The sequence below is a fragment of the Microcebus murinus genome, chromosome 1 (assembly GCF_040939455.1).
Source record: "Microcebus murinus isolate Inina chromosome 1, M.murinus_Inina_mat1.0, whole genome shotgun sequence".
Lineage (NCBI taxonomy): Eukaryota > Metazoa > Chordata > Mammalia > Primates > Cheirogaleidae > Microcebus > Microcebus murinus.
In genome coordinates, this window is record NC_134104.1 from 43,611,111 (window position 1) to 43,683,199 (window position 72,089).

General features: G+C 35.3%; 5 protein-coding genes across 5 annotated transcripts; all 5 read left to right on the top strand.

Annotated features, from left to right (window-relative positions):
• Positions 1 to 2,309: 2,309 nt before the first annotated feature.
• Positions 2,310 to 3,260, top strand: LOC142872387 (olfactory receptor 5H8-like). The gene has a single exon (XM_076005959.1). The coding sequence runs from the start codon at positions 2,331 to 2,333 to the stop codon at positions 3,258 to 3,260; it is 930 nt and encodes a 309-aa protein (XP_075862074.1). The 5' UTR covers positions 2,310 to 2,330.
• Positions 3,261 to 14,828: 11,568 nt separating this feature from the next.
• On the top strand, positions 14,829 to 15,788 carry LOC142873753 (olfactory receptor 5H8-like). The gene has a single exon (XM_076008383.1). The coding sequence runs from the start codon at positions 14,850 to 14,852 to the stop codon at positions 15,786 to 15,788; it is 939 nt and encodes a 312-aa protein (XP_075864498.1). The 5' UTR covers positions 14,829 to 14,849.
• Positions 15,789 to 27,070: 11,282 nt separating this feature from the next.
• LOC142872389 (olfactory receptor 5H8-like) lies at positions 27,071 to 28,021 on the top strand. The gene has a single exon (XM_076006000.1). The coding sequence runs from the start codon at positions 27,092 to 27,094 to the stop codon at positions 28,019 to 28,021; it is 930 nt and encodes a 309-aa protein (XP_075862115.1). The 5' UTR covers positions 27,071 to 27,091.
• An 11,555-nt stretch (positions 28,022 to 39,576) lies between these two features.
• Positions 39,577 to 40,536, top strand: LOC142874275 (olfactory receptor 5H8-like). The gene has a single exon (XM_076008840.1). It carries the CDS (start codon positions 39,598 to 39,600, stop codon positions 40,534 to 40,536), a length of 939 nt encoding a protein of 312 aa, XP_075864955.1. The 5' UTR covers positions 39,577 to 39,597.
• Positions 40,537 to 51,922: 11,386 nt separating this feature from the next.
• LOC105872751 (olfactory receptor 5H8-like) lies at positions 51,923 to 52,933 on the top strand. Its single transcript, XM_012767015.3, has one exon. The coding sequence runs from the start codon at positions 51,944 to 51,946 to the stop codon at positions 52,871 to 52,873; it is 930 nt and encodes a 309-aa protein (XP_012622469.3). The 5' UTR covers positions 51,923 to 51,943; the 3' UTR covers positions 52,874 to 52,933.
• Positions 52,934 to 72,089: the final 19,156 nt, after the last annotated feature.

The following is a 72,089-nucleotide window of genomic DNA, read 5'->3' on the forward strand; positions in this document are numbered from 1 at the left end:
CGCTATTGTATTCATTGTGCTTTGGAAAGCTAAGGCTATTAAAGCACCTACACAATTTTTTAAAGGTATGGGTAAGAGAGAAATGGTTTCTATAAAACTGTCTTTTAGGTAGAAAGTTAAAAATACTGCTTTATTTATAATAATTTTACTTTGGATTTATAAGATGCCAGGACCCATGAGAAATGGAAAGCAAATACAAAATTTTATGAATATTTTATTTTCATGACTTAATCTGAACACTCATAATAGTTGTAAATGTGATTTTTCTCCTTTAACAATGTTTTATTATCTTGTTAATTTAACTATGATAAATTTATAAGATAAGTTCTGGTGACTTAAAAAGGTAAATAATTTAAAAATAGGTTTAAAGATTTATGCCATAATAATTTTAATATAAGCAATCTTTCTGATGATTAAAATAAAAAATCCCAATCTGTTGAATTAAATATATACTCTGAATCAAACTTTTAAGGCAAGTCACTTAAATATTAGCTCCTAGATCCTTTAATGCAGACAGTGATTTAATTTAGTATTATATATAACTATATCAAAATCTTAATAATGTGTTCACATATGTATATAGTAGGAAATATACAGAAACTATCTCTCCAATGATCAGTTATTACTTCTTAAATTGCAGTATATAAAACTTAAATACCCACACACTAATTGAATTTGGAAAATTTCTGATATTTTGCTATTTAGAATTATGTGAAAATAAACCATATCAAATGGAAATACATTTAACAACTGGAAATATTGTCTATGCCATTTATCTGGCCTGATAAGTTTCCAGTCTTTGACTTTGTTTTAATCTACTAAAAAATTTATGGATAATGAATGTCATCAATAGTAAAATATGTAAGATTTCCAGAGAATGCCAGTTATAATCATTACAAAAACAAAAATAAAGAAACTTTTAAATATGTAAAGAAGTTGAGAGCAGTGCTAGTATCTTTATGAATAACACAAAGATTATAAAGTAAACTTTAAAATCAAATCTCTCTTTTAGCAAAATCACCAAAAGAAAACAAACTTTGAATTTTGAAAAACAGAAAAAGAAAATCCCAGGGTTGATATTTTTTAATAAACCCTAGATTAAGACAAATATTTAACTCATTCCCCAAGCCAATGAGAGCCTTCCTCTTATTAGTCTTTAGCCTTTCTTGATACTTCATTTCTTCAAATTCTTTGGTTTACCTTTTCCACTCTAATACATTTATTATTCTCTACCTATTTTTCTTCCTCCTTGTTCTGTTTCACCTATCCAAATTTTCTTCCACCTCTCTGTTAAAATTATAAAAAGTCTCCTCTCCATATATTCCTCTCTTCTCCCTTTCACACTTTTGGCAAATATTCTATAGAAAAAGATTTACATTTGTCCATGGCATCAGACAAATGCCAACTATTCTCAATGCTTAGAGTGCTTCATTTTATTTCACGTACTGTTGTGTCACTTGTTACCCATTTACTTCTCATGATTCTGTGACCTTAATTCTATTTTCAAATGGAAACCCTCCCAATAAAGCCTCTAATCGTTTCCTAATACCACACTCAATGATCTTTGTTCACTCCTTGTTCTACTGGAGCATTTATTTTGGCATGTGGCCCTGTACTTCACTTTGTCCTTCACATACATTTGAATCACTTTGAAAACATTTTCAAAATTAAAATTCCTAGGCTCCATTCTTGTACTACTGTATATATTCCTACAGTATTACTTTGCCATTTATATTTCTCACAAACAGCTCTCCCAAAGCATCCTGATGTGTAATTTGTTTTGGGTTAAATCCAGGAAAATAGTAGCACTTTCCTCATTAGTATTCCTGACTCCATTTCCCCATTCTTGCAAGCTGTTTTCTGCACTACCAAATATTTCATTTAAAAAATGTCTCATAATGCCACTCGCCATTTGAAAATGGTCAAGGTCCAGGTCCTTAACATGGGATTTAATTCCGTTATTAATGCTGTACCTTCCAGTATCTTTCCCATGATGATGAATCCATGTCCCAGACCCAGGATTTCCTTACCATATTCAATCTTGTTCTCACAAATTTAGCACATGCTCAGGATGTATCTCCTATCCCCTAAATCCATTAAATACTGAACATTTTTTTGAAAGGAAAGTAATTGTACTGTCATTCCTTTCTTCTATTTCCTAAATAATTTACTTCAGTTTACTAGTAATAAATAAAATTAAAAGGTGATCTGATGATAATTTTATTTGAACTCCCATACCTCAAATTCAACTTATAGTAATTATTAATGCATAGTGAATATATACTTTTTACATTCACTGCAATTTATTTCAGAGGACACCAAGTGAGGACATGGAAAAAGAAAATGCAACATTGCTGACAGAGTTTGTTCTCACAGGACTTACTCATCAACCAGAGTGGAAAATCCCCCTGTTCCTGGTGTTCTTTGTGATATATCTTATCACCATTGTGGGGAACCTTGGTCTGATTACTGTCATCTGTAATGACCCTCACCTTCACATCCCCATGTACCTATTTCTTGGAAGTTTAGCTTTAACAGATGCTTGGTTATCCTCCTCAGTGACCCCCAACATGCTGGTCAACTTCTTATTGGAGACTCAGATACTTTCTCTCTCTGCATGTATGATACAATTTGTTTCCTTTACATTCAGTTTAACCACAGAAAGTTTTATATTGGCAGCAATGGCATATGATCGCTATGTAGCCATATGCAAACCTTTAGTCTATCCAGTGATTATGACCAATGAATTATGCATCAGGCTACTAATCTTGTCTTTTGTAGGTGGCTTTCTTCATGCCATGATTCATGAAGGTTTATTATTTAGGTTAACCTTCTGTAATTCCAACATATTAGATGACTTTTTCTGTGACATTATCCCATTGTTAAAGATTTCTTGTACTGACACTTCTATTAATTATTTTGTGCTTTATGTTTTCGCAGCTGTAATTCAAGCATTCACGATTGTGACTGTTATTGTCACTTATACATCTATTCTCTATACAATCTTAAAAAAGAATTCTGTCAAAGGCATAAGGAAAGCCTTCTCCACCTGTGGAGCTCATCTTTTATCTGTGTCTTTGTACTATGGCCCTCTTCTCTTCATGTATGTGCTCCCTGCATCTCCACAAGCTACTAATCCAGACATGGTAGACTCTCTATTTTACACTGTTATAATTCCTTTCTTAAATCCATTTATCTATAGCCTGAGAAATAAGCAGGTAATAGACTCATTGAAAAAAACATTAAAGGGAAAAGTTTAGGTCTTGTGATAATGTCTCTTCTCTTTTTAGTAAAACAGTCACAAAATTTTGCTGGTTAGATGTGATATAATTTTATACCTGTTGAAAGTTTTTTGCAATTGTAATTGTTCTAGATTTTTAATGACTCAAATGGTTAGTATTTAATAAAATATTTTTATGTATTTCAAAATATACATAAAATTTTAATTATGTGTCATCTCATAGTAGTAGATTTAAAGTGGAAAACAAAGGAAAACATTTTATAGGTTATATTTTGTATATTTGTCTTTATAAACATATGAAAAGGTAAAATTTTGTATCTCCTCTGAGAAGAACTTGAGTATGATAAATCATACAGCAAATAGGGCTGAACACTCATATCCCATATGCCCTATATTGGTTAAAGGGTTCTGTTTGGGTGAGCTGAGCAAAATCCCAAGAATTCCATATCTAATAAATCCCACTGGTTCCTGGGGTAGACTAATATCAGAGAAAAGCTATTCAATCTTATCAATAAAAGAATATAAAATATATATACCTAAAACATATATAATTATTCTTTCTCTCTGGAGGTCCAGTAGACATGATTAAGCCAGTTCATGTACTCTTTATTTGTTGCTGTGAGAGATACCTGCACACCTCAGAGAAGAGAATAAAGAGATGACAATCCAGCTGCTGTTATTCTGTCATCCAAAGGAATCTATATTATTGTTTATGTCTTTAGTTTGTTGATTTGTATTACTCCATGATGTATCCACTGCACTAATGGTTTCCTGTGAATTATCTAGACCTTTGCTTATTCATTCACTATTATGACCCAAAGAATAGATTAGTAATATAAGCATATGGTGTCTCTTCTACCACTTTCAAAGTCTGATTTCCTAATTAGCCTTCTCCTTGTGTGAGAAGACAGATATAAAACTATGCGTATGTGGGCAGTGTATGTAACATGTCAAGTCCTACTCTAGGTTGAGTAAGTATGGAAGGGGCAGGTGGGAGCTTCTCAGAAACTCAAACTTCGTCTGCAGCCTTGTCTTGTACATGTCTAGTCCACAGATTCCTCTTCTCTGGTTTGTCTCTCAGTACAATCTCAACTACTTTATACTTTTTTGAAATTCAACAAAATCTCTATTCTCTCAGTGAGATCCCATTTTTACTTCTTTTATAGATTTATTCCCTTTAGTAAATAATTTTTGTCCCATAAGTGGGATGTTAAAGAAAAGGTAAAATATACCCTTGAGCAAAGTCCGCATTTTGGTCTAGATATTCAGCTTCCCCCAGAAAGAAGCCCCAGATGGTGCACACCTCACCCATTGGGTGTGGATATACTCATTCCCTCATCTCCCCACTGACCTGCCTGACACCCGATGAATATTATTACTGTGTGTTCACATAAGTATTGATCAGTTGGTGCTGATGTGATGGTGAGTATGAGTGGTGTTTTTTTCCATTGTTGTGATAGTTCACTTAGTAGAAGGAGTGGCTTTTACCTAATTATGATATAAATATATGTTGCATATATTTGTTTTATTTCAAAAAAGGAATATATATCTAATGTTTCAAATATGAAAAAAAGAAACTACATAAATTCCATTTAAAAAGAAATATGTACATACTACTTACTGAATATTTATATATAAAGTATATTCTATTTGCTATGTTTACCCAGTTTTCTGGCACATGGCTGACGTTGAATTTAAAACTATCCATTGAAACACTAATAACATGATAGAAGTATTCCCAATTATTAAGAGTATTAAGAAGTAAGGTGTACTCATTCCTTAATCTGGACATTTAAAAGAATTTATAGTTTCTCTATCTTTATATATATACATATATATACATATTTTTGTCATTTTTACAATAGTTTATAATGTTCAGAAAATTGCTGACACAATTATCCTAGACGATGTTGAAAGAAATAACATAATTAGGTATTAGAAGAAAAGTAACAAGCACCAATCAAAACTAAAAGTATTTTGTAGAGTCTGGATTGTGAACTAGCTATGGTAGAATCTTAACTATTAAACCTATTAGGTGTCTATCAAAACCTCTTTTTTCTAGACTGTTTTTTGTTATTTGTTTCTGTTAAAACAATGTTTTTCAGACTTCAGTGGGCATTGTAGTCATCTGGAAAGGTTGTGAAAACTTAGATTGATAAGCTCCATCACTAAGGTTTTTGATTCAGCAATGTTTGTGCTCTTGATTTGAAAGCACACTTAGGGAACAATTGTTTTTAAATAATCAGTTAAGCAAAGTTTTGTTGTTTAAATTATTTAGAGATCAGTCAACATGAAATTTCTACACATCCTGTATTCATTACTTAAAAAGCTCTATAGCAGTATACAATTATTGTAAAGGTTTCCAACCCCTGCTTTGTACTTTTGTGTTTTGGGTGGGCATGTTGTTGCAGAATTCAATAGGGCACCTGTTACAAAGGTTGAAATACTGTGGGTTTTTTTTATTACTTTTTAAGGAGAAGGAAGACTGATAGTAATGATTGCCAATCAAACTATATAATCACATATCAGTAAGATGAATGGGAAGGAACTCTGTCCTTTAGAAAAATCCTGTGAAAATGAATCAATATTTTAAACATTACTCTAAAATTTCCATATGGAAGTTGCTCCAAGTGCTATAATAATGTGATGTTTACATTATCTTAGCAGAAATCATCTAAGTTAAACCTACTTCAGGGCAATAGATAAACACTAGCATCAAGGTGTTTCCATCTACTTTTCAAAGAAAAATGTATAAATTCTCTAAGTGTATACAAGTATTTGTACTATGGTTCTCCAGGAGAGCCTCCCCTGCCTAGGGACTCCAAGGGCCCTGGGGACCCTGGCTGAGGGGCAGTTGATCATGAGAGCTGATGCTGCCCTCTGTGAGTGACCTGTCCTGGGCCAGGTGGACCAGCCTCATGTGCACCCGCACCACTGTGGCAAGATCCTGCCCAACTGCCCTGCACTCAACATGCTGCTAGACAAGAAACAGTGCTTGCAGGAGAGCAAAGTAAATCCAATGAAAATAAAAGATTTGAAACCCATATGGGAGTTCTATCGTTGTCTAATTGTAGAATTCCCAAGGCAATGACAGAACATTTTCTTATTTCTCTTGTAAAACAGCCTTTGTAAATATGCATGCTGAGGAGAAGCAGAAGTATAGCAAGTATAACAATTTGCATGTATGGAGTGGGATCACATTATAGTCTCACATCTAGGAAACTGGCCATGAGATTCGTGAGGAACACAGGAATCCAACCGGTAAGAAAATAAAAATGGAGAGCTGTCTGCATAGCCACATGTTGTGCAGTAAGACCACGGAATCATTGAGCAACCAGCCAATCCCTAGACCAGACACTCAAGAACTAGAATGTCAAAAATAAGGCTAGAAGGATCTTTTGAAGACTTGTGCAGCTCTACTGCAGGAAAGCAGACTTTTTCGACATTTCTAATATTCCCAGATGTATCTTCTAGGGGTGCCCTAAACGGCTTTACTTAAACTACCAGTGATGCAGGTTTGCCTATGCCTGTCTTTGTGCCCACAGCCGACTCCTCCACCCAGCCTGTGGTGTTCGGTGCCCAGCAGGGCTCTGCCACAGGTGCTGTGCACTTACTGCCCTTGTCTATAGGAACCCTTGTCTTCAGCCTAGATTCAGAGGCTTGCTGTCCTAAGGAGTGCCTACCTCTTTCTGAAATTGAGCCTGTTAGTACAGATGTTTAAGTGAACTTGCGTAAAAATTCATCTAATTCTTTACAGGAGGTAGGGAACACATGTCAAAAGAAGACAATTTCCTCAATCAACATACTGAAAGACCTATCTTATGCCTCATATAGCTTCACACCTTCACAGTGGGTTAGCTTTGTTACCACTATGTGGTCTTGTCCTCAAACTGATTTGTTGTTTGATTCTCAGTGTCCCTTCCCATATGTGTTCAGCTCTAAGGTAATGTCATCTATACGTGCTCAGACTGATGTGCTAATAGATGCTTGTTTCCAGTCATGTGGGGTCTCCAGAGAAACTCAAGCCAAAGGGACTCAAAGACCCAAAGATTACCACATACAGGTGGACCAACCCAGAATGTGCAGAGATATTTTTGAGAGTTTTGATTCATCATACGATGTTGCTACAGATTACCTTATAATATAAGCCACAGTTTAGCAGCAGACAGAGTAAGTCATGGTTTGCTACCTCAGAATAACCCTAAGACACTGAGAAATCACAACAATTATGAACTTCAGTGCATAGAATAGTATGCTTCCTTCAGAGAACATGGCAGATAATCAGACACAAACCACAAATCTACTAAGTATTTAGAAAACACCTTGTCAAGTAATCTGCTTTGTCAGATATCAGATAAACATAGTGTATTGTCTGACACCAAAATTGGACCTGAATGAATCCTAGACCTCACACTCACCTCCCATTTGGCCCAAACCAGACTCCCAGGAATAGATTTTAAAATCGAAAAATCCTTTTTCAGGCTCAAATACCGAGACTCAAACTGAAGATTGTGAACTGAGCACTATTAGCAACAATAAGTCTTGGAATCACAGGACACAGAGACCCAAAATGACTTTCTACTCACAGACACCTGTCCTCAGTCCTATAGATGTAGGGGAATTTTTAAGTTCTTAGGCCATGACATGTTTGATATGTAGACACAAACTTATATGTCTTTTTAGACACTAGTACTCATTTTCCTCTTGGAAGTATTCGGAAACACTCCAGCTTTTCCATGAGTACTGATTCATCACATAAACATATAAAATTTGTGCTGCTAATACATACTTGCTTTATAATGTAAAGTTCAGTTAAACAGTACAGAACCACAGGCCATGAGGTCTGGTTTTGAAACCCTGGGTACTTTGTTCTTCACCAGAAATGAAACTCAAACAGCAAGGGATACTTTCTTCCAGCTGATTTGGCCTGGAACATGAAGCAGTGTCAGTTCAGCTGTGTAGAAATCCAGGATATGCTGAACTACACAGAGTCTCCAATTTCAAAAAGGGAAGCACATGTATGCGATGGCAGCTACCATGCCCTTATGGATTTAGAAAATGGGGAACAGCAATAATAGTATTAATTCTGTTGAATGTAGTTGATTATGCAATTGCTTAGATTCTTTGGTGCTCTTTGCCTTTCATGTTTGTAAACATGAAATTTCAGTACAAATGTGAATGTAGAATGAAGTATAAATATAGATCTAAAATTAATTATTTTCATGTTACCTACATTTGCTGTTTCAGAGCTACTTTTTCCATCTTTAACATACATGTGTTTCAAACCTATAAAACCTATACAATCATTTAGCTGAAGCCAAGCTAACCAGGTTCTCGGGTATAAACTTTTAAAACCTGCAACATATGTTAGTCAAAGTATAACGTACATAAGTGGACCTAAAATACTACTACCATAAGTGGACAACTACTTATCAGAAAATTCTGTTTCCCGCTAGTAATATCTAAAGAAATCTGATATTACTGCCATCAGATTTAAACAACAGTGCATCTGTAGCTATAGTCTCTGTTAACTACACTATCACCTGCTTTGACATCTGTTTTCCAATTTAAAATACCAAGGAAAACTACTGCCCTCTTTAGCTTTTGAGGTAGTTTTCATGTAGTCAATGCTACCCTTCTCTACGTAAGCTCTTATTGATAGCAACATAAGTGTACTTTCCTCATAAGAGGTATGTTGTTGTAAAATTACTGCCTAAAGAATGAGCAGCACATACGTAGCATAAACAGAGATTCTTCTGTATAAGAGTAAGTCATTCAAACCATGGGAAATTAGGGTTGGCTATTAGTTCATCCTGGGGTGTGTTCTACCAATATCCTGTCTGTTCTCCAAAGTAGGCCAGAGTGGGGCTCTGTACCCACAGGCTAGAACTGAATTTTGTCACTGTAAACATTAAAGAAGAGTGGGAAGAGAAAAGGACAGTTCCTTCCAAGATTTCAAAAGTTTATACTTTACTAAGCTTGATAATACAAGAGTGCAATATATAATTATTTTAAAGTGAATTTTCTTTCATTTACCACTCATTATCTTTTCCTTGAATAAGAAAAGACATTGCTCAACCTAGAATATTTTTTCTGCCTTAAGGCTAGCAATTGTAGAATAGATCCATATAAAATTTGGTATTCTGCATTTCAGTGCTTCATTTTTGTAAAGAGAGTAATGAATAATACCAATAACAATCTTTGAGGAATACAAAGGTGAACATATTGTTTCAATAATTAAGAATATTTTCTGTGTTTTGAAACAGCTGCAGGATAAGGTATGCTCTGGGGGTTTTCTTCATTTAGAATATCCTGAGTATTTATATTTTGGCCATATTTTATGCAGGTAAGAATCACTGCAGCTTATAAGTTCTGTAATTAAAAAAAAATTCATACAGTTCTGGTGCTGATGGCTAAATCCTGAAAACAAAACCTAAGGGGGACTAATGATTCGTTAAACTAAATTGAATGTTTTGCTACTAATTCCTATCCCATACATCTGATACAAAAGAAGTTTTGGTAATGGATGAACAACATGTCCTGGGAAGATGACTTCTATCTAGTAGTTAAAAGTTTGCTTTTGTCACAGTTGTCTGTGAATATGGGTTTCAAAACAAACATCAGCCTTAACTTAGAATTTCATTATGTTTTAGAACTGTCATTGCCTTAATTTTCAAAATTCTATGTAAGTCCTGCAAATAAAAGAGAGATGCATGTTTGTGGCTTTTTGTAAATATATATGCAGTGATATGGCTTTATAAAACCATTTTGTCTGTTTCAGAATATTTTTTAATCCACCCAATATAGCCCGAAAAATGGAGCAAGCATGTTGATAGTTCTTCATGTAGAAAGGCTGTTTCTCCTCAATATGTTAATTATCTGAATTATTTGCAAAAACTAAAATTCAGTGATCAAAGAGAAGCTATAATTCTATAAACCGCATAAGCAAGACCTACATGGTGAAAAATACAAAAATTCAGAGAAATTACAGAAGTCCTAAACAAGTGGAAACATGTACAGTTTTGGGTCAAAAGAGTCAACATTGAAGAATATAAATTTTCCTCAAATGCATCTATGGATTTAATAAAATATCTACAAGAATCTCAGCAGGATTTCTTCTGAAAATTTTCAAGATGAGTCTAATATGCTGATGAAAATGCAAAAGATGCAAAATAGCCAAAAACAAGTTTGCAAAAAGAAAACAAGTGTGGAGGTCTACCACTATTTGATTCTAAGACTACATTTAGAACTTCACTATCAAGACAGTGTGGTATTGTTGTCAAGATGGCAAGTAAAAGGAATACAACAGAGATATAGAAATAAACCCATCATATATAGACAGCTGATTTTGCAGAAAGGTGCAAAGGTAATTCAGTCAAGAAAGAACAGCCTTTATGAAAAATGATGTTGGAATAATAGGATATACATGAGAAAAAAAAGAAGCCTCTTTGGTCCTGATGATATTAAAAATTGAATCAAATGGATCATAAACCTACATAGACAACCTAGAAATACAACACGAAAAGCATGAACTGTAAAAGGAAAAAAAAAATGTTTATCCAAATTCAAACTTTCTGCTTCTCAAAAACATTGCTAAAATTAAAAAAAAAAACAAAAAAAAAAAAACTCATATGCTTTCAGAAAACATTTGCAAACTTGTGTCCAGAATATATAAAGAGGTCTCAGAACTCAATAATAACAAAACATAATTTTAGAATGAACAGAAGATTTAAACAGACACTTAAACAAAGAAGAAGTATGGATGACAAGTAAGAACTAGAGAAGGTGCTTAACTTCTTCAGCCATCACACTTAGTCCTTTGTCTTTGTTTTTCCTTGGTTCCTCCCCTTTTGCCTAGTAGGATTTCTATCAGCTGAAACCTAGGGAGCTATTAATACCATATGTCCAGATTTGAGCTGCAATTTGCATGAGATAAAGAACTTTACTTTGAGTTGGCTCCTGAAAGAAATCTAGATCTTTGGCAACATTAAAATTACATTTTAATTACCCCAGATATGACCATACCAATCATGGTACTGAGACCAACAAATCATATATATATAAACTTAAGTTTGCCTGGGCATGTCACAAGTATCACCTGTGGTAGAAAATAGTGGCAAAAGAGTAATTTTAGTTGGTAAAAAAAATTGCCTACAGCTAATGGATGTTTATCATTTCAAAGACTATAATGACCTGTGGGACAGTGTGTCCAAATCCACAGTGCCCAGTAGAAGAGCTTCACTTTATCTTCCTACAGGAAATCTTCAGGTTCTCTTATGGGTATTTCAGTTTTCCACTCCTTCCTCTTCTGGCAAAAGCACATGTGTACCATTGGTTGACTCTTGTGTCCAAAACAAATTTATATAAACAACATTTTTCTGAGCTTGGGAAATGAAGCTTACAGAATGAATCACTGTGCAAGAAATTGCTATCTTTGTCATTGGCATTCCTATGCTATTGCATTCTTTGTGCTTTGGAAAGCCTAACACTATTAAAGGATATTCATAATTTCTTTTAAGGTATGGGTAAGAGAGAAATGGTTTATATAAAACTGGCTTTTTCATAGAAAGTTAAAAATACTGTTTAATTTATAATAATTTTACTTTAGACTTATAAGATGACAGAACCGTGAGAACTGGAAAGCAAATAATATATTTTCTGTGTATTTTATTTTCATGACTTAATCTGAACACTCATAATAGTTGTAAGCATAATTTTTCTCTTTTAACAATGTTTTATTATCTTGTTAATTTAACTATGATGAATTTATAAAATAAGTTCTGGTGACTTAAAAAAGTAGATAATTTAAAACTAGGTTTAAAGATTTATGTCATAATGATTTTAATGTAAGCAATCTTTCTGAGGATTAAAATTAAAAAAATCCAATCTGTTGAATTAAATATATATTCTGAATCAAACTATTAAGGTAAGTCACTTAAATATTAGCTCCTAGATCCTTTCATCTTAGCAATGATTTAAGTAATGATTTAAGTAATCATCTTAGCAATGATTTTGATAAATATATCAAAATCCTAATAATGTGTGCAAATATGTATATAATAGAAAATATACAGAAAATCTCTCTCCAATGATCAGTTATTACTTCTTAAGTTGCAGTATTTATGACTTAAGTACCAATACTCTAATTGAATTTGAAAATTTTCAGACATTTTGTTATTTAGAATGACATAAAAGGAAACCATATCAAATAAAAATACATTTAAACACTGGAATTATTGAGTCTGCCATTTAGGTAGCCTGAGCAGGTTCTAATCTTTGACTTTATTTTATTCTACTAAAAAATTTATGGATAAAAAATATTCTCAATAGTAAAATATGTAAGATTCCCAAGAATTTCCATTGTAATCATTGTAAAAACAAAGATAAAGCAACTTTTAGATATGTAAAGCAGTTGAGGGTAGTGCTAGTATCTCTCTGAATAGCACGATGATTATAAAGTAAACATTAAAATCAAATGTTTCATGGAAAAACACAAATGAAAACAGACTTTGAATTTTGAATGACAGAAGAAGGAAATACCAGGGTTCACTTCTTTTAATAAATCCTAGGGTTAAGACAAATATTTATCCCCCTCCCCAAGCCAATGAGCTTTCCCCTTTATTTAGTCTTCAGCCTTTCTCTGATGCTTCCTTTCTCCAGGTTCTTTGCTTTGTCTTTTCTACTCTAAACCATGTATGCATTTATTATTCTCTACCTACTTTTCTTCCTCCTTGTTCTGTTCACCCATCCAAATTTCCCTTCCTCCTCTCTGTTAAAATAATAAAAAGTCTCCTGTCCATATACTCCTCTCTTCTCCCTTTGACAACTTTTTTTTCTTCCTTTTATTTCATCATATTAAGGGGGTACAAATATTGTTAGGGTTACAAATATTGCCCCGTCACCCCCCCTCCCCCCGATGTACCAGAGATTCAAGCGTGTCCAAGTATACACCCTTCTCCTCCTCTCCCCTCCCACCTGCCCACCATCGGATAAAAAGTTTGTTTGTTTGTTTGTTTGTTTGTTGACATTTTGGTTATATCGTATATCTTTGCCTCTCCCTAAGAAGGGTTAGAGTTATGCCTTTCCCCTCCAAAATGTTCGACCCAATCTTAGGGATATGGCAAGTCCCTTTGACAACTTTTGTCAAAAATTCTATAGAAAAATATTTACATTTGTCCATGGCAGCAGACAAATGCCAACTATTCTCATTTCTTAGAGTGCTCCATTTTATTTCACTTATTGTTGTGTCACTTGTTACTCATTTAATTCTCATTATTCTCTGACCTTAATTCTATTATCAAATGGTAAGTGCTCCCAATAAACCCTCTAATCATTTCCTAATTTCCACACTCATTTGTCTCTGTTCACTCCTTGTTCTACTGTAGCATTTATTTTAGCATGTGGTCCTGTACTTCACTTTGTCCTTCATATACATTTGAATCACTTTGAGAACATTTTCAAAATTAAGATTCCTAGTTCCATTCTTATACTACTGAATATATGCCTACAGTATTACCTTGCAATATATTTCTCACAAACAGCTCTCCCAGAGGATCCTGATGTGTATTCTTTTTCGGGGGAAAACTTGGAAAATAATAGCAGTTTCCTGATTAGTATTCCTTACTCCATTTTCCCCTTCTCGCAAGCTGTTTTCTGCACTACCAAATATTTAATTTAAAAAATATCTCATAATGCCACTCCCCATTTGAAAAGTTTACAGTGCATAACTACTGCCTAAGAATTAAGGGTCAAGTTTCTTAACATGGGATTTAAATCCGTTGTTAATGCTGCACCTTCCAATATCTGTCCCTTGATGCTGAATCCTTTTCCCAGACACAGTTTTCCTTACCATGTTCAAACTTGTCCTCGCAAATTCACAAACTTGTCAGCACACGCCTAGAATGTATCTCCTTTTCTCTAAATCCATTAATCTTACATATTTTTTCAATGGAAAATAATTGTATTTTCATTCCTCTCTTCTATTTCCTAAATAGTTTCCTACAGTTTACTAGTAATAAATAAAATTCATTTTGGGGGAAACCCTCGAAAATAGTAGCAGTTTCCTGATTAGTATTCCTGATTCCAATTTCCATTCTTGTAAGGTATTTTTTATGCTACCAAGTATTTGGTTTAAAAAAAAAATTCTCATAATGCCACTTCGCATTCTAAAAGTTTTCAGTGCATGACTATTCCCTGAGAAGTGAAGGTTAAGATCCTTAACATGGAATTTAATTCCTTTATTAATCCTGGGCCTTTGGAGATTTTTTCCCATGATGTTGAATCCATGTCCCAGAAACAAGTTTTCCTTATCGCATTCAATCTTGTCCTCACAAATTTAGCACATGCTCAGAATGTGTCTCCTTTTCTCTAAATCCATTAAATCTTGCAATTTTTTTGAAGGGAAAGTAATTCTATTTTCATTCCTTTCTTCTATTTGCTAAATAGTTTCCTTCAGTGTACTAGTAATAAATTAAATTAAAAGGTGATCTGATGAGAATTTTATTTGAATTCGTTACCCCAATTTCAACTTGTAATAATTATTAATGCATAGTGAATATATATTTTTTACATTTACTGCATTTTATTTCAGAGGACACCAAGTGATGACATGGAAAAGGAAAATGCAACACTGCTAACAGAGTTTGTTCTCACAGGACTCACTCATCAACCAGAGTGGAAAATCCCCCTGTTCCTGGCATTCTTGGTGATATATCTCGTCACCATTGTGGGGAACCTTGGTCTGATTACTCTCATTTGTAATGACCCTCACCTTCACATCCCCATGTACTTATTCCTTAGAAATTTAGCCTTTGTGGATGCTTGGTTATCCTCCTCAGTGACCCCCATCATGCTGGTCAACTTCTTAGACAAGAGTCAGATAATGACTCTATCTGAATGTTTGATACAATTTTTTTCCTTTGCAATCAGTTTAACCACAGAAAGTTTTATCTTGGCAGCAATGGCGTATGATCGCTATGTAGCCATATGCAAACCTTTACTCTATCCAGTGATTATGACGAATGCACTTTGCATCCGGCTATTAGTCTTGTCATTCCTAGGTGGCTTTCTTCATGCCATAATTCATGAAGTTTTCTTATGTAGGTTAACCTTCTGTAATTCCAACATAATCGATCACTTTTACTGTGACATTATCCCATTGTTAAAGATTTCTTGTACTGACACTTCTATTAATTATCTCCTGGTTTATATTTTTGCTGGTTCAATTCAAGCATTCACCTTTGTGACTATTCTTGTCTCTTATACATCTGTTCTCTTTACAATTTTAAAAAATAAATCTGTCAAAGGCATAAGGAAAGCCTTTTCCACTTGTGGAGCTCACCTCTTATCTGTATCTTTGTTCTATGGCCCTCTTGTTTTCATGTATGTGCTCCCTGCATCTCCACAAGCTACTAATCCAGACATGGTAGACTCTCTATTTTATACTGTTATAATTCCTTTCTTAAATCCACTTATCTATAGCCTGAGAAATAAGCAAGTCATAGACTCAATGAAAAATACATTAAAGGGAACAGTTTTGGTCTCGTAGTACTATCTCATCTCATTTTAGTTAAAAAGTCACAATATTTTGCAGGCTGGATGTTGGTATAATTTTGCACATGTTGAAAGTTTTTTGCAATTGCAATTGTCCTAGATTTTTAATGACTTAAAGTGTCACTATTTAATAAATTTAATATTTTTATGTACTTAAAAACATACATAAAATTTTAATTATGTGTCCTCTCGTACTAGAATATTGAAAGCAGAAAACCACGAAAAACATTTTATAGGTTTTATGTTCTTCATTTGTCTAGATAAACACATGAAAAGGTAAAATTGTGTCTCTCCTCTGAGAAAAACTTGAGTATGATAAATCATGCAGCACATAGAGCTCCATAGTCCAGACACTCATATCCCATATATCCTATGTCAGTTGCAGGTTTCTGTTTGGGTGAACAGAGCAAAATCCAAGGAATTCTGTTATCTACCAAATCCCACTGGCTCCTGGGGTAGACTGATATCAGAGAGAAGCTATTCAATCTTATCAGTAAAAAATATAAAATATATGCACCTAAAACTTATATCATTATTCTTTATATCTGGATGTCCTGTACACACGATTAAACCAGGTCACTTACTCTTTTCTTGTTCCCTTGAGAGATAGCTGCACAGCACATGGAAAAGAGTAAAGGGATGGCAATCTAGCTGTTTTATTCTTTCACCCAAGAGAATCCATATTATTGCACTGTCTTTAATTTGTTGATTTGTATTACTCCATGACATATCCACTGTACTAAGGGTTTCTCATCAATTATCTAGACTTTTGCTTTTTCATTCACTACTATGACTCAAAGACTAGATTACTAATATAAGCATCTGTTGTCTCTTTCTTCTGCCACTTTGAAGGTCTGATTTCCTACTTAACATATTCCTTGAATGGAAGATAGTTGTGAAACTATATGTATATGGGCAGTTATGTAACTTATCAAGTCCGACTCTAGGTTGAGTAAGCATGGAAGGGGGAGGTGGGAGCTTCTCAGAAACTCAGACTTCCTCTGCAGCCTCATCTTGTACATGTCTAGTCCACAGATTCCTCTTCTCTGATTTGTCTTTCAGTATAGTCTCATCTACCTTATGCTTTTCTAAAATTCAATACAAAGTCTCCATTCTCTTAGTGTGATCCCATTTTTACTTCTTTTATAGATTTATTCTCTTTATTAAATAATTTTTGTCCCGTAAATGGGATTTAGAGAAAAGATAAAATATTCACTTGTGAAAAGCCTGCATTATGCCTAGATATTCCGCTTCCATTAAAAAGACACCATTATATGGTGCGTGGCACACGCATTGGATGTGGATTTACTCACCCCCTCATCTGCCTCCCACCTTCCTGACACCCGATGAATGTCATTACTATATGTGCACATAAATGCTGTTCGGTTGGTGCCAATTTGATGGTCAGTACATGCGGTGTTTGTTTTTCTGTTCTTGTGATATTTCACTTAGTAGAATGCAGTGGCTTTTACCCAGTTATAACATATATGTGTTATATATATTTTTGTTTGTTTCAAAAAAGGAATATATATCTAAAGTTTCAAATATGAAAAAAGAACTAGATATAATTCCATTTGAAAAGAAGTATATATTATTTAATGAATATTTATATGTAAAGTATATTATATTTGCTATGTTCATCCAGTTTTCTGGTATATTGCTAATGTTGAATTTAAAACTATCCACTGAATCACTAATAACATGATTAGAGGTATTCTCAATTATTAAGAGTATTAAGAATTAAGGTATATTCATTCCTTAATCTGTTGATTTGAAACCATTTATTGTTTCTCTGTCTTTATATATATACATGTATTACATATTTTTTCTCATTATTTTACAATACTTTATAATGTTCAGGAAATTTATGACATTATCTTATATGGTATAGAAAGAAATAACATAATAAGAAATTAGAAGAAAAGAAACAATCACCAATCAAAACTAGAACAGTATTTCTTAGAGTCTGAGTTGTGAACTAGCTGTGCTAGAATCTTAACTATTATACTTCTTAGGTGTCTATCAGAACATCTTTTGTCTAGAAGTCTCTTTTCTAGACTACTTTTTGTTGTTTGTTTCTGTTAAAACAATGTTTCTCAAACTTCAATGGGCATTGTAGTCACCTGGAAAGGTTGTGAAAATATAGATGCATAAGCTCCATCAATAAAGTTTTTGATTCAGCAATCTTTATGCTCTTGATTTGAATACACACTTAGAGAACAATTGTTTTTAAATAATCAGTTAAGCAGAATTTTTCTCATTCAAATTATTTAGAAATCAGTAAACATGGAATTTCTATACATCCTATATTCATTACATAAATAGCACTATAGCACCATACAATTATTCTAAATGTTTCCATCCCATGCTCTGTACTTTTGTTTTGGGGCAGTGTTTGTAGAATTGAAATACTGTGTTTTTTTTCTAATTACTTTTTCATGAGAAGGAAGACTGATAGTAATGATTGCCAATCCAACTATATAGTCACACATCACTAAGGTGAATGGGAAGGACCTCTGCCCTTTAGAAAAAAACCTGTGAAGATGCAGATATAGAAAAAATAATTTTATGCTTCGTATGGAACCAAAAAAGACCGCAAATATCAAAAGCAATTCTAGGCAAAAAAAAACAAAATGGAAGATATTAATATGCCAGATATCAAACTATACTACAAAGCTGTACTAATTAAATCAATCTGGTATTGGTAGAAAAATAGGAATATTGACCAGTGGCACAGATCTGAGAACCCTGATATAAAACCATCCTCATATAGCCATCTAATCTTTGACAAAGAAGACAAAAACATACTGGAGAAAAGAATCCCTTTTCAATAAATGGTGCTGGGAAAACTGGATAGCCACTTGTAGAAGGCTAAAGCAGGACCCACACCTTTCACCTCTCACAAAAATCAACTCACACTGGATAACAGACTTAAAGCTAAGGTATCAAACTAGTAGAATTCTAGAGGAAAATGTTGGAAACACTCTCCTAGACATCGGCCTAGGCAAAGAGTTTATGAAGAAGTCCCCAAAGGCAATCACAGCAGCAACAAAAATAAAGAAATGGGACATGATCAAACTAAAAAGCTTCTGCACAGCCAAAGAAATAGTCATGAAAGTAAACAGACAACCTACAGAATGGGAGAAAATGTTTGCATTCTATGCATCTGATAAGGGGCTGATAACTAGAATATACTTAGAACTCACATAAATCAGTAAGAAAAAATCAAATAACCCTATTAAAAAGTAGGCAAAAGACATGAACAGAAACTTTTCTAAAGAAGACCGAAGAATGGCCAACAAACATATGAAAAAATGCTCAACATCTCTAATCATCAGGGAAATGCAAATCAAAACCACAATGAGATATCACTTAACTCCAGTGAGAATGGCCTTTATCAAAAAGTCTCCAAACAATAAATGCTGGCATGGATGCAGACATAGAGGAACACTCCTACACTGCTGGTGGGACTGCAAACCAGTTCAACCTCTGTGGAAAGCAATATGGAGATACCTTAAAGTGATACAAGTGAATCTACCATTTGATCCAGCAATCCCATTACTGGGCATGCCATTACTGTCAAGATCCAATGACACACTACAAAAAAGACACCTGCACTCGAATGTTTATAGCAGCACAATTCATAACTGCAAGGCTGTGGAAACAGCCCAAGTGCCCATCAATCCAAGAATGGATTAATAAAATGTAGTATATGTACACCATGGAGTAGTATTCAGCTCTAAGAAACAACGGTGATATAGCACATCTTATATTTTCCTGGTTAGAGCTGGAACCCATACTACTAAGTAAAGTATCCCAAGAATGGAAAAACAAGCACCACATATACTCACCAGCAAACTGGTATTAACTGAGCAGCACCTAAGTGGACACATAGGTACTACAGTAATAGGGTATTGGACAGGCGGGAGAGGTGAGGGTTGTGGGTATATACATACATAATGAGTGATATGTGCACCATCAGGGGGATGGTCATGTTGGAAACTCAGACTTGTGGGGGGAGGGGGGAATAGGGCATTTATTGAAAGCCTAAAATCTGTACCCCCATAATATGCCGTAATAAAAATAATAGAAAGAAAATATTTGAAAACCATATGGAAGTTCTATTGTTGTCTAGTTGTAAGATGCTCACAAAAATGACAGATCATTTTCTTAATTTTCTCTTCTAAAACAGCCCTTTATAAATATGCATGCTGAGAGGAGGCATAAATGTCGAAAGTATAGCAATTTGTATGGTATAGCAATATGTATGGAGTGGGATCACATTATATTCTCACATCTAGGGAACTAGCCATGAGATCTGTGAAGAACACAGAGAACCACCTACTAATAAAATGAAAATGGAAAACTGTCTGCATAGCCACATTGTGTTCAGTAAGACCATGGAATCATTGAGCAACCAGCCAATCCCTAGACCAAACACTCAAGAACTAGAATTTTCAAAAATAAAGCTAGTAGCATGTTTTGAAGACTCATGCAGCTCTACTGCCAGAAAGTAGACTCTTGACACCTCTAATAATATTCTGAGAAGTTGCTTCTACCAGTGCCCAAAGTGGCTTTGGTTACACTTCCAGTGATGCAGGTTTCTCCTATGCCTGTCTTTGTGCCCACAGCTGACTCCTCCACCCAGCCTGTGGTGTTAGGTGCCCAGCAGGACTCTGCCACAGGGGCTGTGCACTTACTGCCCTTGTTTATAGCAACCCTTATCCTCAGCCTAGATTCAGAGGCTTGGTGTCTTAAGGAGAGCCTACCTCTTTCTAAAATTGAGCCTATTAGTACAGATGTTTAAGTGAACTTGAGTAAAAATTCATCTAATTCTTTTGAGGAACTAGGGAACACATGTCAAAAGAACAGAATTTCTTCAGTGAACGTACTGACAGGACTATCTTATGCCTCATACAGCTTTTTATCTTCTTCACAGTGGGTTAGCCTCTGTGTAGTCTTGTCTACAAACTTATTTGTGGTTTTTTTTACAGTTTCCCTTCCCATAGTGTCCTTCTCTAAGGTAACATCATCTATAGGTGCTTAGCCTGATGTATTCATAGATGCTTGTTTCTAGTGAGGTGGGGTCTCCAGAGAAACTCAAGCCAAAGAGACTCAAAGACCCCCAGATTACCACATAGAGGTGGACCAACCCAGAATGTGCAGAGACATTTTTGAGAGTGTTTATTCATCATACAATGTTGCTACAGATAACCTTATAATATAAGCCAAGTTTTGTGGCAGAGACAGTAAGTCATGGTTTGCTCTCTCAGAATGACCCTCAGACAATGGAAACCTGCAACAATTATAAACTTCAGTGCATAGAATATTATCCTTCCTTCACAGAACATGACAGCTGATCAGACACTCACCTCAGCTTTATTAAGTACTTAGAAAACACCTTGTGAAGTAATCTGTCTTGTTAGACATTGATAATCGTAGTATATGGTCTGACACCAAAACTGGACCTGACGTGAATCCTGGACCTCACACTCAAGCCCCATTTTGGCCGAACCTAGAATGGTAGAATATTTAAAGTTGAAGAATTCTTTTTCAGCCTCAAATATCCAGACTCAAACTGAGAGAGTGAACTGAGCACCATTAGCACTTGGAATCACAGGACACAGAGACCCCAAATGACTTCCTACTCACAGACATCTTTCCCCAGTCCCATAGATGTAGGGGAATTTCTAACTTCTTAGGCCGTGACATGTTTGATATGCAGAAACATGCTTATATTTTCTTTTAGACACTAGTACTCATTTTCCTCTTGGAAGTATTCAGACATACTCCAGCCTTTCCATGAGTATTGATTCATCACACAAACACCCAAAATTTGTGCTGCTAAAATTGACCTGCTTTAGAAAGTAAAGTTCAGTTAAACAGTACAGAACCACAGGCCATGAGTTCTATTTTTGAATCCTTGGATACTTTGTTCTTCACCAGCAACAAAACTGAAACAGCAAGGGTCAGTTTCTTCCAGCTGATTTGTCCTGAAACACGAAGCAGCTCAGTTCAGCTCTGCAGAAACCCAGTGTATGCTGAACTACACAAAGTCTCTAACCATTTGATCCAGCAATCCCATTGCTGGGCATCTACCCAAATGATCCAGTGACACTCTACAAAAAAGACACCTGTACTCGAATGTTTATAGCAGCACAATTCATAATTGCAAGGCTGTGGAAACAGCCCAAGTGCCCATCAATCAAAGAATGGATTAATAAAATGTGGTATATGTATACCATGGAGTACTATTCAGCTCTAAGAAACAATGGTGATATAGCACACCTTATATTTTCCTGGTTAGAGCTGGAACCCATACTACTAAGTGAAGTATCCCAAGATTGGAAAAACAAGCACCAGATATATTCTCCAGCAAACTGGTATTAACTGAGTAGCACCTAAGTGGACACATAGGTGCTACAGTAATAGGGTATTGGGCAGGTGGGAGGTGGGAGGGGGGCGGGTATATACATATATAGTGAGTGAGATGTGCACCATCTGGGGGATGGTCATGATGGAGACTCAGACTTTTGGGGGGAGGGGGAGAAATGGGCATTTATTGAAACCTTAAAATCTGTACCCCCATAATATGCCAAAATAAAAAAAAAATAATAATAGGGTACAAATATTTGATAAAAAAAAAAAAAAAGTGAAGAGTATGGATGCAGTGGCAGTTACCATGTCCTGGATTTAGAAAGAGGGAATAGGGACAACAGTATTAATTCTGTTGCATGTAGTGGATGGTGCAAGTGGTTAAATTCTTTGCTGTTCTTTGCCCTTCATACTTGTAAATATGAAATTTGAGTACAAATATGAAGTATTACGAAGTATAAATGTAGATATAAAAATAATTATTTTCATGTTGCCTACATTTGCCTTTTCAGAGATACTTTTTCCGTCCTTAAATACATGCATTTCAAACCAATAAAACTTATACAATCATTTATCTTAAGCCAAGTTTACCAGGTTCTAGGGTTTAAACTTTTCAAATCTGTAACATATTTTAGTCAAAGTATAACATAGTTAAGTGCACCTAAAATATTTTGAAAACTATTTCTCAGAAAACTCTGTTTCCTGCTAGTATTATCTAAAGAAATCTGATATTATCACCATCAGAATTAAACAAGAGTACATCTGTAACTATAGTCTTTGCTATCTACCCTCTCACCTGCTTAGACTTCTCTTTTCCGATTTATAATACCAAGGAAAACTACAGCTCTCGTTAGCTTTAGAGGTAGTTTTCATGTAGTCAATGCTACCCTTCTCTACGTAAGCCCTTATTGATACCGACATAAGTGTACTTTCCTCGTAAGGGGTATGTTGTTGTAAAATTACTGCCTAAAGAATGAGCAGCACATACTGAGCATAAATAGAGATTCTTCTGTAGAAGAGTAAGTCATTCAAACCATGGGAAATTGGGGTTGGCTATTAGTTCATCATGAAGTATGTTCTACCAATATCCTGTCTGTTTTCCACAGTAGGCCAGAGTGGGACTCTGCATCCACAGGCTAGAACTGAGTTTTGTCACTGTAAACATTAGAGTAGGAAGAGAAAAGGACATTCCCTCCCTATATTTCAACAGTTTGCACTTTACTAAGCTTGATAATATGAGTGCAATATATAATTATTTTAAAGTGGAAATTTTCAAGATGAATCTAATATACCAGTGAAAATGCAAAAGATGCATAATAGCCAAAAACAAGTTTTCAAAACATGAACAAGCGTGGAGGTCTACCACGATCTGATTCTAAGACTAAATTTAGAACTTCACTATCAAGACAATGTGGTATTATTGTCAAGACTGGCAAATAAAGGAAATAGAACAGAGATACAGAAATAAACCCATCATATATGGACAGCTGATTTTGTAGAAAGGTACAAAGGTAATTCAGTCAAGAAATAATAGGCTTTATGAAAATGATGTTGGAATAATAGGATATACATGAGAAAAATAAAAAGATCCTCTTTGGTCCTAACAATATTCAAAAATTGAATCAAATGGATCATAGACCTACATAGATAACCTAGAAGCACAACATGAAAAGCATGACCTGTAAAACGAAAAAAAAAAAAATGTTTACTTTATCCAAATTCAAACTTTCTGCTTCGCAAAAACATTGCTAAAATAAAAAAAAAAACACCTCATACGCTGTCAGAAAACATTTGCAAATTTTTGTCCAGATATATAAAGAGGTCTCAGAACTCAATAATAACAAAACATAATTTTAAAATGAACAGAAGATTTAAACAGGTACTTAAACAAAGAAGTATGGATGACAAGTAAGAACTAGAGAAGGTGCTCAACTTCTTCAGTCATCACACTGCAGTCCTTTGTCTTTGTTTTTCCTTGGTTCCTCACCCTTTGCCTACTGGGATTTGTACCAGCTGAAACCTGGGTAGCTATTAATAGTATATGTCCAGATTTGAGCTGTACTTTGCATGAGATAAACAACTTTACTTTGAGTTGGCTCTTGAAAGAAATCTAGATGTCTGGCCACATTAAAATTACATTTTAATTAGCTCAGACACCACCATACTAATCACGATACTCAGACCAACAAATTTTATATGTATAAACTTAGGTTTGCCTGGACATATCACAAGTGTCACCTGTGGAGGAAAATAGTTGCATAAAGAATAATTTCAGTTGGTAAAAGAATTGCCTGCAGTTAATGGATGTTCATCATTTTAAAGACTGTAATGACCTGTGGGACAATGTGTCCAAATCCACAGTGCCCAGTTAGAAGAGCTTCACTTTATCTTCCTACAGGAAATCTTCAGGTTCTCTTATGGGAATTTCAGTTTTCCACTCCTTCCTCTTCTGGCAAAAGCACACGTGTACCATTGGTTGACTCTTGTGTCCAAAACAAATTTATATAAACAACATTTTTCTGAGCTTGGGAAATGAAGCTTACAGAATGAATCACTGTGCAAGAAATTACTATCTTTGTTATTGGCATTTGTACGCTATTGTATTCATTGTGCTTTGGAAAGCTAAGGCTATTAAAGCACCTACACAATTTTTTAAAGGTATGGGTAAGAGAGAAATGGTTTCTATAAAACTGTCTTTTAGGTAGAAAGTTAAAAATACTGCTTTATTTATAATAATTTTACTTTGGATTTATAAGATGACAGGACCCATGAGAAATGGAAAGCAAATACAAAATTTTATGAATATTTTATTTTCATGACTTAATCTGAACACTCATAATAGTTGTAAATGTGATTTTTCTCCTTTAACAATGTTTTATTATCTTGTTAATTTAACTATGATAAATTTATAAGATAAGTTCTGGTGACTTAAAAAGGTAAATAATTTAAAAATAGGTTTAAAGATTTATGCCATAATAATTTTAATATAAGCAATCTTTCTGATGATTAAAATAAAAAATCCCAATCTGTTGAATTAAATATATACTCTGAATCAAACTTTTAAGGCAAGTCACTTAAATATTAGCTCCTAGATCCTTTAATCCAGACAGTGATTTAATTTAGTATTATATATAACTATATCAAAATCTTAATAATGTGTTCACATATGTATATAGTAGGAAATATACAGAAACTATCTCTCCAATGATCAGTTATTACTTCTTAAATTGCAGTATATAAAACTTAAATACCCACACACTAATTGAATTTGGAAAATTTCTGATATTTTGCTATTTAGAATTATGTGAAAATAAACCATATCAAATGGAAATACATTTAACAACTGGAAATATTGTCTATGCCATTTATCTGGCCTGATAAGTTTCCAGTCTTTGACTTTGTTTTAATCTACTAAAAAATTTATGGATAATGAATGTCATCAATAGTAAAATATGTAAGATTTCCAGAGAATGCCAGTTATAATCATTACAAAAACAAAAATAAAGAAACTTTTAAATATGTAAAGAAGTTGAGAGCAGTGCTAGTATCTTTATGAATAACACAAAGATTATAAAGTAAACTTTAAAATCAAATCTCTCTTTTAGCAAAATCACCAAAAGAAAACAAACTTTGAATTTTGAAAAACAGAAAAAGAAAATCCCAGGGTTGATATTTTTTAATAAACCCTAGATTAAGACAAATATTTAACTCATTCCCCAAGCCAATGAGAGCCTTCCTCTTATTAGTCTTTAGCCTTTCTTGATACTTCATTTCTTCAAATTCTTTGGTTTACCTTTTCCACTCTAATACATTTATTATTCTCTACCTATTTTTCTTCCTCCTTGTTCTGTTTCACCTATCCAAATTTTCTTCCACCTCTCTGTTAAAATTATAAAAAGTCTCCTCTCCATATATTCCTCTCTTCTCCCTTTCACACTTTTGGCAAATATTCTATAGAAAAAGATTTACATTTGTCCATGGCATCAGACAAATGCCAACTATTCTCAATGCTTAGAGTGCTTCATTTTATTTCACGTACTGTTGTGTCACTTGTTACCCATTTACTTCTCATGATTCTGTGACCTTAATTCTATTTTCAAATGGAAACCCTCCCAATAAAGCCTCTAATCGTTTCCTAATACCACACTCAATGATCTTTGTTCACTCCTTGTTCTACTGGAGCATTTATTTTGGCATGTGGCCCTGTACTTCACTTTGTCCTTCACATACATTTGAATCACTTTGAAAACATTTTCAAAATTAAAATTCCCAGGCTCCATTCTTGTACTACTGTATATATTCCTACAGTATTACTTTGCCATTTATATTTCTCACAAACAGCTCTCCCAAAGCATCCTGATGTGTAATTTGTTTTGGGTTAAATCCAGGAAAATAGTAGCACTTTCCTCATTAGTATTCCTGACTCCATTTCCCCATTCTTGCAAGCTGTTTTCTGCACTACCAAATATTTCATTTAAAAAATGTCTCATAATGCCACTCGCCATTTGAAAATGGTCAAGGTCCAGGTCCTTAACATGGGATTTAATTCCGTTATTAATGCTGTACCTTCCAGTATCTTTCCCATGATGATGAATCCATGTCCCAGACCCAGGATTTCCTTACCATATTCAATCTTGTTCTCACAAATTTAGCACATGTTCAGGATGTATCTCCTATCCCCTAAATCCATTAAATACTGAACATTTTTTTGAAAGGAAAGTAATTGTACTGTCATTCCTTTCTTCTATTTCCTAAATAATTTACTTCAGTTTACTAGTAATAAATAAAATTAAAAGGTGATCTGATGATAATTTTATTTGAACTCCCATACCTCAAATTCAACTTATAGTAATTATTAATGCATAGTGAATATATACTTTTTACATTCACTGCAATTTATTTCAGAGGACACCAAGTGAGGACATGGAAAAAGAAAATGCAACATTGCTGACAGAGTTTGTTCTCACAGGACTTACTCATCAACCAGAGTGGAAAATCCCCCTGTTCCTGGTGTTCTTTGTGATATATCTTATCACCATTGTGGGGAACCTTGGTCTGATTACTGTCATCTGTAATGACCCTCACCTTCACATCCCCATGTACCTATTTCTTGGAAGTTTAGCTTTAACAGATGCTTGGTTATCCTCCTCAGTGACCCCCAACATGCTGGTCAACTTCTTATTGGAGACTCAGATACTTTCTCTCTCTGCATGTATGATACAATTTGTTTCCTTTACATTCAGTTTAACCACAGAAAGTTTTATATTGGCAGCAATGGCATATGATCGCTATGTAGCCATATGCAAACCTTTAGTCTATCCAGTGATTATGACCAATGAATTATGCATCAGGCTACTAATCTTGTCTTTTGTAGGTGGCTTTCTTCATGCCATGATTCATGAAGGTTTATTATTTAGGTTAACCTTCTGTAATTCCAACATATTAGATGACTTTTTCTGTGACATTATCCCATTGTTAAAGATTTCTTGTACTGACACTTCTATTAATTATTTTGTGCTTTATGTTTTCGCAGCTGTAATTCAAGCATTCACGATTGTGACTGTTATTGTCACTTATACATCTATTCTCTATACAATCTTAAAAAAGAATTCTGTCAAAGGCATAAGGAAAGCCTTCTCCACCTGTGGAGCTCATCTTTTATCTGTGTCTTTGTACTATGGCCCTCTTCTCTTCATGTATGTGCTCCCTGCATCTCCACAAGCTACTAATCCAGACATGGTAGACTCTCTATTTTACACTGTTATAATTCCTTTCTTAAATCCATTTATCTATAGCCTGAGAAATAAGCAGGTAATAGACTCATTGAAAAAAACATTAAAGGGAAAAGTTTAGGTCTTGTGATAATGTCTCTTCTCTTTTTAGTAAAACAGTCACAAAATTTTGCTGGTTAGATGTGATATAATTTTATACCTGTTGAAAGTTTTTTGCAATGGTAATTGTTCTAGATTTTTAATGACTTAAATGGTTAGTATTTAATAAAATATTTTTATGTATTTCAAAATATACATAAAATTTTAATTATGTGTCATCTCATAGTAGTAGATTTAAAGTGGAAAACAAAGGAAAACATTTTATAGGTTATATTTTGTATATTTGTCTTTATAAACATATGAAAAGGTAAAATTTTGTATCTCCTCTGAGAAGAACTTGAGTATGATAAATCATACAGCAAATAGGGCTGAACACTCATATCCCATATGCCCTATATTGGTTAAAGGGTTCTGTTTGGGTGAGCTGAGCAAAATCCCAAGAATTCCATATCTAATAAATCCCACTGGTTCCTGGGGTAGACTAATATCAGAGAAAAGCTATTCAATCTTATCAATAAAAGAATATAAAATATATATACCTAAAACATATATAATTATTCTTTCTCTCTGGAGGTCCAGTAGACATGATTAAGCCAGTTCATGTACTCTTTATTTGTTGCTGTGAGAGATACCTGCACACCTCAGAGAAGAGAATAAAGAGATGACAATCCAGCTGCTGTTATTCTGTCACCCAAAGGAATCTATATTATTGTTTATGTCTTTAGTTTGTTGATTTGTATTACTCCATGATGTATCCACTGCACTAATGGTTTCCTGTGAATTATCTAGACTTTTGCTTATTCATTCACTATTATGACCCAAAGAATAGATTAGTAATATAAGCATATGGTGTCTCTTCTACCACTTTCAAAGTCTGATTTCCTAATTAGCCTTCTCCTTGTGTGAGAAGACAGATATAAAACTATGCGTATGTGGGCAGTGTATGTAACATGTCAAGTCCTACTCTAGATTGAGTAAGTATGGAAGGGGCAGGTGGGAGCTTCTCAGAAACTCAAACTTCGTCTGCAGCCTTGTCTTGTACATGTCTAGTCCACAGATTCCTCTTCTCTGGTTTGTCTCTCAGTACAATCTCAACTACTTTATACTTTTTTGAAATTCAACAAAATCTCTATTCTCTCAGTGAGATCCCATTTTTACTTCTTTTATAGATTTATTCCCTTTAGTAAATAATTTTTGTCCCATAAGTGGGATGTTAAAGAAAAGGTAAAATATACCCTTGAGCAAAGTCCGCATTTTGGTCTAGATATTCAGCTTCCCCCAGAAAGAAGCCCCAGATGGTGCACACCTCACCCATTGGGTGTGGATATACTCATTCCCTCATCTCCCCACTGACCTGCCTGACACCCGATGAATATTATTACTGTGTGTTCACATAAGTATTGATCAGTTGGTGCTGATGTGATGGTGAGTATGAATGGTGTTTTTTTCCATTGTTGTGATAGTTCACTTAGTAGAAGGAGTGGCTTTTACCTAATTATGATATAAATATATGTTGCATATATTTGTTTTATTTCAAAAAAGGAATATATATCTAATGTTTCAAATATGAAAAAAAAGAAACTACATAAATTCCATTTAAAAAGAAATATGTACATACTACTTAATGAATATTTATATATAAAGTATATTCTATTTGCTATGTTTACCCAGTTTTCTGGCACATGGCTGACGTTGAATTTAAAACTATCCATTGAAACACTAATAACATGATAGTAGTATTCCCAATTATTAAGAGTATTAAGAAGTAAGGTGCACTCATTCCTTAATCTGGACATTTAAAAGAATTTATAGTTTCTCTATCTTTATATATATACATATATATACATATTTTTGTCATTTTTACAATAGTTTATAATGTTCAGAAAATTGCTGACACAATTATCCTAGACGATGTTGAAAGAAATAACATAATTAGGTATTAGAAGAAAAGTAACAAGCACCAATCAAAACTAAAAGTATTTTGTAGAGTCTGGATTGTGAACTAGCTATGGTAGAATCTTAACTATTAAACCTATTAGGTGTCTATCAAAACCTCTTTTTTCTAGACTGCTTTTTGTTATTTGTTTCTGTTAAAACAATGTTTTTCAGACTTCAGTGGGCATTGTAGTCATCTGGAAAGGTTGTGAAAACTTAGATTGATAAGCTCCATCACTAAGGTTTTTGATTCAGCAATGTTTGTGCTCTTGATTTGAAAGCACACTTAGGGAACAATTGTTTTTAAATAATCAGTTAAGCAAAGTTTTGTTGTTTAAATTATTTAAAGATCAGTCAACATGAAATTTCTACACATCCTGTATTCATTGCTTAAAAAGCTCTATAGCAATATACAATTATTGTAAAGGTTTCCAACCCCTGCTTTGTACTTTTGTGTTTTGGGTGGGCATGTTGCAGAATTCAATAGGGCATCTGTTACAAAGGTTGAAATACTGTGGGTTTTTTTTATTACTTTTTAAGGAGAAGGAAGACTGATAGTAATGATTGCCAATCAAACTATATAATCACATATCAGTAAGGTGAATTGGAAGGAACTCTGTCCTTTAGAAAAATCCTGTGAAAATGAATCAATATTTTAAACATTACTCTAAAATTTCCATATGGAAGTTGCTCCAAGTGCTATAATAATGTGATGTTTACATTATCTTAGCAGAAATCATCTAAGTTAAACCTACTTCAGGGCAATAGATAAACACTAGCATCAAGGTGTTTCCATCTACTTTTCAAAGAAAAATGTATAAATTCTCTAAGTGTATACAAGTATTTGTACTATGGTTCTCCAGGAGAGCCTCCGCTGCCTAGGGACTCCAAGGGCCCTGGGGACCCTGGCTGAGGGGCAGTTGATCATGAGAGCTGATGCTGCCCTCTGTGAGTGACCTGTCCTGGGCCAGGTGGACCAGCCTCATGTGCACCATGCACCACTGTGGCAAGATCCTGCCCAACTGCCCTGCATTCAACATGCTGCTAGACAAGAAACAGTGCTTGCAGGAGAGCAAAGTAAATCCAATGAAAATAAAAGATTTGAAACCCATATGGGAGTTCTATCGTTTTCTAATTGTAGAATTCCCAAGGCAATGACAGAACATTTTCTTATTTCCCTTGTAAAACAGCCTTTGTAAATATGCATGCTGAGGAGAAGCAGAAGTATAGCAAGTATAACAATTTGCATGTATGGAGTGGGATCACATTATAGTCTCACATCTAGGGAACTGGCCATGAGATTCATGAGGAACACAGGAATCCAACCGGTAAGAAAATAAAAATGGAGAGCTGTCTGCATAGCCACATGTTGTGCAGTAAGACCACGGAATCATTGAGCAACCAGCCAATCCCTAGACCAGACACTCAAGAACTAGAATGTCAAAAATAAGGCTAGAAGGATCTTTTGAAGACTTGTGCAGCTCTACTGCAGGAAAGCAGACTTTTTCGACATTTCTAATATTCCCAGATGTATCTTCTAGGGGTACCCTAAACGGCTTTACTTAAACTACCAGTGATGCAGGTTTGCCTATGCCTGTCTTTGTGCCCACAGCCGACTCCTCCACCCAGCCTGTGGTGTTCGGTGCCCAGCAGGGCTCTGCCACAGGTGCTGTGCACTTACTGCCCTTGTCTATAGGAACCCTTGTCTTCAGCCTAGATTCAGAGGCTTGCTGTCCTAAGGAGTGCCTACCTCTTTCTGAAATTGAGCCTGTTAGTACAGATGTTTAAGTGAACTTGCGTAAAAATTCATCTAATTCTTTACAGGAGGTAGGGAACACATGTCAAAAGAAGACAATTTCCTCAATCAACATACTGAAAGACCTATCATATGCCTCATATAGCTTCACACCTTCACAGTGGGTTAGCTTTGTTACCACTATGTGGTCTTGTCCTCAAACTGATTTGTTGTTTGATTCTCAGTGTCCCTTCCCATATGTGTTCAGCTCTAAGGTAATGTCATCTATACGTGCTCAGACTGATGTGCTAATAGATGCTTGTTTCCAGTCAGGTGGGGTCTCCAGAGAAACTCAAGCCAAAGGGACTCAAAGACCCAAAGATTACCACATACACGTGGACCAACCCAGAATGTGCAGAGATATTTTTGAGTGTTTTGATTCATCATACGATGTTGCTACAGATTACCTTATAATATAAGCCACAGTTTAGCAGCAGACAGAGTAAGTCATGGTTTGCTACCTCAGAATAACCCTAAGACACTGAGAAATCACAACAATTATGAACTTCAGTGCATAGAATAGTATGCTTCCTTCAGAGAACATGGCAGATAATCAGACACAAACCACAAATCTACTAAGTATTTAGAAAACACCTTGTCAAGTAATCTGCTTTGTCAGATATCAGATAAACATAGTGTATTGTCTGATACCAAAATTGGACCTGAATGAATCCTAGACCTCACACTCACCTCCCATTTGGCCCAAACCAGACTCCCAGGAATAGATTTTAAAATCGAAAAATCCTTTTTCAGGCTCAAATACCGAGACTCAAACTGAAGATTGTGAACTGAGCACTATTAGCAACAATAAGTCTTGGAATCACAGGACACAGAGACCCAAAATGACTTTCTACTCACAGACACCTTTCCTCAGTCCTATAGATGTAGGGGAATTTTTAAGTTCTTAGGCCATGACATGTTTGATATGTAGACACAAACTTATATGTCTTTTTAGACACTAGTACTCATTTTCCTCTTGGAAGTATTCGGAAACACTCCAGCTTTTCCATGAGTACTGATTCATCACATAAACATATAAAATTTGTGCTGCTAATACATACTTGCTTTATAATGTAAAGTTCAGTTAAACAGTACAGAACCACAGGCCATGAGGTCTGGTTTTGAAACCCTGGGTACTTTGTTCTTCACCAGAAATGAAACTCAAACAGCAAGGGATACTTTCTTCCAGCTGATTTGGCCTGGAACATGAAGCAGTGTCAGTTCAGCTGTGTAGAAATCCAGGATATGCTGAACTACACAGAGTCTCCAATTTCAAAAAGGGAAGCACATGTATGCGATGGCAGCTACCATGCCCTTATGGATTTAGAAAATGGGGAACAGCAATAATAGTATTAATTCTGTTGAATGTAGTTGATTATGCAATTGCTTAGATTCTTTGGTGCTCTTTGCCTTTCATGTTTGTAAACATGAAATTTCAGTACAAATGTGAATGTAGAATGAAGTATAAATATAGATCTAAAATTAATTATTTTCATGTTACCTACATTTGCTGTTTCAGAGCTACTTTTTCCATCTTTAACATACATGTGTTTCAAACCTATAAAACCTATACAATCATTTAGCTGAAGCCAAGCTAACCAGGTTCTCGGGTATAAACTTTTAAAACCTGCAACATATGTTAGTCAAAGTATAACGTACATAAGTGGACCTAAAATACTACTACCATAAGTGGACAACTACTTATCAGAAAATTCTGTTTCCCGCTAGTAATATCTAAAGAAATCTGATATTACCGCCATCAGATTTAAACAACAGTGCATCTGTAGCTATAGTCTCTGTTAACTACACTATCACCTGCTTTGACATCTGTTTTCCAATTTAAAATACCAAGGAAAACTACTGCCCTCTTTAGCTTTTGAGGTAGTTTTCATGTAGTCAATGCTACCCTTCTCTACGTAAGCCCTTATTGATACCGACATAAGTGTACTTTCCTCGTAAGAGGTATGTTGTTGTAAAATTACTGCCTAAAGAATGAGCAGCACATACGTAGCATAAACAGAGATTCTTCTGTATAAGAGTAAGTCATTCAAACCATGGGAAATTAGGGTTGGCTATTAGTTCATCCTGGGGTGTGTTCTACCAATATCCTGTCTGTTCTCCAAAGTAGGCCAGAGTGGGGCTCTGTACCCACAGGCTAGAACTGAATTTTGTCACTGTAAACATTAAAGAAGAGTGGGAAGAGAAAAGGACAGTTCCTTCCAAGATTTCAAAAGTTTATACTTTACTAAGCTTGATAATACAAGAGTGCAATATATAATTATTTTAAAGTGAATTTTCTTCCATTTACCACTCATTATCTTTTCCTTGAATAAGAAAAGACATTGCTCAACCTAGAATATTTTTTCTGCCTTAAGGCTAGCAATTGTAGAATAGATCCATATAAAATTTGGTATTCTGCATTTCAGTGCTTCATTTTTGTAAAGAGAGTAATGAATAATACCAATAACAATCTTTGAGGAATACAAAGGTGAACATATTGTTTCAATAATTAAGAATATTTTCTGTGTTTTGAAACAGCTGCAGGATAAGGTATGCTCTGGGGGTTTTCTTCATTTAGAATATCCTGAATATTTATATTTTGGCCATATTTTATGCAGGTAAGAATCACTGCAGCTTATAAGTTCTGTAATTAAAAAAAAATTCATACAGTTGTGGTGCTGATGGCTAAATCCTGAAAACAAAACCTAAGGGGGACTAATGATTCGTTAAACTAAATTGAATGTTTTGCTACTAATTCCTATCCCATACATCTGATACAAAAGAAGTTTTGGTAATGGATGAACAACATGTCCTGGGAAGATGAGTTCTATCTAGTAGTTAAAAGTTTGCTTTTGTCACAGTTGTCTGTGAATATGGGTTTCAAAACAAACATCAGCCTTAACTTAGAATTTCATTATGTTTTAGAACTGTCATTGCCTTAATTTTCAAAATTCTATGTAAGTCCTGCAAATAAAAGAGAGATGCATGTTTGTGGCTTTTTGTAAATATATATGCAGTGATATGGCTTTAAAAAACCATTTTGTCTGTTTCAGAATATTTTTTAATCCACCCAATATAGCCAGAAAAATGGAGCAAGCATGTTGATAGTTCTTCATGTAGAAAGGCTGTTTCTCCTCAATATGTTAATTATCTGAATTATTTGCAAAAACTAAAATTCAGTGATCAAAGAGAAGCTATAATTCTATAAATCGCATAAGCAAGACCTACATGGTGAAAAATACAAAAATTCAGAGAAATTACAGAAGTCCTAAACAAGTGGAAACATGTACAGTTTTGGGTCAAAAGAGTCAACATTGAAGAATATAAATTTTCCTCAAATGCATCTATGGATTTAATAAAATATCTACAAGAATCTCAGCAGGATTTCTTCTGAAAATTTTCAAGATGAGTCTAATATGCTGATGAAAATGCAAAAGATGCAAAATAGCCAAAAACAAGTTTGCAAAAAGAAAACAAGTGTGGAGGTCTACCACTATTTGATTCTAAGACTACATTTAGAACTTCACTATCAAGACAGTGTGGTATTGTTGTCAAGATGGCAAGTAAAAGGAATACAACAGAGATATAGAAATAAACCCATCATATATAGACAGCTGATTTTGCAGAAAGGTGCAAAGGTAATTCAGTCAAGAAAGAACAGCCTTTATGAAAAATGATGTTGGAATAATAGGATATACATGAGAAAAAAAAGAAGCCTCTTTGGTCCTGATGATATTAAAAATTGAATCAAATGGATCATAAACCTACATAGACAACCTAGAAATACAATACGAAAAGCATGAACTGTAAAAGGAAAAAAAAATGTTTATCCAAATTCAAACTTTCTGCTTCTCAAAAACATTGCTAAAATTAAAAAAAAAAAAAAAAAAAAACTCATATGCTTTCAGAAAACATTTGCAAACTTGTGTCCAGAATATATAAAGAGGTCTCAGAACTCAATAATAACAAAACATAATTTTAGAATGAACAGAAGATTTAAACAGACACTTAAACAAAGAAGAAGTATGGATGACAAGTAAGAACTAGAGAAGGTGCTTAACTTCTTCAGCCATCACACTTAGTCCTTTGTCTTTGTTTTTCCTTGGTTCCTCCCCTTTTGCCTAGTAGGATTTCTATCAGCTGAAACCTAGGGAGCTATTAATACCATATGTCCAGATTTGAGCTGCAATTTGCATGAGATAAAGAACTTTAGTTGAGTTGGCTCCTGAAAGAAATCTAGATCTTTGGCAACATTAAAATTACATTTTAATTACCCCAGATATGACCATACCAATCATGGTACTGAGACCAACAAATCATATATATATAAACTTAAGTTTGCCTGGGCATGTCACAAGTATCACCTGTGGTAGAAAATAGTGGCAAAAGAGTAATTTTAGTTGGTAAAAAAAATTGCCTACAGCTAATGGATGTTTATCATTTCAAAGACTATAATGACCTGTGGGACAGTGTGTCCAAATCCACAGTGCCCAGTAGAAGAGCTTCACTTTATCTTCCTACAGGAAATCTTCAGGTTCTCTTATGGGTATTTCAGTTTTCCACTCCTTCCTCTTCTGGCAAAAGCACATGTGTACCATTGGTTGACTCTTGTGTCCAAAACAAATTTATATAAACAACATTTTTCTGAGCTTGGGAAATGAAGCTTACAGAATGAATCACTGTGCAAGAAATTGCTATCTTTGTCATTGGCATTCCTATGCTATTGCATTCTTTGTGCTTTGGAAAGCCTAACACTATTAAAGGATATTCATAATTTCTTTTAAGGTATGGGTAAGAGAGAAATGGTTTATATAAAACTGGCTTTTTCATAGAAAGTTAAAAATACTGTTTAATTTATAATAATTTTACTTTAGACTTATAAGATGACAGAACCGTGAGAACTGGAAAGCAAATAATATATTTTCTGTGTATTTTATTTTCATGACTTAATCTGAACACTCATAATAGTTGTAAGCATAATTTTTCTCTTTTAACAATGTTTTATTATCTTGTTAATTTAACTATGATGAATTTATAAAATAAGTTCTGGTGACTTAAAAAAGTAGATAATTTAAAACTAGGTTTAAAGATTTATGTCATAATGATTTTAATGTAAGCAATCTTTCTGAGGATTAAAATTAAAAAAATCCAATCTGTTGAATTAAATATATATTCTGAATCAAACTATTAAGGTAAGTCACTTAAATATTAGCTCCTAGATCCTTTCATCTTAGCAATGATTTAAGTAATGATTTAAGTAATCATCTTAGCAATGATTTTGATAAATATATCAAAATCCTAATAATGTGTGCAAATATGTATATAATAGAAAATATACAGAAAATCTCTCTCCAATGATCAGTTATTACTTCTTAAGTTGCAGTATTTATGACTTAAGTACCAATACTCTAATTGAATTTGAAAATTTTCAGACATTTTGTTATTTAGAATGACATAAAAGGAAACCATATCAAATAAAAATACATTTAAACACTGGAATTATTGTGTCTGCCATTTAGGTAGCCTGAGCAGGTTCTAATCTTTGACTTTATTTTATTCTACTAAAAAATTTATGGATAAAAAATATTCTCAATAGTAAAATATGTAAGATTCCCAAGAATTTCCATTGGAATCATTGTAAAAACAAAGATAAAGCAACTTTTAGATATGTAAAGCAGTTGAGGGTAGTGCTAGTATCTCTCTGAATAGCACGATGATTATAAAGTAAACATTAAAATCAAATGTTTCATGGAAAAACACAAATGAAAACAGACTTTGAATTTTGAATGACAGAAGAAGGAAATACCAGGGTTCACTTCTTTTAATAAATCCTAGGGTTAAGACAAATATTTATCCCCCTCCCCAAGCCAATGAGCTTTCCCCTTTATTTAGTCTTCAGCCTTTCTCTGATGCTTCCTTTCTCCAGGTTCTTTGCTTTGTCTTTTCTACTCTAAACCATGTATGCATTTATTATTATTCTCTACCTACTTTTCTTCCTCCTTGTTCTGTTCACCCATCCAAATTTCCCTTCCTCCTCTCTGTTAAAATAATAAAAAGTCTCCTGTCCATATACTCCTCTCTTCTCCCTTTGACAACTTTTTTTTCTTCCTTTTATTTCATCATATTAAGGGGGTACAAATATTGTTAGGGTTACAAATATTGCCCCGTCACCCCCCCTCCCCCCGATGTACCAGAGATTCAAGCGTGTCCAAGTATACACCCTTCTCCTCCTCTCCCCTCCCACCTGCCCACCACCCGATAAAAAGTTTGTTTGTTTGTTTGTTGACATTTTGGTTATATCGTATATCTTTGCCTCTCCCTAAGAAGGGTTAGAGTTATGCCTTTCCCCTCCAAAATGTTCGACCCAATCTTAGGGATGTGGCAAGTCCCTTTGACAACTTTTGTCAAAAATTCTATAGAAAAATATTTACATTTGTCCATGGCAGCAGACAAATGCCAACTATTCTCATTTCTTAGAGTGCTCCATTTTATTTCACTTATTGTTGTGTCACTTGTTACTCATTTAATTCTCATTATTCTCTGACCTTAATTCTATTATCAAATGGTAAGTGCTCCCAATAAACCCTCTAATCATTTCCTAATTTCCACACTCATTTGTCTCTGTTCACTCCTTGTTCTACTGTAGCATTTATTTTAGCATGTGGTCCTGTACTTCACTTTGTCCTTCATATACATTTGAATCACTTTGAGAACATTTTCAAAATTAAGATTCCTGGTTCCATTCTTATACTACTGAATATATGCCTACAGTATTACCTTGCAATATATTTCTCACAAACAGCTCTCCCAGAGGATCCTGATGTGTATTCTTTTTCGGGGGAAAAATTGGAAAATAATAGCAGTTTCCTGATTAGTATTCCTTACTCCATTTTCCCCTTCTCGCAAGCTGTTTTCTGCACTACCAAATATTTAATTTAAAAAATATCTCATAATGCCACTCCCCATTTGAAAAGTTTACAGTGCATAACTACTGCCTAAGAATTAAGGGTCAAGATTCTTAACATGGGATTTAAATCCGTTGTTAATGCTGCACCTTCCAATATCTGTCCCTTGATGCTGAATCCTTTTCCCAGACACAGTTTTCCTTACCATGTTCAAACTTGTCCTCGCAAATTCACAAACTTGTCAGCACACGCCTAGAATGTATCTCCTTTTCTCTAAATCCATTAATCTTACATATTTTTTCAATGGAAAATAATTGTATTTTCATTCCTCTCTTCTATTTCCTAAATAGTTTCCTACAGTTTACTAGTAATAAATAAAATTCATTTTGGGGGAAACCCTCGAAAATAGTAGCAGTTTCCTGATTAGTATTCCTGACTCCAATTTCCATTCTTGTAAGGTATTTTTTATGCTACCAAGTATTTGGTTTAAAAAAAAATTCTCATAATGCCACTTCGCATTCTAAAAGTTTTCAGTGCATGACTATTCCCTGAGAAGTGAAGGTTAAGATCCTTAACATGGAATTTAATTCCTTTATTAATCCTGGGCCTTTGGAGATTTTTTCCCATGATGTTGAATCCATGTCCCAGAAACAAGTTTTCCTTATCGCATTCAATCTTGTCCTCACAAATTTAGCACATGCTCAGAATGTGTCTCCTTTTCTCTAAATCCATTAAATCTTGCAATTTTTTTGAAAGGAAAGTAATTCTATTTTCATTCGTTTCTTCTATTTGCTAAATAGTTTCCTTCAGTGTACTAGTAATAAATTAAATTAAAAGGTGATCTGATGAGAATTTTATTTGAATTCGTTACCCCAATTTCAACTTGTAATAATTATTAATGCATAGTGAATATATATTTTTTACATTTACTGCATTTTATTTCAGAGGACACCAAGTGATGACATGGAAAAGGAAAATGCAACACTGCTAACAGAGTTTGTTCTCACAGGACTCACTCATCAACCAGAGTGGAAAATCCCCCTGTTCCTGGCATTCTTGGTGATATATCTCATCACCATTGTGGGGAACCTTGGTCTGATTACTCTCATTTGTAATGACCCTCACCTTCACATCCCCATGTACTTATTCCTTAGAAATTTAGCCTTTACGGATGCTTGGTTATCCTCCTCAGTGACCCCCAACATGCTGGTCAACTTCTTAGCCAAGAGTCAGATAATGACTCTATCTGAATGTTTGATACAATTTTTTTCCTTTGCAATCAGTTTAACCACAGAAGGTTTTATCTTGGCAGCAATGGCGTATGATCGCTATGTAGCCATATGCAAACCTTTACTCTATCCAGTGATTATGACGAATGCACTGTGCATCCGGCTATTAGTCTTGTCATTCCTAGGTGGCTTTCTTCATGCCATAATTCATGAAGTTTTCTTATGTAGGTTAACCTTCTGTAATTCCAATATAATCGATCACTTTTACTGTGACATTATCCCATTGTTAAAGATTTCTTGTACTGACACTTCTATTAATTATCTCCTGGTTTATATTTTTGCTGGTTCAATTCAAGCATTCACCTTTGTGACTATTCTTGTCTCTTATACATCTGTTCTCTTTACAATTTTAAAAAATAAATCTGTCAAAGGCATAAGGAAAGCCTTCTCCACTTGTGGAGCTCACCTCTTATCTGTGTCTTTGTTCTATGGCCCTCTTGTTTTCATGTATGTGCTCCCTCCATCTCCACAAGCTACTAATCCAGACATGGTAGACTCTCTATTTTATACTGTTATAATTCCTTTCTTCAATCCACTTATCTATAGCCTGAGAAATAAGCAAGTCATAGACTCAATGAAAAATACATTAAAGGGAAAAGTTTTTGTCTCGTAGTAATATCTCATCTCATTTCAGTTAAAAAGTCACAATATTTTGCAGGCTAGATGTTGGTATAATTTTGCACATGTTGAACGTTTTTTTGCAATTGCAATTGTCCTAGATTTTTAATGACTTAAAGTGTGACTATTTAATAAATTTAATATTTTTATGTACTTAAAAACATACATAAAATTTTAATTATGTGTCCTCTCGTACTAGAATATTTAAAGCAGAAAACCACGAAAAACATTTTATAGGTTTTATGTTCTTCATTTGTCTTGATAAACACATGAAAAGGTAAAATTGTGTCTCTCCTCTGAGAAAAACTTGAGTATGATAAATCATGCAGCACATAGAGCTCCATAGTCCAGACACTCATATCCCATATATCCTATGTCGGTTGCAGGTTTCTGTTTGGGTGAACAGAGCAAAATCCAAGGAATTCTGTTATCTACCAAATCCCACTGGCTCCTGGGGTAGACTGATATCAGAGAGAAGCTATTCAATCTTATCAGTAAAAAATATAAAATATATGCACCTAAAACTTATATCATTATTCTTTATATCTGGATGTCCAGTACACACGATTAAACTAGGTCACTTACTCTTTTCTTGTTCCCCTGAGAGATAGCTGCACAGCACATGGAAAAGAGTAAAGGGATGGCAATCTAGCTGTTTTATTCTTTCACCCAAGAGAATCCATATTATTGCACTGTCTTTAATTTGTTGATTTGTATTACTCCATGACATATCCACTGTACTAAGGGTTTCTCATCAATTATCTAGACTTTTGCTTTTTCATTCACTACTATGACTCAAAGACTAGATTAGTAATATAAGCATCTGTTGTCTCTTTCTTCTGCCACTTTGAAGGTCTGATTTCCTACTTAACATATTCCTTTAATGAGAAGACAGTTGTGAAACTATATGTATATGGTCAGTTATGTAACTTATCAAGTCCGACTCTAGGTTGAGTAAGCATGGAAGGGGGAGGTGGGAGCTTCTCAGAAACTCAGACTTCCTCTGCAGCCTCATCTTGTACATGTCTAGTCCACAGATTCCTCTTCTCTGATTTGTCTTTCAGTACAATCTCATCTACCTTATGCTTTTCTGAAATTCAACAAAGTCTCCATTCTCTTAGTGTGATCCCATTTTTACTTCTTTTATAGATTTATTCTCTTTATTAAATAATTTTTGTCCCGTAAATGAGATTTAGAGAAAAGGTAAAATATTCACTTGTGAAAAGCCTGCATTATGCCTAGATATTCTGCTTCTGTTAATAAGACACCATTATATGGTGCGTGGCACACCCATTGGATGTGGATTTACTCACTCCCTCATCTGCCTCCCACCTTCCTGACACCTGATGAATGTCATTACTATGTGTGCACATAAATGCTGTTCAGTTGGTGCCAATTTGATAGTCAGTACATGCGGTATTTGTTTTTCTGTTCTTGTGATATTTCACTTAGTAGAATGCAGTGGCTTTTACCCAGTTATAACATATATGTGTTATATTTATTTTTGTTTGTTTCAAAAAAGGAATATATATCTAAAGTTTCAAATATGAAAAAAGAACTAGATATAATTCCATTTGAAAAGAAGTATATATTATTTAATGAATATTTATATGTAAAGTATATTATATTTGCTATGTTCATCCAGTTTTCTGGTATATTGCTAATGTTGAATTTAAAACTATCCACTGAATCACTAATAACATGATTAGAGGTATTCTCAATTATTAAGAGTATTAAGAATTAAGGTATATTCATTCCTTAATCTGTTGATTTGAAACCATTTATTGTTTCTCTGTCTTTATATATATACATGTATTACATATTTTTTCTCATTATTTTACAATACTTTATAATGTTCAGGAAATTGATGACATTACCTTATATGGTGTAGAAAGAAATAACATAATAAGAAATTAGAAGAAAAGAAACAATCACCAATCAAAACTAGAACAGTATTTCTTAGAGTCTGAGTTGTGAACTAGCTATGCTAGAATCTTAACTATTATACTTCTTAGGTGTCTATCAGAACATCTTTTGTCTAGAAGTCTGTTTTCTAGACTACTTTTTGTTGTTTGTTTCTGTTAAAACAATGTTTCTCAAACTTCAATGGGCATTGTAGTCACCTGGAATGGTTGTGAAAATATAGATGCATAAGCTCCATCAATAAAGTTTTTGATTCAGCAATCTTTATGCTCTTGATTTGAATACACACTTAGAGAACAATTGTTTTTAAATAATCAGTTAAGCAGAAATTTTCTCATTCAAATTATTTAGAAATCAGTAAATATGGAATTTCTACACATCCTATATTCATTACATAAATAGCACTATAGCACCATACAATTATTCTAAATGTTTCCATCCCATGCTCTGTACTTTTGTTTTGGGGCAGTGTTTGTAGAATTGAAATACTGTGTTTTTTTTCTAATTACTTTTTCATGAGAAGGAAGACTGATAGTAATGATTGCCAATCAAACTATATAGTCACACATCACTAAGGTGAACAGGAAGGACCTCTGCCCTTTAGAAAAAAACCTGTGAAGATGCAGATATAGAAAAAATAATTTTATGCTTCGTATGGAACCAAAAAAGACCCCAAATATCAAAAGCAATTCTAGGCAAAAAAAAAACAAAATGGAAGATATTAATATGCCAGATATCAAACTATAGTACAAAGTTGTACTAATTAAATCAATCTGGTATTGGTAGAAAAATAGGAATATTGACCAGTGGCACAGATCTGAGAACCCTGATATAAAACCATCCTCATATAGCCATCTAATCTTTGACAAAGAAGACAAAAACATACTGGAGAAAAGAATCCCTTTTCAATAAATGGTGCTGGGAAAACTGGATAGCCACTTGTAGAAGGCTAAAGCAGGACCCACACCTTTCACCTCTCACAAAAATCAACTCACACTGGATAACATACTTAAACCTAAGGTATGAAACTAGTAGAATTCTAGAGGAAAATGTTGGAAACACTCCCCTAGACATCGGCCTAGGCAAAGAGTTTATGAAGAAATCCCCAAAGGCAATCAGAGCAGCAACAAAAATAAATAAATAGGACATGATCAAACTAAAAAGTTTCTGCACAGCCAAAGAAATAGTCATAAAAGTAAACAGACAACCTACAGAATGGGAGAAAATTTTTGCATTCTATGCATCTGATAAGGGGCTGATAACTAGAATATACTTAGAACTCACGAAAATCCGTAAGAAAAAATCAAATAACCCTATTAAAAAATGGGCAAAGGACATGAACAGAAACTTTTCTAAAGAAGACAGAAGAATGGCCAACAAACATGAAAAAATGCTCAACATCTCTAATCATCAGGGAAATGCAAATCAAAACCACAATGAGATATCACTTAACTCCAGTGAGAATGGCCTTTATCAAAAAGTCTCCAAACAATAAATGCTGGCGTGGATGCAGAGAGTGAGGAACACTCCTACACTGCTGGTGGGACTGCAAACCAGTTCAACCTCTGTGGAAAGCAATATGGAGATACCTTAAAGTGATACAAGTGAATCTACCATTTGATCCAGCAATCCCATTACTGGGCATGCCATTACTGTCAAGATCCAATGACACACTACAAAAAAGACACCTGCACTCGAATGTTTATAGCAGCACAATTCATAACTGCAAGGCTGTGGAAACAGCCCAAGTGCCCATCAATCCAAGAATGGATTAATAAAATGTGGTATATGTACACCATGGAGTACTATTCAGCTCTAAGAAACAACGGTGATATAGCACATCTTATATTTTCCTGGTTAGAGCTGGAACCCATACTACTAAGTAAAGTATCCCAAGAATGGAAAAACAAGCACCACATATACTCACCAGCAAACTGGTATTAACTGACCAGCACCTAAGTGGACACATAGGTACTACAGTAATAGGGTATTGGGCAGGTGGGAGAGGTGAGGGGTGTGGGTATATACATACATAATGAGTGAGATGTGCACCATCAGGGGGATGGTCATGTTGGAAACTCAGACTTGTGGGGGTGGGGGGGAATAGGGCATTTATTGAAAGCCTAAAATCTGTACCCCCATAATATGCCGAAATAAAAATAATAGAAAGAAAATATTTGAAAACCATATGGAAGTTCTATTGTTGTCTAGTTGTAAGATGCTCACAAAAATGACAGATCATTTTCTTAATTTTCTCTTCTAAAACAGCCCTTTATAAATATGCATGCTGAGAGGAGGCATAAATGTAGACAGTATAGCAATTTGTATGGTATAGCAATATGTATGGTGTGGGATCACATTATATTCTCACATCTAGGGAACTAGCCATGAGATCTGTGAAGAACACAGGGAACCACCTACTAATAAAATGAAAATGGAAAACTGTCTGCATAGCCATGTGGGGCGTGGTGTAAACGCCATTACAAGTTGGCGCCTGTTTCCGGCTTTGCCTAGAGCAGCTAACAAGTTCAGCGCACGCGCAATTGTCGGTTGCCCTGTGGCACAAGCATGCAAACAAAGGGTCCTGCTATGGACTAATGCTTTGGTGGCTCGACAGCTGAGCGGCCTATCGCAGCTTAGGGGTTGTGCTTCTGGGGTATATAGCGGCCTGCGCGCTGCCGGGCTGGGTCTTCCGCATCATGTAAGTTTAAAGGGAACCCCATTAAAGCACTGTCAGAAGAACTCCGGTTGCCGCGTCTTCCTTGCTGGCGAGGCGGGAGCGACATAGCCACATTGTGTGCAGTAAGACCATGGAATCATTGAGCAACCAGCCAATCCCTAGACCAAACACTCAAGAACTAGAATTTTCAAAAATAAAGCTAGTAGCATGTTTTGAAGACTCATGCAGCTCTACTGCCAGAAAGTAGACTCTTTTGATACCTCTAATAATATTCTGAGAAGTTGCTTCTACCAGTGCCCAAAGTGGCTTTGGTTACACTTCCAGTGATGCAGGTTTCTCCTATGCCTGTCTTTGTGCCCACAGCTGACTCCTCCACCCAGCCTGTGGTGTTAGGTGCCCAGCAGGACTCTGCCACAGGGGCTGTGCACTTACTGCCCTTGTCTATAGCAACCCTTATCCTCAGCCTAGATTCAGAGGCTTGGTGTCCTAAGGAGAGCCTACCTCTTTCTAAAATTGAGCCTATTAGTACAGATGTTTAAGTGAACTTGAGTAAAAATTCATCTAATTCTTTTGAGGAACTAGGGAACACATGTCAAAAGAACAGAATTTCTTCAGTGAACGTACTGACAGGACTATCTTATGCCTCATACAGCTTTTTACCTTCTTCACAGTGGGTTAGCCTCTGTGTAGTCTTGTCCACAAACTTATTTGTGGTTTTTTTACAGTTTCCCTTCCCATAAGTGTCCAGCTCTAAGGTAACATCATCTATAGGTGCTTAGCCTGATGTATTCATAGATGCTTCTTTCTAGTGAGGTGGGGTCTCCAGAGAAACTCAAGCCAAAGAGACTCAAAGACCCACAGATTACCACATAGAGGTGGACCAACCCAGAATGTGCAGAGACATTTTTGAGAGTGTTTATTCATCATACAATGATGCTACAGATAACCTTATAATATAAGCCAAGTTTTGTGGCAGAGACAGTAAGTCATGGTTTGCTCTCTCAGAATGACCCTCAGACAATGGAAACCTGCAACAATTATAAACTTCAGTGCACAGAATACTATCCTTCCTTCACAGAACATGACAGCTGATCAGACACTCACCTCAGATTTATTAAGTTCTTAGAAAACACCTTGTGAAGTAATCTGTCTTGTTAGACATTGATAATCGTAGTATATGGTCTGACACCAAAACGGGACCTGACGTGAATCCTGGACTTCACACTCAAGCCCCCTTTAGGCCGAACCTACAATGGTGGAATGTTTAAAGCTGAAGAATTCTTTTTCAGCCTCAAATATCCAGACTCAAACTGAGAGAGTGAACTGAGCACCATTAGCACTTGGAATCACAGGACACAGAGACCCAAAATGACTTCCTACTCACAGACATCTTTCCCCAGTCCCATAGATGTAGGGGAATTTCTAACTTCTTAGGCCGTGACATGTTTGATAAGCAGAAACATGCTTATATTTTCTTTTAGACACTAGTACTCATTTTCCTCTTGGAAGTATTCAGACATACTCTAGCTTTTCCATGAATATTGATTCATCACACAAACACCCAAAATTTGCGCTGCTAAAATTGACTTGCTTTAGAAAGTAAAGTTCAGTTAAACAGTACAGAACCACGGGCCATGAGTTCTATTTTTGAATCCTTGGATACTTTGTTCTTCACCAGCAACAAAACTGAAACAGGAAGGGTCAGTTTCTTCCAGTTTATTTGTCCTGAAACATGAAGCAGCTCAGTTCAGCTCTGCAGAAACCCAGGGTATGCTGAACTACACAAAGTCTCTAACTTCAAAAAGTGAATAGCATGGATGCAGTGGCAGTTACCATGTCCTGGATTTAGAAAAAGGGAATAGGGACAACAGTATTAATTCTGTTGAATGTAGTTGATGGTGCAAGTGGTTAGATTCTTTGTTGTTCTTTGCCCTTCATACTTGTAAACATGAAATTTGAGTACAAATATGAAGTATTACAAAGTATAAATGTAGATATAAAAATAATTATTTTCATGTTGCCTACATTTGCCTTTTCAGAGCTACTTTTTCCGTCTTTAAAATACATGCGTTTCAAACCAATAAAATTTATACATTCATTTAGCTTAAGCCAAGTTTACCAGATTCTAGGGTATAAACTTTTCAAATCTGTAATATATTTTAGTCAAAGTATAACATAGTTAAGTGCACCTAGAATATTTTGACAACTATTTCTCAGAAAACTCTGTTTCCCGCTAGTATTATCTAAAGATATCTGATATTATCACCATCAGAATTAAACAAGAGTACTTCTATAACTATAGTCTTTGCTATCTACCCTCTCACCTGCTTTGACTTCTCTTTTCCAATTTAAAATACCAAGGAAAACTACAGCTCTCGTTAGCTTTAGAGGTAGTTTTCATGTAGTCAATGCTACCCTTCTCTACATAAGCCCTTATTGATAGCAACATAAGTGTACTTTCCTCGTAAGAGGTATGTTGTTGTAAAATTACTGCCTAAAAAATGAGCAGCACATACTGAGCATAAATAGAGATTCTTCTGTAGAAGAGTAAGTCATTCAAACCATGGGAAATTGGGGGTGGCTATTAGTTCATCATGGAGTGTGTTCTACCAATATCCTGTCTGTTTTCCAAAGTAGGCCAGAGTGGGACTCTGTATCCACAGGCTAGAACCGAGTTTTGTCACTGCAAACATTAGAGTGGGAAGAGAAAAGGACATTCCCTCCTTAGATTTCAACAGTTTGCACTTTACTAAGCTTGATAATATGAGTGCAATATATAATTATTTTAAAGTGGAAATTTTCAAGTTGAATCTAATATACCAGTGAAAATGCAAAAGATGCATAATAGCCAAAAACAAGTTTTCAAAACATGAACAAGCGTGGAGGTCTACCACGATCTGATTCTAAGACTAAATTTAGAACTTCACTATCAAGACAATGTGGTATTATTGTCAAGACTGGCAAATAAAGGAAATAGAACAGAGATACAGAAATAAACCCATCATATATGGACAGCTGATTTTGTAGAAAGGTACAAAGGTAATTCAGTCAAGAAATAATAGGCTTTATGAAAATGATGTTGGAATAATAGGATATACATGAGAAAAATAAAAAGATCCTCTTTGGTCCTAACAGTATTCAAAAATTGAATCAAATGGATCATAGACATACACAGACAACCTAGAAACACAACATGAAAAGCATGAACTGTAAAAGGAAAAAAAAATATTTACTTTATCCAAATTAAAACTTTCTGCTTCTCAGAAACATTGCTAAAATAATAAAAAAAAACCTCATATGCTGTCAGAAAACATTTTCAAATTTTTGTCCAGATATATAAAGAGCTCAGAACTCAATAATAACAAAACATAATTTTAAAATGAACAGAAGATTTAAACAGGTACTTAAACAAAGAAGTATGGATGACAAGTAAGAACTAGAGAAGGTGCTCAACTTCTTCAGTCATCACACTGTAGTCCTTTGTCTTTGTTTTTCCTTGGTTCCTCACCCTTTGCCTACTGGGATTTGTACCAGCTGAAACCTGGGTAGCTATTAATAGTATATGTCCAGATTTGAGCTGTACTTTGCATGAGATAAACAACTTTACTTTGAGTTGGCTCTTGAAAGAAATCTAGATGTCTGGCCACATTAAAATTACATTTTAATTAGCTCAGACACCACCATACTAATCACGATACTCAGACCAACAAATTTTATATGTATAAACTTAGGTTTGCCTGGACATATCACAAGTGTCACCTGTGGAGGAAAATAGTTGCATAAAGAATAATTTCAGTTGGTAAAAGAATTGCCTACAGTTAATGGATGTTCATCATTTTAAAGACTGTAATGACCTGTGGGACAATGTGTCCAAATCCACAGTGCCCAGTTAGAAGAGCTTCACTTTATCTTCCTACAGGAATCTTCAGGTTCTCTTATGGGTATTTCAGTTTTCCACTCCTTCCTCTTCTGGCAAAAGCACACGTGTACCATTGGTTGACTCTTGTGTCCAAAGCAAATTTATATAAACAACATTTTTCTGAGCTTGGGAAATGAAGCTTACAGAATGAATCATCGTGCAAGAAATTACTATCTTTGTTATTGGCATTCCTATGCTATTGCATTCTTTGTGCTTTGGAAAGCCTAACACTATTAAAGGATATTCACAATTTCTTTTAAGGTATGGGTAAGAGAGAAATGGTTTATATAAAACTGGCTTTTTCATAGAGAGTTAAAAATACTGTTTAATTTATAATAATTTTACTTTAGACTTATAAGATGACAGAACCAGTGAGAACTAGAAAGCAAATAATATATTTTCTGTGTATTTTATTTTCATGACTTAATCTGAATACTCATAATAGTTGTAAGCATGATTTTTCTCTTTTAACAATGTTTTATTATCTTGTTAATTTAACTATGATGAATTTATAAGATAAGTTCTGGTGACTTAAAAAGGTAGATAATTTAAAACTAGGTTTAAAGATTTATGTCATGATTTTAATGTAAGCAATCTTTCTGATGGTTAAAATAAAAAAACCCAATCTGTTGAATTAAATATATATTCTGAATCAAACTATTAAGGTATGTCACTTAAATATTAGCTCCTAGATCCTTTCATCTTAGCAATAATTTAAGTAATCACCTTAGTAATGATTTGGATAAATATATCAAAATCCTAATAATGTGTGCAAATATATATAGTAGAAAATATACAGAAAATCTCTCTCCAATGATCAGTTATTACTTCTTAAGTTGCAGTATTTATGACTTAAGTACCAATACTCTAATTGAATTTGAAAATTTTTAGATATTTTGTTATTTAGAATGACATAAAAGGAAACCATATCAAATAAAATACATTTAAACACTGGAATTATTGTGTCTGCCATTTAGATAGCCTGAGCAGGTTCCAATCTTTGACTTTATTTTATTCTGCTTAAAAATTTATGGATAAAAAATATTCTCAATAGTAAAATATGTAAGATTCCCAAGAATTTCCACTGTAATAATTGTAAAAAGAAAGATAAAGCAACTTTTAAATATGTAAAGAAGTTGAGGGTAGTGCTAGTATCTCTCTGAATAGCACGATGATTGTAAAGTAAACATTAAAATCAAATGTTTCATGGAAAAACACAAATGAAAACAGACTTTGAATTTTGAATGACAGAAGAAGGAAATACCAGGGTTCACTTCTTTTAATAAATCCTAGGGTTAAGACAAATATTTATCCCCCTCCCCAAGCCAATGAGCTTTCCCCTTTATTTAGTCTTCAGCCTTTCTCTGATGCTTCCTTTCTCCAGGTTCTTTGCTTTGTCTTTTCTACTCTAAACCATGTATGCATTTATTATTCTCTACCTACTTTTCTTCCTCCTTGTTCTGTTCACCCATCCAAATTTCCCTTCCATCTCTCTGTTAAAATAATAAAAAGTCTCCTGTCCATATACTCCTCTCTTCTCCCTTTGACAACTTTTTTTCTTCCTTTTATTTCATCATATTATGGGGGTACAAATATTGTTAGGGTTACAAATATTGCCCCTGCCACCCCTCCCTGCCCCCGACGTGCCAAAGATACAAGAGTGTCCAAGTATACACCCTTCTCCTCCTCTCCCCTCCCACCTGCCCACCATCAGATAAAAAGTTTGTTTGTTTGTTTGTTTGTTTTTTGACATTTTGGTTACATTGTATATCTTTGCCTCTCCATAAGAAGAGTTAGAGTTATGCCTTTTCCCTCTAAAATGTTCGACCCAATCTTAGGGATGTGGCAAGTCCCTTTGACAACTTTTGTCAAAAATTCTATAGAAAAATATTTACATTTGTCCATGGCAGCAGACAAATGCCAACTATTCTCAATTCTTAGAGTGCTCCATTTTATTTCACTTATCGTTATGTCACCTGTTACTCATTTAATTCTCATTATTCTCTGACCTTAATTCTATTATCAAATGGTAAGTGCTCCCAATAAACCCTCTAATCATTTCCTAATTTCCACACTCATTTGTCTCTGTTCACTCCTTGTTCTACTGTAGCATTTATTTTAGCATGTGGTCCTGTACTTCACTTTGTCCTTCATATACATTTGAATCACTTTGAGAACATTTTCAAAATTAAGATTCCTGGTTCCATTCTTATACTACTGAATATATGCCTACAGTATTACCTTGCAATATATTTCTCACAAACAGCTCTCCCAGAGGATCCTGATGTGTATTCTTTTTCGGGGGAAAAATTGGAAAATAATAGCAGTTTCCTGATTAGTATTCCTTACTCCATTTTCCCCTTCTCGCAAGCTGTTTTCTGCACTACCAAATATTTAATTTAAAAAATGTCTCATAGTGCCAATCCCCATTTGAATAGTTTACAGTGCATGACTACTGCCTAAGAATTAAGGGTCAAGATTCTTAACATGGGATTTAAATCCATTGTTAATGCTGCACCTTCCAATATCTGTCCCTTGATGCTGAATCCTTTTCCCAGACACAGTTTTCCTTACCATGTTCAAACTTGTCCTCGCAAATTCACAAACTTGTCAGCACACGCCTAGAATGTATCTCCTTTTCTCTAAATCCATTAATCTTACATATTTTTTCAATGGAAAGTAATTGTATTTTCATTCCTCTCTTCTATTTCCTAAATAGTTTCCTATAGTTTACTAGTAATAAATAAAATCAAAAGGTGATCTGATAGTTTTATTTGAACTTCCCTACCCCAATTTCAACTTATAGTAATTATTAATGCAGAGTGAATACATATTTTTCACATTTACTGTATTTTATTTCAGAGGACACAAAGTGAGGACATGGAAAAGGAAAATGCAACATTGGTGACAGAATTTGTTCTCACAGGACTTACTCAGCAACCAGAGTGGAAAATCCCCCTGTTCCTGGCATTCTTGGTGATATATCTCGTCACCATCGTGGGGAACCTTGGTCTGATTACTCTCATCTGTAATGACCCTCACCTTCACATCCCCATGTACTTATTTCTTGGCAATTTAGCTTTAACGGATGCTTGGCTATCGTCCACAGTGACTCCCAACATGCTGGTCAACTTCTTATCCCAGAGTCAGATGATTTCTCTCTCTGCATGTATGATACAATTTTTTTCCTTTACATTCAGTTTAACTACAGAAAGTTTTATCTTGGCAGCAATGGCGTATGATCGCTATGTAGCCATATGCAAACCATTACTCTATCCAGTGATTGTGACCAATGAACTATGCATCTGGCTACTAGTCTTGTCATTCCAAGGTGGTTTTCTTCATGCCATGATTCATGAAGGTTTATTATTTAGGTTAACCTTCTGTGATTCCAACATAATTGATCACTTTTACTGTGACATTATCCCTTTGTTAAAGATTTCTTGTACTGACACTTCTATTAATTATCTTGTGCTTTATGTTTTGGCAGCTGTAATTCAAGCATTCACGATTGTGACTGTTATTGTCACTTATACATCTATTCTCTATACAATCTTAAAAAAGAAGTCTCTCAGAGGCATAAGAAAAGCCTTCTCCACCTGTGGAGCTCATCTCTTATCTGTGTCTTTGTACTATGGCCCTCTTCTCTTCATGTATGTGTTACCTGCATCTCCACAAACTACTGATCCAGACAAGGCAGATTCTCTATTTTACACTGTTATAATTCCTTTCTTAAATCCACTTATCTATAGCCTGAGAAATAAGCAAGTAATAGACTCATTGAAAAAAACATTAAAGGGAAAAGATTAGGTCTTGTAGTAATATCTCTTCTCTTTTTCGTAAAACAGTCTCAAAATTTTGCAAGTTAGATGTGGGTGTAATTTTGTACATGTTGAACGTTTTTTGCAAGTGCAATTGTCCTAGATTTTTAATGAATTAAAGTGTTAGTATTTAATAAACTTAAAACATTTTATGTACTTGAAAACATACATAAAATTTTAATTATGTGTCATCTCATACTAGAAGATTTAAAGCAGAAAACAAAAACATTTTACAGGTTATATTTTGTATATTTGTCTTTATAAACACATGAAAAGGTAAAATTTTGTATCTCCTCTGAGAAGAACTTGAGTATGATAAATCATACAGCAAATAGGGCTGAACACTCATATCCCATATACCCTATATTGGTTGCAGGTTTCTGTTTGGGTGAGCTGAGCAAAATCCCAAGAATTCCATATCTACCAAATCCCACTGGCTCCTGGGGTAGACTGATATCAGAGCGAAGCTATTCAATCTTATCAATAAAAGAATGTAAAATACATGTACCTAAAACATATGTCATTATTCTTTATATTTGGAGGTTCAGTATACATGATTAGAACAGATGATTTGCTTTTTTGTTGTTCCTATGAGAGGTATCTGCACACCTCAGGGAAGAGAATAAAGGAATGACAATCCAGCTGCTGTTATCTGTCACCCGAGATTTTCCATATTACTGCACATGTCTTTAGGTTGTTCATTTATATTACTCCATGATACATCCATTGTAGTAATGGTTTCTTGTCAATTATATAGACTTTTTCTTTTTCATTCACTATTATGACCCAATGAAGAGATTAATAACATAAGCATCTGGTATCTCTTTCTTCTGCCACTTTCAAAGTCTGATTTCCTAATTATTCTTTTCCTTGTGTGAGAAGACAGAGATGAAACCATGAGTATGTGGGCAGTGTATGTAACATGTCAAGTCCTACCCTAGGTGAGTGAGTATAGAAGAGGCAGGTGGGAGCTTCTCAGAAATTCAGATTTCCTCTGCAGCCTTCTTTTGTGCATATCTAATCCACAGATTCCTCTTCTCTGGTTTATCTTTCAGTACAATATCAACTACTTTATACTTTTTTGAAATTCAACAAAATCTCTATTCTCTTAGTGTGATCCCATTCTTACTTCTTTATAGATTTATTCCCTTTAGTAAATAATTTTTGTCCCATAAGTGGGATGTTAAAGAAAAGGTAAAATATACCCTTGAGCAAAGCCCGCATTTTGGCCTACATATTCAGCTTCCCCCAGAAAGAAACCCCCAGATGGTGCACACCTCACCCATTGGGTGTGGATATACTCATCCCCTCATCTCCCCTCCCATCTGCCTGACACCCAATGAATATTATTACTATGTGTGCACATAAGTATTGATCAGTTGGTGCTGATTTGATGGTGAGTATGAGTGTGTTTTTTTTTCCCATTCTTGTGATACTTGACTTAGTAGAATGGAGTGGCTTTTACCTAATTATGATATAAATATATGTTGCATATATTTGTTTTGTTTCAAAAAAGGAATATATATATCTATAGTTTCAAATATTAAAAAAAGAAACTACATAAATTCCATTTAAAAAGAAATATGTATATACTACTTAATGAATATTTATATGCAAAGTATATTCTATTTGCTATGTTCACCCAGATTTCTGGCACATAGCTGATGTTGAATTGAAAACTAACATAACATGATAGAAGTATTCTCAATTATTGAGAGTATTAAGAAGTAAGGTATATTCATTCCTTAATGTGGAGATTTAAAAGAATTTATAGTTTTTCTATCTTTATACATGTACATGTATATACATATTTTGCGTCATTTTACAATAGTTTGTAATGTTCAAGAAATTGCTGACATAATTATCCTAGACGACATTGATAGAAATAACATAAATAGGAATTAGAAGAAAAGTAACAACCACCAATCAAAACTAGAACAGTATTTTTTAGAGTCTGGGTGTGAACTAGCTATGATAGAATCTTAACTATTAAATCTATTAGGTGTCCATCAGACCCTCATTTGTCTAGACTTCTTTGTTGTTTGTTTCTGTTAAAACAATGTTTTTCAGACTTCAGTGGGCATTGTAGTCATCTGGAAAGGTTGTGAAAACTTAGATTGATAAGCTCCATCACTAAGGTTTTTGATTCAGCAATGTTTGTGCTCTTGATGTGAAGGCACACTTAGGGAACAATTGTTTTTAAATAATCAGTTAAGCAAAATTTTTGTCATTCAAATTATTTACAGATCAGTCAATATGGAATTTCTACAAGTCCTATATTGATTACTTAAATAGCACTATAGTAATATACAATTATTGTAAAGGTTTCCAACCCCTGCTTTGTACTTTTGTGTTTTGGGTGGGCATGTTGTTGCAGAATTCAATAGGGCATCTGTTACAAAGGTTGAAATACTGTGGTGGTTATTTTATTACTTTTTAAGGAGGAGGAAGACTGATAGTAATGATTGCCAATCAAACTATATAGTCACATATTAGTAAGGTGAATTGGAAGGAACTCTGTCCTTTAGAAAAAATCCTGTGAAGATGAATCAACATTTTAAACATTACTCTAAAATTTCCATATGGAGGACGTTGTTCCAAGTGCCATAATAATGTGATTTTTACATCATCTTAGAAGAAATCTTCTAAGTTAAACATATTTCAGGGAAATAGCTAAACAGTGGCAAGAAGCTGATTCCTTCTATATTCAAGAAAATAAATTCACTCACTCTATAGCAAGTATTTGTACTAGGGTTCTCCAAGAGAGCTCCCACTGCCTAGGGAATGTAAGGACCCTGGGGACCCTGGCTGAAGGGAAGCAGAACATGAGAGCTGATGCTGCCCTCTGTGAGTGACCTGTCCTGGGCCAGGTGGACCAGCATTATGTGCACCGCACACAGCTGTGGCAACATCCTATCCAATAGCCCTGCACGCAACACGCCACTGGTCAAGAAACAGTGCTTGCAGGACAGCAATGTAAATCCAATGAAAATAAAAGATTTGGAAACTATATGGAAGTTCTACTGTTGTCTAATTGAAGCATGCCCAATACCATGACAGAACTTTTCTTGATTCTCTTTTGTAAAACAGCCCTTTATAAATATGCAAGCAGAGAAGAAGCACAAATGTAGCATGTGCAGCAATTTGTATGGTATGGAGTGGGATCACATTATAGTCTAGGGAACTGGCCTAGATATCTGTGAGAACACAGGGATCCCCCTAGTAAGAAAATGAAAATGGAGAACTGTCTGCATAGCCACATGTTGTCCAGTAAGACCATCAAATCATTGAGCAACCAGCGAATTCCTAGACCAGACACTCAAGAAGTAAAAGTTTTGGAAATAAGGCCGGAAGCATCTTTTGAAGACTATGGCCGCTCTACTGCCAGAAAGCAGACTCTTTCAACACTTCCAAAAATGTTCCGAGAAGTTTCTTCTAATAAAGGCCGAAGTGGCTTTGGTTAAACTACCAGTGATGCAGGTTTCTCCTCTGCCTGTCTTCATGATCACTGCCCACTCCTCCACCCAGCCTGTGGTGTTAGCTGCCCAGCAGGGCTCTGCCTCAGGGGCTGTGTAATTACTACCCTTGTCAATAGGACACCTCATCCTCAGCCTAGCTTCAGAGGCTTGCTGTCCTAAGGAGAGCCTACCTCTTTCTGAAATTGAGCCTCTTAATACAGATGTTTAAATGAACTTGGGTAAAAATTCATCTAGTTCTTTAAAGGAAGTAGGGAACACATGTCTAAAGAACAGAATTTATTCAATCAACACACTGACAGACCTATCTTATGCCTCATATAGCTTCACACCTTCTTCACAGTGGGCTATTCCTGATACCTCTGTGTGGTCTTGTCCTCAAACTAATTTGTTGTTTGATTCTCAGTGTCTCTTCCCATAAGTTTTCAGCTCTAAGGTAACATCTATAGGTGCTCAGACTGATGCTTTTATACATGCTTGTTTCCAATGAGGTGGGGTCTCCAGAGAATATCAAGCTAAAAGGAGTCAAAGACCCATAGATTACCACATACATGTGGACCAACCCAGAATGTGCAGAGACATTTTTGAGAGTGTTGATTCATCATACGATATTGCTACACATAACCTTATAATATAAGCCACAGTTTATATCACAGCAGAGACAGTAAGTCATGGTTTGCTATCTCAGAATGACCCTAAGACACTGAGAAATCTGCAACAATTATAAACTTCAGTGCATACAATAGTATGCTTCCTTCACAGAATATGACAGATAATCAGACACAAACCACAGATTTACTAACGTATTTAGAAAACACCTTGTCAAGTAATCTGGCTTGTCAGACATTCAATAATCATAGTTTATTGTCTGACACCAAACCTGGACCTGACATAAATGCTGGACCTTACATTAAGCTCTCATTTGGCCCAATCCAGAATCCCAGAATCGATTTTAAAATTTAAATCGAATTTAAAAGCCTCAAATATCCAGACTTAAACCGAAGAGAGGGAACTGAGCATATGAGCACTAATAACTCCTGGAATCACAGGACACAGAGACCAAAAATGATTTCCTACACGCAAGCACCTCTGCTCAATCTCATAGATGTAGGTGAAATTCTAACTTCTTAGGCCTTGACATGTTTGATATGCAGATACATACTTATATTCCTTTTTAGACAGTAACACTCATCTGCCTCTAGGAAGTATTCAGAAACACTCCAGCTTTTCCATGAGTACTGATTCATCACACAGATACCCCAAATCTGTGCTTGTAGAAAATACCTGCTGTGGAAAGTAAAGTTCAGTTGAACAGTAGAGAACCACAGGCCATGAGTTCTGGTTTTGAAACACTAGGTACTTTGTTCTTCACCAGCAATGAAACTGAAACAGCAAAGAATACTTTCCTCCAACTAATTTGACCTGGGATATGATGCAGTCTCAGTTCCACTCTGTAGAAACCCAGGGTATGCTGAACTTCACAGAATCTCCAACTTCAAAAAGTGAAGAATATGGATGTGATGGCAGTTATCATGCCCTTCTGGATTTAGAAAATAGGGAATAAGGACAATAGTATTAATTCTGTTGAATGTAGTGGATGATGCAATTGCTTAGATTCTTTGGTGCTCTTTGGTACAATATTTGGGTAGAAATCTACATATAATGCAAAGTATAAGATGCAGATCTAAAAATAATTATTTTCATGTTGCCTACATTTGCCAATTCAGAGCTACTTTTTTCATCTTTAAACAACATGTGTTTCAAACCTATAAAACCCATAGAGTCACTTAGCTGAAGCCAAGCTTACCAGGTATTAGGGTATAAACTTTTCAAATCTGCAACATATTTTAGTTGAAGTGTAACATACTTAACTTAAATTGCACCCAAAATATTTTGACTCTATTTATTATAAAATTCCATTTCCCGCTAGTAATATCTAAAGAAATCTGATGCTGCCACCATCAGATTTAAACAACAGTGCTTCTGTAGCTCTAGTCTCCTGCTACCTACACTATCACCTGCTTTGACATATCTTTTCCAATTTAAAATACCAAGGAAAACTACAGCTCTCTTTAGCTTTAGAGGTAGTTTTCATGTAGTCAATGCTACCCTTCTCTACATAAGCTCTTATTGATAGCAACATAAGTGTACTTTCCTCATAAGAGGTGTGTTTTTGTAAAATTACTGCCTAGAGAATGAGCACGACACACTTAGCCTAAACAGAGATTCTTCCGTATAAGAGTAAGTCATTCCAACCATGGGAACTTGGGATTGGCTATGATTTCATCCTGGGGTGTTTTTTTACCAATCTCGTATCTGTTCTCTACAGTAGGCCAGAGTGGGGGTCTGCAGCTGGTTCCCAAAGTGTACCCACCTGGATGTGAGTTTTGTTACTCTAAATGTTAAAGAAGAGTGGGAAGAGAAAAGGATACTCCCTCCCCAGATTTCAACACTTTCCACTTCTACTAAGCCTGATAAGACAAGAATGTAATTTGTAATTATTTTAAAGTGAATTTTCTTCCATTTACCACTCACAACCTTTTCCTACAATAAGAAAAGACATTGTTCAAGCTAGGATATTGTTTGTGCCTACAGGCTAACAATTATAGAATAGATCCATCTAAAATATGGTATTCTGCATTTTGGTGCTTAATTATTCTAAAGAGAGTAATACTAAACAGTCTTCTTTGAAGAAAACAAAGGTGAACATATTGCTTCAACAATTGAGAACATTTTCAGTGTTTTGAGATAGGAGCAGGATCAAGTATGCTTTGGGGGGTTTCTGTATTTAGCAAATCCCGAATTCTCAATTGTTTGTCAAGTTTTAGGCAGGTAAGAATCAGTGTAGCCTCTAAGTTCACACACACAAAAAAAATGCACAGAGTTCTGGTGCTTATGACTAAATCCTCAAAAAAAAAAAAAAAAAAAAAAAGAAAAAAACCTAAGAGGGAACTAATGATTTGTTAAAGTAAATTGATGGTTTTGCTACTAATTCGAATCCCATACATCTAATAAAAAAGAAATGTTGGTAATGGATAAATAACATATCCTGGGCAGATGAACTTTAACCTAGCAGATAAACGTTTGCTTTGGTCACAGTTGCCTGTGAATATGGGTTTCAAAACAAACATCAGCCTTAACTTAGAATTTCATTAGGTTTTAGAACTTTCATTGCCTTAATGTTCAAAATTCTATGTAAGTCCTCCAAATAAAGGAGATATGTATGTTTATGGCTTTTTGTAAATATTTATGCAGTGATCGATGGCTTTGAAAAAACCATTTTGTTTCTGTGACAATGTTTTTTAATGCACCCAATATATTTACAGAAAAATGGAGCATGTTAATAGTTCTTCATGTAGAAAGATTGTTTCCCCTCAATACCTTAGTTACTTGGATTGATTCTTTGTGAAAACTAAAATTCACAGAATAAAGAGCAGCTAGAATTCTAAAAAACAGATATGGAAGACCTGAATGTTGAAAAATAAAATAATTCAGAGAAAGTACAGAAGTCCTAAAGCAATAGAAAGATGTACAGTGTTTAGGTTAAAAGACTCAATATTGAAGAATATAAATTTTCCTCAAATGCATCTATATATTTAATAAAATATCTACTAGAATGCCAACAGGATTTCTTGTAGAAAGTTTCAACATGAATATTATATTCTCACGGAAAATGTAAAAGATGCATAATAGCCAAACGTAACTTGGCAAGAGAAGAAGTGTAGAGGTCTACTGCTATCTGATTCAAAGACTAAATTTAGAACTTCAGTATCAAGATAATGTGGTATTGTTGTAAAGATAGACAAATAAAGTGAATAGAACAGAGAAAAAGAAATAATCCCATCATATATGGACAGATGATTTTGGACAAAGGTACAAAGGTAATTCAGTCGAGAATGAATGGGCTTTATTACAAATGATGTTGTAAGAATAGGATATACATAAGCAAAAAGCCACTTTGGTCCTGATAATATGCAAAAAATTGAATCAAATAGACATAGACCTAAAAATACAATGCAGAAATGCAACACTAAAGCCATGAAGTGTACAAGGAAAAAAATGTTATATTAACTTTATCTAAATCAAAGGTTTTGCTTATCAAAAAAATTATTAAAATAAAAACAACTGAGGGTGGAGCAAGATGGCGGACGAATAACACCGCCAGACAGAGGGTCTCTGCAGAAAAGACCGATTCTAGCAGAAGCTAGAGAAAAGAAGCAAGAAGACGAGCATACAGCGGACAAGGGCCGGAAGGAGGGGTACCTGAGACCCCGGGAGACTCCACGGGAGGAGGCTGCGGAGGAGAACTGGAGGCTGAGACCACCGGAGCAGCCCGGAGACCAGCGGCAAGGGTAGGTGGATTTGCTATTTCCCCTCCCCTGCATTCGGGACTGCTGGTGGGCTCCCCAGCGGGTGGAGAGACCTGCGGACATCAGCCCAGAGACTGCCGCCGCCTGCCAACGGTGAGCCTGTAACAGACGTGGCACCAGGTTCCCAACTTCCTCCGGGCACCTCCGTGTGCACGGAGAGCCGCGCGGCAGGCGCCATATTGCCTCCTCCTCCTCTCCGCCGACCCTACCCGCGGCTGCCCAGAGAGACAATACAGCCACCAGCCGGAGGCACCTCCAGGGAACGGGACCTTCCCGTTTGGGACCCCGCCCGCCCTCCCAGGTGCTGCTGGCACCTTGTTCCCAGGAAAACGGTGCCGACTCAGAGGCTGAGAGACATAGACCCAGCTTGGGCTCCCTGTGGGTGAATTAGGACCGGAAACCCTCTCCCTGGTGGGAATACAGTTTGAACTCTGGGACCCAGAGGTCGGACCTGCAGACCAGATCCCCTGCACCGAGGGCTAGCATTGCCCGGGGCACAGAAGGATTATACGTGAACAGCCTACTGAGGTCTGTGTGCCTCCAGGGGCGGATCGGAGTCCTAGAGGTCTGCGTGCCTCCAGGGGCGGATCGGGCAGAACGTCCCAGGAGGAGGCCGTGCGCCCAACCCAGGTGGCGTTCCTGTGCAGGGAACCTCCCCGCCGGCATCACAGTCCGGGGAGGCCTGGTGGCTTGTGGTCTGGCCTGCTGGCAGAGGCTCAGGAGTAGCTGCGGAGTTGGGGAGGGTGGAAAGAAGCGAGGCCTGCTGCAGACTGTGGGTCTCAGACAGCCCCACCCCCACACCCAGACTTTCTGGCTGAGCCGGACCATCCCAGCCCCGCCCTGACAGCAGAGAACAGAACTTTGACCCCTGCTAACGGCCTGAGGGCAGGCTTACCCAACCCAGCTCCGCCCAGAACGAGAGCTGATAACAGGACTCAAAAGTAACACCATAGCCTGTTCCTCCAAGCAAACGCCACCTACTGACAGGGACGGCATCTTGCACAGCCTTTCCACGGCACCCACTGACTCAATATACAGGGAGTGGTCCAATTTCACCCACAGGCACCACCTAACGCCTCAGAAACTAAACAAGGTGTGTGAATACCCAAACAATAACCTAAGGAAAGAAACAACAACTGATCGACATGGGAAGAAATCAGCGAAAGAACTCAGGAAATATGAAGAACCAAACGGAAAACACACCCCCAAGGAGGAGCACCAGCCCCCTAGAAACGGACACCGACCAAAATCAGGCAACCAATATGACAGAAAAGGAATTTCGTTTGTGGATCATAAGAACACTCACCCAGCTGCAACAACTACTCAATAACCAACACCAAGAAAACACAAAAAACCTCCAAGAAATGGAACAAAGGTTCAACAAAGAGATTGATACAGTGAAGAAAACTTTAACCGAAGTCCTGGAGATGAAGAATCAACTCAGAGAACTACAAAATACTGTGGAAAGTCTCAAGAACAGGGTGGATCAAGCAGAAGAAAGAATCTCAGAGCTTGAAGATAACACCTTCCAATTAAATAAATCAGTCACAGAAATACAGCAGAGAAACAAGAGAAAAGATCAAAGTCTACAAGAGCTGTGGGATTATGTGAAAAAACCTAACGTGAGGGTCATAGGTTTAGCCGAAGGGGAGGAAGACAGCACTCAAGGGCTGGACAAGCTTTTTGAAGATATAATAGAGGAAAATTTCCCAGGTCTTGCTCAAAATCTCGATATACAAGTTCAAGAAGCCCAGAGGACCCCTGGGAGATTCAATGCAAACAGGAAGACGTCACGTCATGCAGTCATCAGACTGACCAAAGTATCAACTAAAGAGGCCCTTCTAAGAGCTGTAAGACAAAAGAAGCAAGTGACATACAAGGGAAAGCCAATTCGAATAACATCAGACTTCTCTAATGAGACTTTACAAGCAAGGAGAGACTGGGGCCCCATTCTCACTCTTTTGAAACAAAACAATGCCCAGCCTAGAATATTATTCCCTGCAAAACTAAGCTTCATATATGAAGGAGAAATAAAAACATTCGCAGACAAGCAAAGGCTCAGAGAATTCACCAAGACAAGACCAGCCCTACAAGAAGTACTTAAAACAGCGTTATGCACGGAACATCATAATAATAATCCACGGATATAAAAACAACCAAAACCCAAAGATATTAAAGGCCAGATATTACAATGGCTCAAGACACAAATCATAGCAACAACATCCAACCCAACAGAATGATCAGTAATCTACCTTACCTATCAGTTCTCTCAATAAATGTGAATGGTTTAAACTCTCCACTCAAGAGACATAGGCTGGCTGAATGGATAAGAAAATACAGGCCAAGTATATGCTGTCTTCAGGAAACACATTTAACCTGCAAGGATGCACATAGACTAAAAATAAAAGGGTGGAGATCAATATTCCAAGCAAACAGAAGCCAAAAGAAGGCTGGTGTGGCAGTTCTAATTTCAGACGATTTAGTTTTTAAACCAACAAAAGTAGTAAAAGACAAAGAGGGTCATTATATAATGGTGAAGGGCACAGTCCAACAAGAAGAGATAACAATTTTAAATATATATGCACCCAACTTAGGTGCACCCAGATTCATAAAGCAAACCTTACTGGAGCTAAGCAAATGGATTAATAGCAACTCCATAATCGCTGGGGATTTCAACACCCCACTGACGGCACGAGACAGATCCTCCAAACAGAAAATTAATAAAGAAATAATGGACTTAAACAAAACTCTAGAACAATTGGGTCTGACAGACATCTACAGAACATTCTACCCAAAATCCACTGAATATACGTTCTTCTCATCAGCTCACGGGACATTCTCTAAGATTGACCATATCCTAGGACACAAAGAAAATCTCAAGAAATTTAAAAAAATAGAAATCATACCATGTACCTTCTCAGATCACAGTGGAATAAAACTAGAAATCAACCCTAACAGAAACTCACATTTCTACACAAAAACGTGGAAATTAAACAACCTCCTACTAAATGATTACTTCGTAAATGAAGAAATCAAGACGGAAATAAAAAACTTCTATGAAGAAAACGACAATGGAGAGACAAGTTATCAACTCCTCTGGGACACAGCTAAAGCAGTTCTGAGAGGAAAGTTTATCTCCATAAATGCCTATAACCAAAAGGCAAGAAGATCACAAATAGACAATCTAATGAAACGACTCAAAGAGCTGGAAAAAGAAGAACAGACCAACCCCAAACCCAGCAGAAGAAGTGAAATCAACAAGATCAAATCAGAACTAAACGAAATTGAAAACAGGAAAGCTATTCAGGAGATTAATAAAACAAAAAGTTGGTTCTTTGAAAAAATAAACAAGATTGACACGCCGTTGGCTAAGCTAACGAAAAGCAGAAAAGAGAAATCTCTAATAAGCTCCATCAGGAATAAAAAAGGAGATATCACAACTGATCCCAAAGAGATACAAGATACAATTTATGAATACTACAAAAATCTTTATGCACACAAACTGGAAAATGTGGAGGAAATGGACAAATTTCTAGAAACACACAGCCTCCCTAGGCTCAACCAGGAAGAAATAGATTCCCTGAACAGACCAATCTCAACAGCTGAAATAGAAACAGCAATTAAAAATCTCCCTAAAAAGAAAAGTCCCGGTCCAGATGGCTTCACACCTGAATTTTACCATACTTACAAAGAAGAACTAGTACCTATCTTGCAGAAACTATTCCACAACATCGAGAAGAACGGAAACCTCCCCGACACCTTTTATGAAGCGAATATTACCCTGATACCAAAACCAGGAAAGGATGCAACAAAAAAAGAAAACTACAGACCAATATCCCTAATGAATATAGATGCAAAAATTTTCAACAAAATCTTAGCTAACCGAATACAGACACTTATCAAAAAAATAATCCACCACGACCAAGTGGGCTTCATCCCAGGGATGCAGGGATGGTTCAACATACGTAAATCTATAAATGCAATTCACCACATAAACAGAAGCAAAAACAAAGATCACATGATCCTTTCAATAGATGCAGAAAAAGCTTTTGACAAAATTCAACACCCTTTCATGATACGAACACTTAAGAAAATAGGCATAGAAGGGACATACCTAAAAATGATACAAGCCATATATGACAGACCCATAGCCAACATCATACTGAATGGGGAAAGATTGAAATCATTCCCACTTAGAACTGGAACCAGACAAGGCTGCCCACTATCTCCACTTCTGTTCAACATAGTGCTGGAAGTCTTGGCTACAGCAATCAGACAAGAAAATGGAATCAAAGGTATCCAAATAGGGGCAGAAGAGATCAAACTTTCACTGTTTGCTGATGATATGATATTGTATCTAGAAAACCCCAAGGATTCAACCAAGAAACTCCTGGAACTGATCAATGAATTTAGTAAAGTCTCAGGATACAAAATTAATACACAGAAATCAGAGGCATTCATATACGCCAACAACAATCTAATTGAGAACCAAATCAAAGACTCAATTCCCTTCACAATAGCAACAAAGAAATTAAAGTACCTAGGAATATATTTAACCAAAGAGGTAAAAGACCTCTACAGGGAGAACTATGAAACACTGAGGAAGGAAATAGCAGAGGATGTAAACAGATGGAAATCCATACCATGCTCGTGGATCGGCAGACTCAATATCATCAAAATGTCTATACTACCCAAACTGATCTACAGATTCAATGCAATACCTATTAAAATCCCATCAGCATTCTTCACAGATATAGAAAAAATAATTTTACGCTTCGTATGGAACCAAAGAAGACCCCGAATACCAAGAGCAATTCTAGGCAACAAAAACAAAATGGGAGGCATTAATATGCCAGATATCAAACTATACTACAAAGCTGTAGTAATTAAAACAATATGGTATTGGCACAAAAACAGGAATATTGACCAGTGGAACAGATGTGAGAATCCTGATATAAAACCATCCTCATATAGCCATCTCATCTTTGACAAAGCAGACAAAAACATACGCTGGGGAAAAGAATCCCTCTTCAATAAATGGTGCTGGGAAAACTGGATAGCCACCTGTAGAAGGCTAAAACAGGACCCACACCTTTCACCTCTCACAAAAACCAACTCACGCTGGATAACAGACTTAAACCTAAGATATGAAACTATTAGAACTCTAGAGGAAAAAGTTGGAAACACTCTCCTAGACATCGGCCTGGGCAAAGAGTTTATGAAGAAGTCCCCAAAGGCAATCACAGCAGCAACAAAAATAAATAAATGGGACATGATCAAACTACAAAGCTTCTGCACAGCCAAAGAAATAGTCATGAAAGTAAACAGACAGCCTACAGAATGGGAGAAAATTTTTGCATCCTATGCATCCGATAAGGGACTGATAACTAGAATATACTTAGAACTCACGAAAATTAGGAAGAAAAAATCAAATAACCCCATTAAAAAGTGGGCAAAGGACTTGAACAGAAATTTTTCTAAAGAAGACAGAAGAATGGCCAACAAACATATGAAGAAATGCTCAACGTCTCTAATCATCAGGGAAATGCAAATCAAAACCACAATGAGATATCACTTAACCCCAGTGAGAATGGCCTTTATCAAAAAATCTCCAAACAATAAATGCTGGCGTGGTTGCGGAGAGAGAGGAACACTCCTACACTGCTGGTGGGACTGCAAACTAGTTCAACCTCTGTGGAAAGCAATATGGAGATACCTTAAAGCGATACAAGTGAATCTACCATTTGATCCAGCAATCCCATTGCTGGGCATCTACCCAAATGATCCAGTGACACTCTACAAAAAAGACACCTGCACTCGAATGTTTATAGCAGCACAATTCATAATTGCAAGGCTGTGGAAACAGCCCAAGTGCCCATCCATCCAAGAATGGATTAATAAAATGTGGTATATGTCCACCATGGAGTACTATTCAGCTCTAAGAAACAATGGTGATATAGCACACCTTATATTTTCCTGGTTAGAGCTGGAACCCATACTACTAAGTGAAGTATCCCAAGAATGGAAAAACAAGCACCAGATATATTCTCCAGCAAACTGGTATTAACTGAGTAGCACCTAAGTGGACACATAGGTGCTACAGTAATAGGGTATTGGGCAGGGGGGAGGGGGGAGGGGGGCGGGTATATACATACATAGTGAGTGAGATGTGCACCATCTGGGGGATGGTCATGATGGAGACTCAGACTTTTGGGGGGAGGGGGGGAAATGGGCATTTATTGAAACCTTAAAATCTGTACCCCCATAATATGCCAAAATAAAAAAATAATTAAAAAAAAAAAAATAAAAAAAAATAAAAACAACTCATAGACTTTCAGAAAATATTTGCTAGTTTGTATATTTGGTAAAATGTTTGTATCCAAAATATGTTAAGAGGTCTCCAAAGTCAATAATAACAAAATATAATTTAAATATGTGCAATAGATTTAAACAAATAACCAAAGAAGAAATATGGATGACAAATAAGAATTAGAAAAGATGCTCAACATCATTGGTCATCTCACTTAGTTTCTTTGTCTTTGTTTTTCCTTGGCTCCTCTCCCATTGCCTAATAGGATTTCCATCAGCTGAAAGATAAGGAACTAGTATATGTCTTGATTTGAGCTGCAATTTGCATGAGAAAGACAATTTTACCTGAAGTTGGCTCATAAAAGAAATCTAGATCTTTGGGCACATCAAAATTATGTTTTGATGAGCTTAGACAAGATCATACTAATTTAGGTCAAAGCAACACATTTTATGTATATAAACTGAGGTTTGCCTTGACATATCACAAGTGTCACCTGTGGTGGAAAATAGTGGCATCAAGTATAATTTCAGTTGGTAAAAGAATTGCCTACAGTTAATGGATGTTTATCATTTCAAAGACTGTAATGACCTGTGGGACAATGTGTCTAAATCCACAGTGCCCAGTAGAAAACTTCACTTTATCTACCTACAGGAAATCTTCAGGTGCTCTTATGGGAATTTCAGTTTTCCACTCCTTCCTCTTCTGGCAAAAGCACACATTTGTACCATTGGTCGACTCTTGTGTCCAAAACAAATTTATATAAACAACATTTTTCTGAGCTTGGGAAATGAAGCTCACAAATTGAATTACTGTGCAAGAAATTGCTACCTTTGTTACTGGCATCCATATGCTATTGTATTTTTTGTACATTAGAGAGCCTAACACTATTAAAGGATCTATACAATTTCTTTTAAGATATGGGTAAGAGAGAAATGATTTCTATAATACTGACTGTCTTTTATATAAAAAGTTAAAATGCTGTTTAATTTATAATAATTTTAGATTGTATTTATAAGATGCCACAATAGACTGGTGAGAAATAGAAAGCAAATAGTATATTTTCTGTATATTTTATTTTCATTACTTAATGTAGATAAGCAAAATAGTTATGACTGATTTTTCCCCTTTAACAATGTTCTTTCTATCTTGTTCATCTAACTATAATGAATTTATAAGATAAGTTCTTGTAAATTGAAAGATAAATAATTTAAAACTAGGTTTAAAGATTTATGTCATAATGATTCTTATATAAGTAATCTTTCTGATTAAAATATAAAACTCCATGATATTAAATTAAATATGTATTCTGAATAAAACTTTTAAGAAAAGTCACTTAAATAGTAGCTCCTATATCCTTTCACCCACTTGTGATAGCAATTTATTTTAGTGTTATGTATAAAATGCTAATAATATACTTAACTATGTATATATTAATAGTAGGAAATATGGAAAAAGTATCTGTCCAGTGATCAGTTTAAAATATAATAAATTGTAGTATTTATGACTTAATAAGTACCCATACAAAAATTCAATTTGAAAATTTTCAGATATTTAGTGATTTAGCATTACATAAAAGGAAGCCATATCAAATAAAAATATATCTAACAACTGGAATTATTGGTTTTGCTATTTATATAACCTGTATCAGGTTCCAGTTTATGACTTTATTTTATTCTGCTAAAAAATTTGGTGGACAAAAAAATGTTCTCAAGTAGTAAAATCAGTAAGATTCCAAGAATATGTCAGTAATAATCATTATAATAACAAAGATAAAACAACTTTTAATTATTTAAAGAAGCTTCAGACAGTGTTAGTATCCTTATGAATGACACAAAGTTTATAAGGTAAGATTTAATATCAGATCCCTTTTCATACCAAAATATTGAAGGAACATAAAATTTAAATTTTGAATAACAGAAAAAGGAAAGAAATTTAGGGTTGACATTTTTAATAAATCCTAGGGTTAAGACAAATATTTACCCCTTACCCCCAAGCCTATGAACTCTCTCCTTTATTTAGTCTTTAGCCTTTCTCTGAGGCTTCCTTTCTCTAACTTCTTTGGTTTGTCTTTTCTACTCTAATCCATATATTCATTTGTTACTCTCTACCTATTTTTCTTCTTCCTCGTTGTTCTCTTTTTATACATCCAAGTTTCCCTTCCACCTCTCTGTTAAAATAATAATCTCCTTTCTCTATAATTCCTCTCATCTCTTTGAAAACTTTTGTTAAAATTCTATAGAAAAAAATTTACATTTGTCCTTGGCAGAAGACAAATGCCAAGTGCTGCATTTTATTTCATTTACTTTTGTGCTGCATTTTATTTCATTTACTTTATTTCTTAGAGTGCTGCATTTTATTTCCTTTACTTTTGTGTCACTTGTTACCTATTTAATACTCATTATTCTCTGACCTTAATTCTATCATAAAATAGAAACTGATCCCAATAAAATTTCCAATCATTTCCTAATTACCACACTCAATGATCTCTGTCCAGTTTCAAGTAACAGCAGTTGACCAGCTGCTCACACCTTTGAAACCCAAACTTGCCACAGTCATAGACTCTTGCATCCACGCCAGCATTTATTGTTTGGAGACTTTTTGATAAAGGCCATTCTCTCTGGAGTTAAGTGATATCTCATTGTGGTTTTGATTTGCATTTCCATGATGATTAGAGATGTTGAGCATTTTTTCATATGTTTGTTGGCCATTCTTCTGTCTTCTTTAGAAAAGTTTCTGTTCAAGTCCTTTGCCCACTTTTTAATAGGGTTATTTGATTTTTTTCTTCCTTATTTTTGTGAGTTCTAAGTATATTCTAGTTATCAGTCCCTTATTGGATACATAGGATGCAAAAATTTTCTCCCATTCTGTAGGTTGTCTGTTTACTTTCATGACTATTTCTTTGGCTGTGAAGAAGCTTTCTAGTTTGTTCATGTCCCATTTATTTATTTTTGTTGCTGCTGTGATTGCCTTTGGGGACTTCTTCATAAACTCGTCACCTAGGCCGATGTCTAGGAGAGTGATTCCAACATTTTCCTCTAGAATTCTACAAGGTTTCATACCTTAGGTTCAAGTCTGTTATCCAGCATGAGTTGATTTTTGTGAGAGGTGAAAGTTGTGGGTCCTGTTTTAGCATTCTACAGGTAGCTATCCAGTTTTCCCAGCACCATTTATTGAAATGGGATTCTTTTCCCCAGCGTATGTTTTTGTCTGCTTTGTCAAAGATTAGATGGCTATATGAGGATGATTTTATACCTGGATTCTCAGATCTGTTCCACTGATCAATATTCCCATTTTTGTGCCATTACTATATTGATTTAATTACTACAGCTTTGTAGTATAGTTTGGTATCTGTCAAATTAATGCCTCCAATTTTATTTTTGTTGTCTAGAATTGCTTTTGATATTCGGGGTCTTCTTTGGTTCCATACGAACCGTAAAATTATTTTTTCTATATCTGTGAAGAATGCTGATGGGATTTTAATAGGTATTGCATTGAATCTGTAGATCAGTTTGGGTAGTATAGACATTTTAATGACGTTGAGTCTGCCAATCCACAAGCATGGTATGGATTTCCATCTGTTTACATCCTCTGCTATTTCTTTCCTCAGTGTTTCATAGTTCTCCCTGTAGAGGTCTTTTACCTCCTTGGTTAAGTATATTTCTAGGTACTTAAATTTCTTTGTTGCTATTGTGAAGGGAATTGAGTCTTTGATTTGGTTCTCAATTTGATTGTTGTTGGCATATATGAATGCCTCTGATTTCTGTGTATTGATTTTGTATCCTGAGACTTCACTAAATTCATTGATCAGTTCCAGGAGTTTCTTGGTTGAATCTTTGGGGTTTTCTAGATATAATATCATATCATCAGCAAACAGTGAACGTTTTATCTCTTCTGCCCCTATTTGGATACCTTTAATTCCATTTTCTTGTCTGATTGCTGTAGCCAGGACGTCCAGCACTATGTTGAACAGAAGTGGAGATAGTGGGCAGCCTTGTCTGGTTTCAGTTCTAAGTGGAAATGATTTCAATTTTTCCCCATTCAGTATGATGTTGGCTATGGGTCTATCATATATGGCTTGTATCATTTTTAGGTGTGTCCCTCCTATGCCTATTTTCTTAAATGTTTGTATCATGAAAGGGTGTTGAATTTTGTCAAAAGCTTTTTCTGCATCTATTGAAAGAATCATGTGGTCTTTGTTTTTGCTTCTGTTTATGTGGTGAATTGTATTTATAGATTTACGTATGTTGAACCATCCTTGCATCCCTGGGATGAAGCCCACTTGGTGGTGATGGATTATTCTTTTGATAAGCGTCTGGATTCGGTTAGCTAAGATTTTGTTGAAAATTTTGCATCTATATTCATTAGGGAGATTCGTCTGTAGTTTTCTTTTTTTGTTGCATCCTTTCCTGGTTTTGGTATCAGAGTAATATTCGCTTCATAAAAGGTGTCAGGGAGGTTTCCATTCTTCTCAATGTTGTAAAATAGTTTCTGCAAGATAGGTACTAGTTCTTCTTTGTAAGTGTGGTAAAATTTGGGTGTGAAACCATCTGGACTGGGACTTTTCTTTTTAGGGAGATTTTTAATTGCTGTTTCTATTTCAGCTCTTGAGATTGGTTAGTTCAGGGAATCTATTTCTTCCTGGTTGTACCTAGGGAGGCTGTGTGTTTCTAGAAATTTGTCCATTTCCTCCACATTTTCCAGTTTGTGTGCATAAAGATTTTTGTAGTATTCATAAATTATATCTTGTATCTCTTTGGGATCAGTTGTGATATCTCCTTTTTTTTCCTGATGGAGCTTATTAGAGATTTCTCTTTTCTGCATTTGTTAGCTTAGCCAATGGAGTGTCAATTTTGTTTATTTTTTCAAAGAACCAACTTTTTGTTTTATTAATCTCCTGAATAGCTTCCCTGTTTTGTTGCTATGATTTCTGTCTTGAGCCATTGTAATATCTGTCCTTTAATCTTTGGGTTTTGTTTGCTTTTATATTCATGAGTTTTTATTATGGTGTTTTATGCGTAACACTGTTTTGAGTACGTCTTGTAGGGCTGG

What these genes read in the sequence shown, in the direction of transcription:
- LOC142872387 (XM_076005959.1), top strand. Translation starts at nt 2,331, where the DNA reads ATGGAAAAAGAAAATGCAACATTGCTGACAGAGTTTGTTCTCACAGGA.
- LOC142873753 (XM_076008383.1), top strand. Translation starts at nt 14,850, where the DNA reads ATGGAAAAGGAAAATGCAACACTGCTAACAGAGTTTGTTCTCACAGGA.
- LOC142872389 (XM_076006000.1), top strand. Translation starts at nt 27,092, where the DNA reads ATGGAAAAAGAAAATGCAACATTGCTGACAGAGTTTGTTCTCACAGGA.
- LOC142874275 (XM_076008840.1), top strand. Translation starts at nt 39,598, where the DNA reads ATGGAAAAGGAAAATGCAACACTGCTAACAGAGTTTGTTCTCACAGGA.
- LOC105872751 (XM_012767015.3), top strand. Translation starts at nt 51,944, where the DNA reads ATGGAAAAGGAAAATGCAACATTGGTGACAGAATTTGTTCTCACAGGA.